Source organism: Sceloporus occidentalis, unplaced genomic scaffold (genome assembly GCF_023333645.1).
Source record: "Sceloporus occidentalis isolate IW3139 unplaced genomic scaffold, rSceOcc1.0.p SCAF_2, whole genome shotgun sequence".
Classification (NCBI taxonomy): domain Eukaryota; kingdom Metazoa; phylum Chordata; class Lepidosauria; order Squamata; family Phrynosomatidae; genus Sceloporus; species Sceloporus occidentalis.
In genome coordinates this window covers 273,362,798-273,420,139 of record NW_028316982.1, presented here as the reverse complement: position 1 = coordinate 273,420,139, position 57,342 = coordinate 273,362,798, and the positions used below count along the sequence as shown (strand labels likewise).

General features: G+C 46.2%; 4 protein-coding genes across 5 annotated transcripts in view; 1 reads left to right on the top strand and 3 right to left on the bottom strand.

Annotated features, from left to right (window-relative positions):
• Nucleotides 1-2,693: 2,693 nt before the first annotated feature.
• RRM1 (ribonucleotide reductase catalytic subunit M1) lies at nucleotides 2,694-29,498 on the top strand. Of its 2 annotated transcripts, XM_089513170.1 has the most exons (19): nucleotides 2,694-2,804; nucleotides 5,039-5,127; nucleotides 7,072-7,249; nucleotides 7,911-8,011; nucleotides 12,330-12,389; nucleotides 13,413-13,452; nucleotides 15,259-15,421; nucleotides 16,024-16,165; nucleotides 16,401-16,484; nucleotides 17,800-17,961; nucleotides 19,733-19,812; nucleotides 20,204-20,405; nucleotides 21,010-21,159; nucleotides 23,097-23,318; nucleotides 25,255-25,331; nucleotides 25,744-25,879; nucleotides 26,252-26,347; nucleotides 26,535-26,723; nucleotides 28,422-29,498. In XM_089513170.1, exons 1-19 carry the CDS (start codon nucleotides 2,786-2,788, stop codon nucleotides 28,602-28,604), a joined length of 2,373 nt encoding a protein of 790 aa, XP_089369296.1. In that variant the 5' UTR covers nucleotides 2,694-2,785; the 3' UTR covers nucleotides 28,605-29,498. The 2 variants fall into 2 exon arrangements, with proteins under 2 accessions (XP_089369296.1, XP_089369297.1); XM_089513171.1 differs by lacking the exon at nucleotides 5,039-5,127 and having other exon boundaries at nucleotides 2,731-2,804.
• Nucleotides 29,499-45,235: 15,737 nt separating this feature from the next.
• LOC149320236 (ubiquilin-1-like) lies at nucleotides 45,236-47,020 on the bottom strand. Its single transcript, XM_089508493.1, has one exon. The coding sequence runs from the start codon at nucleotides 47,018-47,020 to the stop codon at nucleotides 45,236-45,238; it is 1,785 nt and encodes a 594-aa protein (XP_089364619.1).
• Nucleotides 47,021-51,878: 4,858 nt separating this feature from the next.
• On the bottom strand, nucleotides 51,879-53,288 carry LOC149320235 (ubiquilin-1-like). Its single transcript, XM_089508492.1, has one exon. It carries the CDS (start codon nucleotides 53,280-53,282, stop codon nucleotides 51,879-51,881), a length of 1,404 nt encoding a protein of 467 aa, XP_089364618.1. The 5' UTR covers nucleotides 53,283-53,288.
• Nucleotides 53,289-57,271: 3,983 nt separating this feature from the next.
• Nucleotides 57,272-57,342, bottom strand: part of LOC149320234 (ubiquilin-1-like) — a 1,583-nt gene continuing 1,512 nt past the window's right edge. Inside the window, exon 1 of the mRNA XM_089508304.1 lies at nucleotides 57,272-57,342. This exon is cut by the window's right edge and continues 1,512 nt beyond it. Coding sequence (XP_089364430.1) covers nucleotides 57,291-57,342 — 52 coding nt within the window. The 3' untranslated portion in view covers nucleotides 57,272-57,290.

Genomic DNA, 57,342 nt, shown 5'->3' with positions numbered 1-57,342 from the left:
TCAAATGAAAAGAAAGTGGGGCCTGAACGCATTCACTTAAAGCCACTAGTTTAGCGCAATTAGGTGAATGCACATTGCGTTCGAACTGGCTTCCCATTGCCTGAAAATAGCATGCCGTTGCCTGAATTTGCATGTGGCTGTCTATCACGCAATAACATGAAACCACGATTGCTTTCGGACTGACTTCCCATTGCCCGAATTTGCGTGTGGCGGTCTATCACGCAATAACATTAAACCCCATGATTGCGTTCAGATTGCCATTGGATTATACTTCCAATTTCCCTTGTCTGATAAACTCCACAGGATTTTCCTCTCAGCTTTTCTGTAACCTTCACTGCTCAGAAGAAGCCACAGCAAAATGGGTCTGGAATTTGTTCCGGCTTGTTCTGAAAATATATTGGGCTGAGCGGACATGCCATTCTGGCCCTGGTGCTCACCTGGCTCAGTCCCAAGGTTGGTGCAGGGATCACAGAATCATAGCGTTGGAAGAGACCTCAAAGGCCATCAGTCCATCCCCCTTCTTCTGCCATGCAGGAACTCTTAAACAAACATCCCCAACAGAAGGCCATCCAAGCCTCTGTTTAAAGACCTCCAAGGAGGGAGACTCCACCACAATCTCCAAGGAATTGTGTTCCACTGTGGAACAGACCTTATGTCAGGAAGTTCCTCCTAATGTTTTGGTGGAATCTCTTTTCCTGTAGTTTGCATCCATTGCTCTGCGTCCCATTCTCTAGGGAAGCAGAAAACAAGCTCACTCCATCCTCAATATGGCATCCCTTCAAGTATTTAAGCAGGGCTATCATATCATCTCTTAACTGCCTCTTCTCCAGGCTAAACATCCCAGCTCCCTAAGTTGTTCCTCATAAGCCATGGTTTCCAGACCCTTCATTTGGACACGCTCCAGTTTCTCAACATCCTTTTTGAAATGTGATTCCCAGAACTGGACACAGGGGTATTCCAGGTGGGGATTGACCAAAGCAGTGGCACTATTACATTCCTTGGTCTTCTAGACACTATACTTCTATAGTGTCCAGATCAAGGGAAGTAATAGTGCCCCTCTATTCTGCCTTGGCCAGGCCTTGCTAATGGCTTTAAACACTTTTATTACCAGGTTTTTGATCTACTTTGGCTGCATCCACACTGTAGAAATAAAGCAGTTTGACGCTGCTTTAACTGCCATGGTTCCATCCCACAGAATCCTGGGATTTTGACAGAGAAGGCTAAAGACCTTGTAAAGCAACAGATCCATAGGATGAAGCTATAGCACTTAAAGTGGTGTCAAACTGCATTACTTCTACAGTGTGGAAGCACCCTTTGTTTTAACCTATTCAAACTGAGCCTCCCTCATCTGGAATTCCAAAACCCAATGAGAGGGACATAATAATGCTTTCTTGCTTTCTGTACAAAGCTTTGCAAAAGAATCAGTGGTTGCAGAAGGCTTATAGAATGAGCCTCGGAGTAAAGTGCATGGGCTATGATGGCCCCCTACCCTTTTTTACTGCGGCACCTACTCACTTATCACCCCCTCCTTTCTGTAGAGAGCTCTGAATACAATGGCCTGTGTTTAACCAGCGGCCTTGAAGAGCCTAGCTCAGTATCTCTTTTGCAGGAGCTAGCTATCTCTGTACATTCCAGGCTCCAAGCAGATGTAATGCCAAGAAGAAAATACGGGACCATTGAGTGAACAGTGAACGCAACCAATTGCTTGTTGTTTAGAAAACAGCCCTCTGCGAAGGGCATAAAAGGGGGGTGGCAAGAAGCCATCAGTGCTGCAGCCTTGCTGACGCCTACTTTGGTGTGCTGCTGCCCTGCGCAGAGGATAAAGCGTTTTTATCCTAGCCAGATGGGTCTCCTTGGCTCTGCTTGTCCTCTGGCCATGGGCCAGGGGCCTTCGGGTTCGTGGGTTTGGGGTCACCCGCTACGCCAAAAGCTTTTTTCAAGGCAGCGTCTCCTTTGCTTTATGTATGAAATTATTAAACATATTGTGTATAAAATCACAATTTGTAAGCCACTCTAATAGCGTTTTGGCTGAAGGGCAGGGTATAAGTAAATAATAATAATAATAATAATAATAATAATAACTTTTTAAAAAAGAAGAGGACTTTCTGGGGATAAAGGAGAGCTATAATTAAATACGAATTAGAACATTTATAGTATAATTAGAGGTAAGGGTTCCACCAATAAGTTAAAGAGGAAATTAAAACGATTAGATGTTTAGAAATATATATATATATATATATATATATATATATATGTTTTTGTATGTTCTGTATTGTCTTCTAATATTTATACTCCCCCCTTTTTTTCTCTTATCAGTGTCTTTTGCCTTTGTATGTATTTGTAGTTATAATATGTATTGGTTATAATAAAAAATACAATTTAAAAACTATGAATTAGAATACTAATTAAATAAATCGTGAGGGAAGAAGGGTTTTTGTGGGGATGGACAGTGACTTCCCCCCCAACCGCCATCTCTGAGGTAAAAAGGCAGAAAGCGACGACGCTTCCGCCGCCATTTTTGTCTCGGGCCAAAGTAGCCCCGCCCCCTCCGCTCTGATTGGCGCTCGGAGGAAAGGAGCTTCCAAGTAGGCCTTAGCTAGCTTGCCAATAGTTAAGATGGCGCCGGCGGCTTCGGAGTGGGCGCGGCTACGGCGGCGCAAGAGGGACAGCGGCGGTTGGCGGGAGAGCGGGAAAGGAAGAAAGGAGGGAAGGAAGGAAGGAAGGAGGGAAGAAAGAAGGACCAGAAACTCGTATTGAGGAGGGGGCTGCCGCCATTGCCATCGCCATGCACGTTATCAAGCGAGGTAAATGCGGGGAGTGTTGAGGCAGAGAAGCCCCTTCCTCAAAGCAACCCAAGCCCCCCTCTTTTCGCAGGAATTTAGGGGTTTTTTGCGTAGAATTGACCTGTTTCTGCCATGGACTACATCCCCCAGCATCCCCCAGCGAGGAAGTGCCTTATTTAGAAGTTAAAGTGCTGGACTGCATCGCCCAGAATCCCCTCCTCAGGCGTTCAGTTTGTGTAGAAATGCAAAAGGACTACAGCTCCCAGCATCCCCCACTGAAAGAATGCCTTATTTAGAAGTAAGAACGGACCGCATCACCCATAATCCGCTTTTTAGGCATCCAGTTTGTGTAAAGGTGCACATAGACTACAACTCCTAGTATCCCCCATGAAGGAAGACTGGACTGCAGTGCCCAGAATCCCCTCCTCAGGCGTTCAGTTTGTGTGGACTACAGATCCCAGCATCCCCCAGCGACGGTGCCTCTTATTCAGAGGCGGGGTGAATTCTTCTTCTTGTTGTTATGATTAAGGTTTGCTGATATAGAGCTGTAAGCATTGCTTTTCGTAACAATCGAAGCCAGAATCAGAAAGCAGCAGCAATGACCAAACAAGCACCTTGTCCTCCGAATCACTCTTAAAAACCATAGACTACTGCTTTAGTCTATAGACTTCATATACATCCAGTCTAACAGTGTCGGACTGCATGGCCCAGAATCCCCTCCTCAGTCTGTGTAGTTTGTGCACATGGACTACAGCTCCCAGCATCCCCCACCGGTGTCTTCCTATGTGTATTATTAAGAGGTGGGAGGGATGTTACAGTTTTGGGCTGCATCCCCCAGAATCCTCCCTCAGTCTGTCTTCTTTCAAATTGCCAATGGACTACAGCTCCCAGCATTCCCAGAACAACAGAGCAACAGGCGGATTAAGATGGTGGCCCCTTCCTCCCAACCCACAGGAGGCATTCCCCGCTCTCTTCCCTGCCAGGATTCTCTGAAGATGCCAAAGAGGCAGCTGCTGCCAAACGCTTCCAGAACGCGGCCATGGATGCCGGCCATGGAAGCCCTTGCCTCCTTCACAAAGGAAAACTCTCATAGGCCCACAACGCACTGCAGAAGTAACCCAGTTTGAGACTGTTTTAACAGCCCTGGCTCAGTGCGAGGGAATCCTGGGAATTGTAGTTTATTATGGCACCAGAGATCTCTGAGAGAGAAGACTAAATGTCTCACAAAACTACAGTTCCAGGAATTCCTTAGCATTGAGACAGAGCAGTGAAAGCGGTCTCAAGCTGGATTATTTCTGCAGTGTGTTTTGGACCAATAGGCTTCTTCAGTCGTCTTAACAATGGCAGGACGGCTATGAAAGGACTAGAAGAGATGCTAAATTGTGAAGACATACAAGTGAACACTGAAGGTAGAATAGTCCAAGCCATTGTATTCCCTCTTTCCCATTACCATCCACACCAGTGGTCCCCAAACTGTGCCCTTTATGAGATTTTGGGTTCAGCTCCCCAAAGCCTCAGCCATGTTGACCAGTAGCCTGGGATACTGGGAGCTGAAGTCCCAAATCCCTTAAAGAGGGACCTCTGATCTATGGTAATGCAAGAGCTGGACCGCAACAAAAGCAGATGGAAAGAATATCAATTCAATTGAGTTGTGGTGCTGGAGAAGAGGGCTGAGGCTATTGTGGATGGCCAAAAAGACAAACAGATGGGCCCTGGAGCAGATCAAACCAGACATATCCCTGGAAGCCACGATGGTGAAACTGAGGCTGTCGTACTTTGGTCACATCATGAGAAGGCAGGACTCATTGGAAAGGACAATAATGCTAGGAAAGGTGGAGAGGAGAGAGGAAGTCTGCACGCCAAATGGCTGGACTCAGTTAGGGAGGTGGCAGGTATGAATTTGCAAGGGCCTGAGCAGAGTGGTCTTGGAGAGGTCTCATCCACAGGGTTGCCATGAGTCAGGACAGTTAACAACAACAACAACAACAACTGGATGGACTTCCTCACCTCGGCTGGAAAGGTGGTTTTTCCTTGAAGCTGTCTTGTACCTCTGGGCACAACCAGATTGCTTGCTTATGCCAAAAGTGGGCCATAGAGGCTGAACTGCCAAATGGGATCCACAGTGGAGGGCATGCGCATGCTTTCTGCAGTATGACAGGAGACCTTGTGGCTGTGAGGCCCAGCTGGGTGGGTTCTTGCCCACAAATCTTGCCTTAGGTAGTGATAACAGATATTGCTTCCTCTCTTTTTGACAGATGGCCGCCACGAGCGCGTCATGTTCGACAAGATCACCTCCCGGATCCAGAAGCTGTGCTATGGTCTCAATTTGGATTTTGTTGATCCTGTAAGTTCCTTCTGGGCTTCTCCTTGTAGAGCTCCTGTTGTGGGCCTGTCATGAAATAAAACAAAGTAAAATCAGAATGGTTGATGGTCTTGAGCATTTTGCACAGGAGAGTGGCAGGATATGAATCCCCTAAAACAGTGGTCCCCAAACATTTTTGGGCTGCTGCCCCCATTCCTTCTGGGCAACAGTTTCTTGATATTAGACCTCTTGTTTGTGCAGCAGCTGGCTAGCATCTGCCTCAGCTACACAAAGCTCACCAACTCTTCTTCCTCTCATGTCTGGATACAGCAGCAACGGTGGCCCAGCCTAGTCCTTTGGTTCTTCTGCTACCTCTTCTCTTGGCCTGTCCTAAGAAACAAAGCAGGAACATCAACCCATCTCCATCCTGTCAGCCAAACCCTGGCAAAGCCCACAGAGCTTAAGCAGGGTCTCAAATGTGGAGGTTTCTTTCTGCCACTGCTTCTCTCTAGTGCTCTAACTCCTCATCCCTATCACCGTATTAAAGGTGGCTGCTACCCTGGTCTTTCTAAAGGCTCCCCATTTCCCCTCAGTGCCCCCCTGGATCTTTACACTGCCCCTCAGGGGGCATACTACCCACTTTGGGAATCACTGCTCTAAATAAACCAAAACCCGTGAGTCTGTGGGACAAAGTCGGGTTAATCATACAAGCCAGGTAGCATTGTGCTCCTGTGTGAGATTTTAAAAAGCAACGACCGAAGCTCCAGTTCAGGCAGAGAAGCCTTGGGTTATTTCTTAATTTGATTTGGAAACTAATGTGCTTCTATTACATGCTTAGATCATTTTATTATTTCTGTGTGTTTATGCTGAAAATGTGTTTGTTGCCTTTCAAGGCAAAATGGCTACTAAGGGTGGTCATCCTGAACATATTATTGTTGTTGTTGTTGTTGTTGTTGTTGTTAATTTATTTATATTCTGCCTTTCTCAATATGGGGTCTCAGTGTGGTTAACATAAGTTTCTTTATTCAGAATAAACTTGTTTAGTTGTGTCAACATTCTGAACAATCTGAATATTGTTTATGGTGTTATTAATAGCTTGTTTTAAATTAATTTTAATTGTAATGCATTTAATTCCTTTTGGGGGGGATATTGTAATATTATATTAAACATTGCATGTATAGAATCATAGAATGGTAGAGTTGGAAGAGACCCCAAGGGCCCTCCAGTCCAACCCCATTCTGCCATGCAGGAAATCTCAGTCAAAGCATCCCCAACCGATGGCCAGGATGTAGGATGCTTTAACTATGATAGCCGCTTTGATTGTTTTATTACAAAAAGCAGAGTACAAATAAAAGTAATTTTATTATTATTATTATTTCTGAAGTTTTCCATTCAGCATTTTTATACCTATGGGCTGTATTATGCAGGTTTGAAATCTTCTGTATTCTGTCAGAAAGACACGACTAATTCATTATACCATTTTGCTTCCCCGCCTACTAGGCCGTATTTCATCCCCCAGATTGCCAACCTGTTTCATGTTTTAAGCCTCGTCTGTTTCCTCTTGTTAAAACAGCCATATTACTTGTCAATACTACCATATTACTCTTATGCTTCTTCAGAGACAGAGAGGAGGAGAGGATCCAAGTAGGCAGCTTTGCAAGAGAAAACATTATACAGCTCTTTGAAAAAAGCAAAATCATGGAATCAGATTGCTTTTTCTGCTCTGGGTTAGCTTTGGGTTTCCATCTGCAAGACTTGGATTCAGAGCTTGGATCAGCCATGAAGCTGATGAACAGCTATGAATGACCTGCTTTTTAATCTATTTCAAAGCTCTGTAAAATATCATTCATTCTGGACTCCTGTGGTGCTGTTATGGGAGAAGGATGTTAAGGCACTCTGTATGTGAGGGAAAGGATGTGACAGGGAGAGTTTTTCCACATAAATCAGGATGGCTGATCTGGTGATGTTTTGTTTTGTCCTGTCCAGGCTCAGATCACCATGAAAGTGATTCAGGGCCTTTACAGTGGGGTCACTACTGTAGAACTGGACACTTTGGCTGCTGAGACAGCAGCGACACTGACGACCAAGTACCCCGACTATGCTATCCTGGCGGCAAGGATTGCTGTCTCCAACCTGCACAAGGAAACCAAAAAAGTATTCAGTGGTGAGTTGAGGTGTTGGCCATATCACAGGATAACTATTTGTGCTACAACATTAACTTGGCAGCATGTTGAAGATGTGTTGCTGGCAAATATTTTCAGGCAGAACAGATAATGTTAATCTACATCAGAGAGATGTAGAATAGTAATGAATTGGACAATTGAGGAGGTGACATCATTTGACTTGATAATGCATAGCTAAGTTCAAGAGTTTTCCAGTGGCTCATCAGCTGGTTGTAGGCAAGTTGTTCCTTTGGTCCTTTTGTTCTTCACCTCTCCTGTCTTACAGGGTCTGTTGCAAAGACTGAACTTCCGTGTTTGGAGGACATTACTAGGGGCATATTTGTTGCTGCTGCTTAGATGATGATGATAATGATAATGATGATTATGACATTTATTTCTATAGCGCCATAGGCATTACAAAGCGCTTTACAAAGGAGAGAGAACAGCAATCCAAAATAGAAACAACCGCCTGTCTACGGCGCACAATCTAAAACCACAAACAAGATTATAAAATTAATAAAATATTATTGTAACAAAATTAAAACAATATTATGAAAGTGTAAATTCATACAAATAATATGTCATGAAATATACAGTTGTAAAACCAATAACCATTTGGAAACCCTGTCGATTATTCATTTCTCCTCCTTTTGTTTTTTAAAGATGTGATGGAAGATCTGTACAACTATGTGAACCCTCACAATGGCAAACATTCTCCAATGATTGCTAAGGAAACGCTGGACATCGTATTGGCCAATAAAGATGTGAGTAGTGCTTTCAAATATGTTTTTAAATGTGTTGAGAAAAAGTGGAGCCAGCTGTTCTGGAGTTTGGAAAACGCACATCTTAGAATGCAAAGGGATCTTGCAGCATGCATCTTAGGAAGTAGACTAAAATCTACGAAAGCTCCTGCTCAGTTAGTCTCAAAGGTGCTGCAAGATCCCTTTGCATACTGATTTTCCAGACTAACACTGCTATGTCTGTGAATACAAATCTGTGAAGATAAAGTTAAGTATTCACCTGGTGTTCTGGAGGCACTATGCTATAATAGAAATGGGATGGTGTTCACATAACGTTTTCAGAGATGCGGACAGGTAGCAAGCACAAGATCAACCAAGTTTGAGCACAGCCATCATGAATGCACATAAAATGCTTGTAATAAAAGTTATATAGTTCCAGAATTTCTGTTACTTAATAATGGTTGACCTCATTAACCTCGTGATTCTGCCTTGTGAATGCATGAAGACTACATGGTACACATAGGATAGATGTTACTATCCTAACATTCTGAACACAGGTCTTTGGACAGTGTGTGTAGAAAGAGAAATGCCATATTTTCAGTTTCTCAATATGATGGTGTTGCTCTTCTGTAATATATGTAAAATATTATGCGTAGAGCCAAAAATATGTTACCGTATATACTCGACTATAAGTTGACCTAATGTATAGGTTGGGGGCAGATTTTAGGGCCAGAATTATGGATTTTGATGTGACCCGTGGATAAGTTGAGGGTAAAACTTAGGGGCGTGTAATGAAGGATGTAAAGGGCAAAGCAAAGGAAAACAATACCAAAAATGTACAGGCAGAAATATCTGTACTCATACTACAGGCTGGATAGATGAGAGTGTAGAAGGAGGCCAGTGCTTCCAGGGCAGATTAAACTTTTTTCATTCACCAGGGGATAGTTATATATGCGTGTGTGTGTGTGTGTGTGTGCGTGCGCACACACACACACGAGTTAAAGTACCTGTGGATAAGTTGACTCAATTTTTTAACCTAAATTTTTAAACCTACATTTCTAGACTTATACATGAGTATATACAGTAAGTAAAACTAAGACCCTGTCTGCATGGGCCAAATAAAGTGTCCGTCCCCTGTCCTTTTGGTGGGGAGACCAGATGGTGTATAGCCCAAACCCAAGTTCTGGTGCAAACAGACCAGATGACAGCCAGCCCACTCAGCACCAGAACCAGGGTATAACACCTATAAAATGAATTAAAATAACTCAACAGTTGCTCCAAATCTTGCAGGAAGATTAGGAGCCCTCAGTTCTGATGATGGATAGCTGTTTAAAACATGTCCTGCTAAGCTGCCTGGCACAATCTGCCATGGGTCTCTTTGCTATGGGGTCAGAATAAGGTGCCCTGCCGTCTGATGGAGACTAGGTACCTTGTTCTGACCTCAGAGCAAGCGCCCTGTGGTGTGGACGCACTAGGCAGCTCAGTGGGACAAGTGTGTGATCAGCCGCCTGGGGTTGAACCAAAGGGGAGGGCCAGGATACTCTAGGCTGCCCCACACCAGTGCAGACAGGACTTAAATGGATCAGCAAAGCCACCAGGGATGTTGTTTTCTAGAGGCAATAATAATAATAATAATAATTATTATTATTATTATTATTATTATTATTATTATTATTATTATTTGTATACCGCCCTGTGGCGAACCAATCCGGGCGGTTGACAAACAGTAAATATAACAAGAGTAAGATATAAAATTAAAAACATTATAATCCCTCCCCTCCTTAAGAAAGTATTAAAAAATATGACAGATTAAAAACACAATATCAAAGCATAAAACATAATTAAAACAAACTAAAAACCCTGGTGTCCCTCTGGAGATCCTCAACCATCACTAAAGATGGGGCCACGAGAGGAAAGAGGGGATCAGGTAGCCCGGGCCAGGATGGTTAATCTGGAAAGGCCTGCCAGAAGAGATCCGTCTTGACAGCTTTTTTAAAGCTGTCTAATGATGTCAACTGACGGATCTCATCCGGCAGGTCGTTCCAGAGTTTGGGGGCGACAGCAGAGAACGCCCTCTGGGAGGTCGCCACAAGCCTAGATTTTAGAGGCTGCAGTAAGTTCTTCCCAGAGGACCGGAGAGCGCGGGGAGGATTATACGGGAGGAGGCGGTCCCTGAGATAGCTTGGACCCAAGCCATTTAGGGCTTTAAAGGTAATAACCAACACCTTGTACCGGGCCCGGAAGCTAATAGGCAGCCAGTGGAGGGACCTCAGAACCGGAGTAATGTGGTCCCTCCTAGATGTACCAGAAACAAGCCTGGCTGCCATATTTTGTACCAGCTGAAGCTTCCGAACCAAGCACAAGTGTAGCCCCAAGTAGAGTGCATTACAGAAGTCCAGGCGTGAGGTTACCAGTGTGTGCACAACAGTTTCGAGATCCCTTACTTCCAGAAAAGGGCGCAGCTGGCGTATCAACCAAAGCTGATAGCAGGCGCTCCTGACCGTCGCATTTACCTGATTTGTCATCAGGAGCGACGAGTCAAGGAGCACCCCCAGACTGCGAACACAGTCACTGGAGGAGAGTGTGACCCCATCCAGGACTGGAGGTTGCAACCCAATTCTTGGTTTCGGGGCCGCTACCGTGAGCACCTCCATCTTATCTGGATTCAGTTTTCAATCTGTTTTTCCTCATCCAGCCCATTACCGCTTGAAGACATTCATTGAGAGAAGAGATGCCATTAGAATTTGAGGCCGACGAACGAGACATGGAGAAATAGATTTGGGTGTCATCAGCGTACTGATAACACCCAGCACCATAACTCCGTATTATCTCACCCAGCGGCTTCATATAGATGTTGAATAACATCGGGGACAGAATAGCCCCCTGAGGAACCCCACAAATGAGGTTCCTCTTATTGGAGCTACAGTCCCCGAGCAGCACCCTCTGGGACCGACCCGAGAGGAAGGACCGGAACCACTGCAAAGCAGTGCCCCCGATACCTAACCCCCTCAGGCGATCCAAGAGGATGCCGTGATCTATAGTATCGAAAGCCGCTGAGAGGTCTAGGAGCACCAACAGGGTCACACCACCCCTGTCGATGCTCAGACGCAGATCGTCGGTCAAGGCAACCATGGCAGTCTCAACCCCAAAGCCTGTCCTAAAGCCGGTTTGAAATGGGTCTAGATAATCGGCTTCATCCAAGACAGCTTGGAGCTGGAGAGCAACCGCCCTCTCAACCACCTTGCTCAAAAATGGCAGCAGTGACACAGGCCTATAATTTCTCATATCCAGGGGGTCCAGGGAAGGTTTTTTCAGAAGCGGCCTAACAGCCGCTTCCTTTAGACAAGATGGAACATGTCCTCAATGCATCCCCCCCTGAACGGCCAGCCATGATGGGCAAGGGTCTAGAGGGCAGGTCGTCTTCCTCACCTTACCAAGCAGCTTGTCCACGTCCTCGGTACTCACAGATTGCCACTGATCCAGTATAACTACATCGGCAGAGTCACTGGACGCCTCGCCTATCGACTCTGTTTTAATGGTGGCATTTAAGACGGCTCTTATCTGAGAGATTTTGTCTGCAAAGAAGTTGTTAAATGCGTCACAGCAGGCCGTCGTCGGGTTAAGTAAGGGATTTGGTGCAGGGGACACCTGCGTCATCTCCCTCACCACCTTAAACAGCTCTGCTGGACGAGACTCTGCAGACGCAATACGTGCAGAGGAGAAAGCTCTCTTCGCTGCACGTATTGCCTCCCGATAGGAACAAAGGAAGTTCCTATGGCGAGTTCTGTCAGATAAGAGGCGAGTCTTCCGCCACCTGCGCTCTAGCCGTTGTCCAAACCGCTTCATCCTCCTCAGCTCTGGTGTATACCAAGGCCTCCGATTTGAACCGGGATGGCAAGGGCGCTTGGGAGCGATCGTGTCGGTAGCCCTGATAAGATCGGTGTTCCAGGTATTGACCAGAGCATCGACAGGATCCCTGGCATTCCCAACCATTAAACCCTCTAAGGCTTTCTGGAATCCAATTGGCTCCATCAGCCTTCGAGGGCGGACCATTCGAATGTGTCCACCACCCCCGGAGGAGCAGAAATTGGCTCTGAGTTCTGTCTTGACCAGGAAATGATCCGTCCATGACAGTGCGGAGGTGCTTACCACCTCCGCCCACGGATATGCCTGTTCGGTACAGAACACCGCATCGAGTGTATGACCCGCACAATGTGTAGGCCCGTTGACCAATTGGGATAGGCCCATGTTTGTAATGGTATCCATGAACTGGTTGGTGTATTTTTTGAGGTATGTTGTATCAGATTCAATCTTTAATCTAACTTGGTGTTTCTTTCCCCAGCGACTGAACTCTGCTATAATTTATGACCGAGATTTCTCTTATAACTACTTTGGCTTTAAGGTAAAGAACTGATGTAAGAGTGACTGTCACTGATGAGGCTTTGAATGGGAAGTCCTCCCCTTTTGTAGGCACCCTAGATAGTGAATAAATGTTCATGATTGATCTAGGAAAGGCAAGTTGAGACATGAGACTGCTGTTGAGTTCCACCATGCTGTTGCAGCCATATTACCAATAACTCCCTCTAAGGGAAATTTGGCATTCATCCCTTAAAGTGGCAGAATTCAGATGTTTTACACATTTCTCATGCTGTTACCCTTATGTATGATAAAGCAGTGTTTGTCATATGATAAAGCAGTGTTTGTCAAACTGTCTGGTCTAGCACACCAGCAGTTATTTTTCCATTGTGCCAAGGACCAGTGCCATATATTTGCCATTGGCTATGACTCATTCCTGGAAACTTGCAGTGGAGTGGCAGCTAATGTCTTGTGGACTGCCATTGGTTTGCAGGCCAACATTTTTGCACAGTCGCACAGTAGAGGAATCGGCTTTAGGGTGCATGCTTAGTTTGTACAGCATGTCTTTTGGGACCTCCCTGTCATTTCACATGAATAGAGGGCTACATTCTCTTGATAATCTACTAAGGCCACCCCTTCTCATACTCATGCAAAATCTCAGTATCTCTCCCTCTGCCCAGCTTTCCTTTCTCCTCCATTTTTCCATGCCCAACAATGAGGACAGCTAACTTTTCCAAGAGATGTGATCAGCTCGCTTCTCTGTGGTCCTTAAAATTTGGCTAAGGGCCACAAGTTGCCCATCCCTGCCCTAGAACTAGTCATTTGCAGATGTTCCTTGGGAAATTAGTCTGCCAGAATGAACCACCTCACTGAGCAGCTTATTGTTAAACTTCTGAGGAACTTCAGTAGCACTGGAAACATGGCTTGATTTGTCCCAAGAGATTTTCAAGTGTGTAAAGGAGGTTGTGGCAGGAAAAAATGTTTGAATTGGGGTCTTAGATTTTTTACTTCTTCATCATTTTAGTGTGCGTAGAATGGTTAGCTGATTTTTATTTCTCCTCTCTTTAAGACGCTTGAACGCTCATATCTTCTCAAAATCAATTCTAAAGGTACGTATTATTTAAGCATTTTATTAGTTCTATTTGCACATGTATGTAACTTCTCATTTTGATAGCTTTTTCTTGAAGCTGTCGGCAAACACTTTTTCAGACATGTTTTGAAAAGATAAAATTATTCCTTTTCATAAAATGGGGTCTCATGAGGTCTTTTCGTGCTGTAATGGCTCAGCATAGTCAGAGGCTGTTTTAGGAGGATTCAGCCTGGTGGCGCATGGGGTGGGAGGGAAAGGTGGCTGTATGTGACATAGGACACATGGCTTCTTATTAGCCCTGAACATCTTCTTCATTAGACATGGGCAGCCTGATGGATGCCCTTTGTGTAGTAATCTCACGTAGCAACTGGAGAAATAGACAGCAATCTGTTGTAACTCACAGAGCAACTCTTTAGTTGCCTGATAGTGCAAAATTGTGCCTTTACTGAAGGATTTCAAGGGTTTTTAGATTTTTATTTTTTTGGTGGTGGCTGATGAGAACTGGAACTTTTTTTGTTGCTGCAGAGAGACAACATGATGTAATGGCTTGAGCATTGGACTATGACAGGGGTAGGCAACCTTTTTGAGCCGGGGGCCGGGTTGCTGTCCCTCAGACAACTGGGGGGCCGAAGCCAAAAAAAAAAAAAATTAAATAATTAAAAAAAAATAATTACATAAATAAACCGGGACAAATGTAGGACAAAATTTTCAAATGGAGGACACTTTTTTAAGATGGAGGACACGCAAAAAAATTGCTGATTTTTTAAAAAAAATGTTAATATAAATGCATATTTCGGAGGCTTCTATAGACAATTGCCCCCCTTGCCCGCCGCTTGCCCCCCTTGCCTGCCACTTGCCCCCCCCTTGCCCGCCTCCTCCTGATAGGCCAAAGGCCCCACGCCCTCACACAAGAGGCCAAAGGCTCTGGCGGCAATCGACGGCAGGACCGGGCGGGGGGCGGTCCCAAGGCCTTGCCGGGCCGCATCCGGCCCGCGGGCCGCAGGTTGCCTACCCCTGGACTATGACTCTGGAGGTCAGGGTTCTGTTCCCTACTCAGCCGTGGAAACCCACTGGGTGACCTTGGATGAGTCGCACACACTTAGCTTCAGAAACAGCCATGATAGGCTCACCTTGAGATGGAAATGACTTGAAGCCACATAACAACACCAACAAAAGTTGGTCCCTTACACTTCATAATTCATATACCAAAGGATTTAGTGAAAGTTGCTCTCTTTGGTCTGAAAAATCCATGCCTGGTCCAGTTGTCATAGTGGAAGACATTTCTTCTGGTTTATGCTGCCTCCTCCTCCTCCTCCTCCTCCTCCTCCTCCTCCTCCTCCTTCTTCTTCCTGTTTATTTATATAGTGCCATAAATTTGCATCATCAAAACAGCATATGACCTGCCATAAACTATACAAAATTAAGCAAGTTATGCAGTTAAAATACAAACTGTAAAAATAACTAATACATATAATCAAATATAAAATTATAAAACAATATTAAAATACAGTTCCAAATGCTTTAGGGAACAAGAAAGTCTTTAATTCAGATTTAAAACTAGCAAGAGAAGAGATAGTCTGCAGATGTTCAGGGAAGCAGGTCCAGGAGTATGGTGAAGGAAGTGAAAAAGGATAAAGCCGAGCCAAGGAGGAAGAAACCCTTGGCTGGGTCTCAAAGAGGATGGTGAGATGAAATAAGGACTGATAGATAAGGTGGAGCTGGACTGTGTGAACTTTAAATCTTAAGAGGTACCGAATCCTAAAAGTAATTGGTAGCCAGTGTGCCTTTGCAAGTTGTGACTCTTTCTCTTGTTTCTGGTGTCTAGTGGCGGAGCGCCCCCAGCACATGCTGATGAGGGTGTCGGTGGGAATCCACAAGAACGACATCGATGCTGCAATTGAAACCTACAACCTCCTCTCTGAGAAGTGGTTCACCCATGCATCTCCTACCCTCTTCAATGCTGGTACCAACCGTCCCCAGCTCTCCAGGTAATGGCAGGCTTGGTGACTCACCAGTCACTGATAGAGGCAGCATTTCATGGTCACTTTGCTGAAATAAAATAGTTTCAGCAGACTGTGATGTTGGAAACTGCTTCATGCTTGCCTTGCATTGCACTGACCTGTGCTTTTTGTGGCAAAAGTTTGTGTGTGTGTGTGTGTGTGTGTGTGTGTGTGTGTGTGTGTGGTCCAGGCCACATTCCCCTCAAACATGTAAGGCCATGTGTTTGCCAGCAGTGAGTGACGTTCTCTTTCACGGCTAATGCTAACAGCTAGTGGGGCCAGGGGACTTGAATTAAAATTTGTTACTGTATTTATTACAGAGTGATAGGGCAACCTGTGGCTTTCCAGATACAGTTGGACCACAAGTTGCCCAGTCCTGTCTCTTTGTGTGCTCTGTATGTATAAGGAATAAAGAAATATTATATAAAGATGTACTTTTAATGAGAACAGTAATATTGCCTGTTGAACTATCAAGTGAAATACAGTGCTGGACATACAGTGGTCTTGTTAAGAAATCTTTGCAAATATTGTTTGCTCATAGCATGCGTGTAGTCTGTCGCATCATGTATCTTCCATTTCTTTCTGTTCAGCTGTTTTTTGCTGTGCATGAAGGATGACAGCATTGAAGGGATCTATGACACACTGAAGCACTGTGCGCTCATCTCTAAGTCTGCTGGTGGAATTGGGGTTGCGGTGAGCTGCATTCGAGCCACCGGAAGCTACATTGCAGGGGTGAGTTTACTATTTAAGCATACCAGCTATGTTCATGTTTCCTGCAAATTGACTGCTTTTCTAAGCATTTAGTGGCTGTGCTTTTATAAGTGTATTGTACTTAAAATAAGTCTATTTCTTTTTTGTAAAAGAAGGCAGGATTTTACGTGTAGAGTTGAATTGTAAGAGAAATAGGAAGGATCTATGAGTCAGTGTTACCAGTCAGTTATGCAAATCTCAATTTTTCATTCCTCAGACAAATGGGAACTCTAATGGGCTGGTGCCAATGCTGAGAGTGTACAACAATACAGCTCGCTATGTGGACCAAGGTGGTAACAAGGTACGTTTGCTTCTCCCAGAACTATGTGGATCTTGGGGTGTAGAATTCAGGGATGCTTCCAGTACTGGGTTCCCCCTGCCTGTTGTTCTTCCGAAACAGTGTTTAATGTTTGTGCTCATTGGTGGCCATGTTTATACCTCTTTAACACATCAGACTGTCTGATGTGTACATATCAGTGTGTTCAAAGGAAAGGCCCTTTTATTGCATTTGAGCATCTTAGACTCACAACTGAGCACTGTAATGTTGCAGAGGTTGTATCTGTATTTCTGAAAACATGGGATCGTAGAATCCTAGAACCATAGAGTTGGTGGGGGCCTCTTGGACTATTGAGTCCAATCCCCCCCTTAGTTGAGGATCTCCAACTACAGCATGTCCAGCAGGCAGCTGTCCAGCCTCTTTTTGATGATGCCTGCAGAAGGGGACTCCACCACCTCTAGGCAGTTGGTTCCATTGTCCTATTGCTCTGACTGTCAAGAAATTCCTTCAAAGGTTTAGTTGAAATCTACCCTTCTGTAATTTAAGAACCATTAGACCTGGTCCTCCCCTCTGGGGCAGCAGAAAACAGGCTTGCCCCCTTCCTCTCTGTGGCAGCCCTTGTGGTATTTAAAAGTGCAGTCATGTCACCTTTCAGTCTTCTGTGAGACATGAGACTTGCTCAGCACTTTGGGTTTTTATGAAGCTGTTTTTAGTTCAAGCTGGAATTTTTGACTGAAAGGAGTTGGCTCTTGATCGGCAAGTTCCATCTATAAGAAAAATCCCTAGAATGACCTACTCTTTGTGAACCTCTCCTTTCAAATAAACCCACTGCTGCTTATCAGTTAGGTGCTGTTATGCTTGCTTGTGTCTCCTGTTTAAAATGATGTCCAAGAGGCTGCATCCCTCCAGAAACTCCAGTGCTCTTTAAAACACTATACACCAAAATATATATATTTAAAGCTGAGACACCTCCCAGTGTATGCTACAGTGCAGTATTATTATTATTATTATTATTATTATTATTATTATTATGCTTTATTTATATAGTGCTGTAGATTTGCACAGCACTGTACATACAATTTTGAGGAGCTGAACTTAAAGAGTCAGGGTACTGGCACACATGTGGAAGGACTTGGATGTGTTACTAGATTTTTTAAAGCAACTTAACCAGTTCTGTTCATAAACTGTTTCTGAAAGTAGTTGGAAGCTTTTGGGGGCAGAAAAGGTCTGTTACTGTTGCTGCACTCCAGAAACTCCTAAATTTATCTCTATGGCAGTAGGAAAGAGGTACACCTGCCTCTAGGCACTTTTCTAACCTTGGCATTATTTGCTCTACCAGAGACCTGGGGCCTTTGCCATCTACTTGGAGCCTTGGCATTTTGATATCTTTGAGTTCCTTGATCTGAAGAAAAACACTGGGAAGGAAGAGCAGCGTGCCCGGGACCTCTTCTACGCTCTCTGGATACCAGACCTTTTCATGAAACGGGTGGAGACCAACCAGGTAGGGAGCCTGGCTCACCTGGCAAGCATTTGCCAGCACTTGTATGAGTGAAAGCATTGTCTTGGTGTTAAGTCAGGCATGCCTATCTCATCTGAGGAATGACACTGCATTCATGTTGTGTGAGTGATATTGTCGCTGTCATACTTTCATACAATCTGTTAGACTAACAGTGTTGGTCCTAAACTAGCAGACTAACAAAGGAGCTAGGTAAGGAGAAAAGCTATAACATGCTGGAAGCTTATGAGCTGTAGAAAACAGTGCTTTTGTGTTAATGTATTTTTTATGTTGAGTGTTTAATTTTTTTAATAACAAGTCTTAATGTTGGCACATGATTTGATAAAATAAATGGAATTTAATTCCCCTGATTTTAGATATTTGGGAAGCTATATTAGTACTTTGAGGGGGAGATGTTTTCCCTTCCCTTTTCCAAGTAGCTTCTTTCAGTAGGTTCTGTGGGTCTTGGGTCCACCTTTTACTGAAGCTTAACTCCCCCTCCCATCTGCAATTTGAACAAATTACTTGTAGAACGTGACTTCCAAATGGAAACTGCATAGTGAATTCTTCTTGTGATTGTGTGTAATAGTATGCCACCAGTGCAATGTACAAGGCTGAAGCTGGATATGGTATGCTTATAATAATACAAGACTCCATAGTTCATAGCATTGCTTGGTGCACCTTTCACTTTTTTTCCATGACATTTATGTCCAATTATGTTTCTTTAAAAATCTTGTGACTTTTGATTGCCTGAATGTTAAGGACCTAATTTTATATTCAAAATCACGATCCAAACTAAGCCAATTTATTTGCACCATCAGAAAATGCCAGTTGCCCTTGAAAATGAACTACCAAACCCTTTCTTGCATCTGTTCTCAGGCCAATATTAATGTGTTCTTGTAAGGCAAGCTATAGTTCAGGAACACTTTCACACAGCCCTGTTGTTGTTGCTGTGTGATTTCAACTCCACAATTACAGCAGTGCAATTCCACTTTAACTTCTGTGACTGCATCTGATGGGATCCTGGGGTTTGCAAATTGGGGAGGCGCTAGAACCCTCTGACTGTGAATTCTAAATACTCTTCCCAAAACTGTAGATCCAGGATTACACAGGATGATATAACAATGGCGGTTAAAGTATTGTGAAAGTAATCCAGGACCAAATTAATTTCCTGTGATTCTCCTGGGGCCCGAATGGACCCCCAGTCTCCTCGGTAGGTTTTTGCTGAAAAACTGCTGAAAACAGCTACTTTTTGCTTTGAAATGCAATTTCAGTGGGCCTCTCACCTTTGGACAAAATATTCCCCTTACTCCTAGACAGCCCAGAAGGCATGAGGGTGCAGTGTGATGTCACTTCTGATCACCCCAAAACGACAGTTGCAGTGGTGTGCCGTGGGCCTCCAGACCTCAGGAGCAGCCAATAATGGAGTGGGACTGACCTCCCAGGACTCTGGAGTGTGTCTATTTCTGCCCTAGTCTGTAGAAGTGTTGGGATAAAACAGATAGCATGTTTTGTGTGTCCAGTTATATGTCGGTCATGTATTAGGTGAACGCCCAGTGGCAGAATTATGTTAGTGCTTCATTTTTCATTCCTTCCATGTCTGAAAACCACAGTTCAGTGTTTTCTAGCTTGAGGAGAGAAAACAGCTTTTAATGTGTGAAGGACAAGAAGACCTTTTGTATAAAATGATGTTTGTATTTGACATTTTCCCTCTCCATGGAAGACAGCAGCTCAGGGGGATCAGTCTTGATCATCATCTTCTATCCTTCTTTTACAGGACTGGTCTCTAATGTGTCCAAATGAATGCCCAGGCCTAGATGAAGTCTGGGGAGAGGAGTTTGAGACACTTTATGAGAGGTATGAGGAACTGACAGGGTTTTGAGAAGAATATGTATCAGTTGTCTAATTTCAGAATAGATAGACTGTTAAGAATGTCTCCAAGCAACTCTTAGAATTTTACTTAAGTGAGGAATTCAGGCACCTCTAACAAAATTATTAGAGCTTGCCAAAATCTATAGCTTTTAGGAGTTTCTGGAAATAATAATTACATTTGTTGGGTTTGTACTGTAAACTAATCTGTTGTCATAGAATCATAGACTCCTTTTTACTTTACTCTTGCTCACTTGGAACTTTCAAATGGTTTGTGTTCTTTGTTTACAAAGGAAAGTAAGATATCCTGGCACCTCTTCTCAGAGAAGAAATGCCAGACAAGGTGCCAGTAATGTGTATGGCTTCTTTTGTGTTGCAGATACGAGAAACAGGGGCATGTACGCCGAGTGGTGAAGGCTCAGCAGCTCTGGTATGCCATCATAGAGTCCCAGACAGAGACGGGAACTCCTTACATGCTCTATAAGGATTCCTGCAACAGGAAGAGCAACCAGCAGAACCTTGGGACCATCAAATGTAGCAACCTGTGCACAGAAATAGTGGAGTACACAAGCAACGATGAGGTGGGTTGCATGGGGGGAATCAAATGCTTGTCTGGATCAATGGGGGGAGGATGCTTGGCTTTCTCTTGAGCCACACACTGTAGAAACTGCTAATTTCTTCCCATTGTTAATTGGTTGGAATTAATTATTCACTAGGACACTGGGAGACCAGCATTAGAATCCCCGCTCAGACAAGTCACACTGTCAGTTTCAGAGGAAGGCAGTGGTGGCGCAAACCCCCTCTGATGAACAACTGTTGCCAAAAATCCCTTGTGACGGGTTTGTCTTAAGGTTGTCTTAAGTCAGAAATGACTTGAAAGCCTGTAACAGCGACAACAATTCACAGAAGTTGTAGAAAACAAAAGGAGATGCAGCATAAACTTAAATTAAAGGAAGTAGATTAAATATTTAGAAATCCTTTCTTAATAAAGTAGATCAGTGGAGTGCTGCTCCCCAAGAAGAATGGTAGTATCTCCTTTGCAAAAGTGTCAAGAAGGAGGATGCTGTTAAGTAGAGGCTCTAGGGTGGCTGGTGGAGAAACACCTTCTGTTGCCTGGGTTGTGTGCCCTCTTCTCTCTCCCATGTATCACTTTGGCCACTAAATGCTTTTATCTCTATTTTCCAGGTTGCGGTTTGTAACTTGGCCTCCGTAGCCCTGAATATGTATGTCACTCCAGAACACACTTATGACTTCAAGAAGCTGGCCGAGGTCACCAGAGTCATTGTCCGGAACCTGAATAAGATTATTGATATCAATTATTATCCTGTGCCAGAGGTAGGTGAGATGGATGCTGGTTGTATGTGTTTGTGTGGCACCATAACCAAAGGTGATGTACAAGAAAATGTAAGGGAACTACCGGGAATCATCAGGTGGGTGCCCTGCATGAAAGTTAAGACTTCTCCAGATAGTGCTGCAGAAAGCCAGATGACCCCAGCTGAGTTTAGAGGGTGATTGCATGTTCACTATGCATCATTAGCCACATTGACTTTGCCGCATTAGCCGCTTCAAATATCCGAATGTTGATAGCACTCAAGAAATTAGAAGAAAACTATGATTGGGTAGGGCAGCTATGAAAGAACCAGACAAGATCCTAAAGTATAAAGATATTGAACACTAAAGTGAGGATCATTCAAGCCATTATTTTCCTCATTACCATGTACGGATGTGAGAGTTGGGCAGTGAAGAAAGCTGATAGAAGGAAAATCAACTCATTTGATATGTGATGCTGGAGAAGAGTGCTGGGAATGCTGTGGATGATGGTCAAGAAGACAAGCAATTGGGTTCTGGAGCAGATCAGGCTTGAAATGCCCCTAGAAGCCAAGATGATCAAATTGAGGCTGTTGTACTTTGGCCACATCATGAGAAGGTCTTACTCGCTAGAAAAGGCATTAATGCTAGGAAAGGTGGCGGGTAGAAGAAAGAGAGCGAGATCCCATGCCAGATGGATAGACTCAATCAGGGAAGCCATGGGCATGGATTTGCAGGACCTGAGCAGAGCAGTGGAGGACATGGGGTCTTGGAGATGTCTCATCTATAGGATTGCCAAGAGTCAGGGGCAACTCAAGGGCAGTTAACAATAACAATCTCCTTGGGCTTCCCTGGACCAAATATTAAGAACAGAATATACTCTCTGAACTTGCATGTCATTTGTTGCTGCGTAAGGCCCTTCAACACTGCTGTGACAAAATGATGCTGCTGGTGGTGATGATAAAATGCAAATATGGTCTGGGGGCATACTGCAGGTCCCTGTCCTCAACCTGAAATTGGAGGTACAGTGGACCCTTGGTATCCACTGGAATTTGTTTCCAGGACCCCCCTGTGGGTACCAAAATCTGTGGATGTTCAAGTCCCATTAAATACAATGGACAGTAAAATGGTTCCCCTTATATTAAATAGCAACATCAAGGGTTCCTTATTGGAAATTACATGTATTTTTGAGTATTTTCAAGCTGTGGATAGTTGAATCTGTAGATGAAAAAAATCTGTGGATATGGTGGACCAATTGTATATCTCTTCTCTTTGGGATGCTGTATTTAAGATGCTCTGAAGGGCAATTAACCCCTTGGAATAAACTGAGATTATGGCAACCCTGTCAACGTCATGTGTTCTTCTTAACTATTTATTTACAGCACTTTATAAATAAAGGTTAATAATAATAATAATTTAGTTACTTTTATTTTATGTATATCTTGCTATTAGCCAATATGGGACCCAGGGTGGCTGATAGCACAGATTAAAACAAAGTACAGCTGAAATAATGATGATTAAAAGGTTAACAAAATAAGCTATCCTGTTAAAACACCACTGATTTAAAATGATGTAAAACTTTTTTAAAACGTAAGAGCACAGGAGGAGACACACCATAAAAGGGTCTGTGAGGATGATAGAACTAAGAGAAAGTCCTTCTGAAAAGATCTTAGGATATGAGCAGGCTCATATAGGGAAATAACTGTCTTTTAGTCTGTACCTAAGCTAGGCATCCTGGGGATAATGGTTTTTCAATAACCCAGACCGAAACCAGTCATCAGCTACTGGACTGTGGAAAGTAGAATAGCTCAGCTTTTAGGTTTTAATGTCTCAATTTAGGAGCAATGTAATGTGTTTATTTTGCTGAGACATTCCTTGGGACAGTGTTGCTTGGGATGCAACCCCGCACTGCAAGTCCCAGATTGTTAATGGTTTCTCCTTTCCTTCATTCCCTCTCTCACAAGGCTGGGTACTCCAACAGACGCCACCGACCCATTGGCATTGGGGTGCAGGGTCTGGCAGACGCATTCATCCTCATGAGGTACCCGTTTGAGAGCCCAGAGGCCCAGCTGCTGAACCAACAGATCTTCGAGACCATTTACTATGGTGCCCTAGATGCCAGCTGTGATCTTGCCAAAGAACATGGCCCATATGAGACCTACGAGGGCTCCCCAGTCAGCAAAGGCGTGAGTTTAAAAACTGTGTTTGCTGAAATGTCACTTGGCTAAACTGGCCATTGTAAGACTTCAGTACAGATCTGAAGCTGCAATTCCAAGGACTGCTGAAGTTCTTGTAACTCCCCAGAGGAACACCCCATGAGAACAAAATCACTTTTAAGTGGAAATTTCCTCCTCACTTGTGTATTGCCTTAAAACCCCATGTATAAGTCGAGAGCTGGTTTTGGGGACAAAATTTTGGATTTTGATATGACCCGTGGATAAGTCGAGGGTACAACTTAGGGACATGTAACAAAGCATGTAAATGTCAAAGCCCCCCTTGTGCACGCATACTCTCCTTGCAAAATACTATCAGGGCAGTTTTCCTCCTCCCTGGGAAAGAGAGAGACATACACACACACACACACACACTCTTCTTGTAAAAAAAGCAATCGGGGCTCTTTCCCTCCTTTCCCAGGGAGCAGGGGAACAGCCCCAATTGCTTTTTGTGAGGCATGTGCATGTGTGTATGCCTTTCTCTTTACCAGGGAGTAGGGAAAGAACCCTGATTGATTGCTTTTTGCAAGGAGAGAGAATGTGTGTGAGTGTATGAATAAATAATAATAATAATAATAATAATAATAATAATAATAATGTATGCCTTCCTCTCTTTACCAGGGAGCAGGGAAAGAACCCTGATTGATTGCTTTTTGCAAGGAGAGTGTGTCTCCCTCTTTCTCCTTTTCCAGAGGGAGGGGAGCAATGGGGCTCTTTTCCTGCTCCCCGAGGAAAAGGGAGACATGCACACACACCCCTTGCAAAAAGCAATGGGGATTCTTTCCCTCTCTGGGAAAAAGGGACACACACTTTCCTTGCTCCCTAGAAAAAGGAGACACACACAACTTGCAAAAAGAAATGGGGACTCTTTCCGTCTCTGGGAAAGAGGGAGACAACACACACACATGAGTGCCTTGCAAAAGCACTCGGGGCTGTTTCCCTCTTCCCAGAGAAAGGAGGAACTCACAAACTCTTCTTGGCTGAGCAGCAGCTGCGGAGGTAAGGCGAATGGTGTCTTGGGCGGAACTTTCTCAGCACTATTACCGTATTGACCCTTGTATAAGCTGAGTCAGAATTCTGGGCTCAAGTTTTTGGCATAAATTTTTCGACTGATAGTCGAGTATATACGGTAAATGTTAGAAAGATCATCCTCAGGTTAAGAGCCGTTCCATAGTGGAACACACTCCTTCGTCGGAGAGCAGTGGAGTCTCCTTTGAAGGTCTTTTTTTAAAAAAAAGAAATTTTATTCAGCATTTAAAAACATACATGACAGAATTCATAATATACAAATACAAATACTGTCTTGCCTCCCCCCCCCCCCCCCCGTTCCCCTCTATACATATCTGTGTCTTGTATTGATCAAGATTGTTCATATAGCTAATAATACTTGTTCCTCATCGTATAAAATCTTACCATTCCCCATCTCACATTTCTTACTGTTGCTTATTTTTAATATCAGGCAATGTGTTTTCATATTATTGGAAATAACATTCTTGTATCATAGGAGGTCTTTATACAGAGGCTGGATTGCCATCTATTGGGGGTGCTTTGATTGAGAGTTCCTGCATGGCAGAATGGGGTTGGACTGGATGGCCCTTCGGATCTCTTCCAACTCTATGATTCTGTGATTCTAAAATTACTCCATTTCTATGCTGCTTTTCTCCTAGAGTGGGACCCAAGGCAGTTTACAAAAAAAGCCTAAAACATAAGAATCAAAATGTTAAAACAATTAAAATCATCACATTAAAACAATATAAAATCATTAATAGGCTCACAAAAGTAAAACAAACATGCAAAAAGATAACCACTCTCCATAAGAAGCTTTCCCACAAGTTATTACAAGCTCCACTAGGGATCCAGAAAGCTCTCCCAATCCGGGGCCAGATGCATTTTTTCTTGCCTTCTACAGATCCTCCAGTATGACATGTGGAATGTGACTCCAACTGACCTTTGGGACTGGAAGGGTTTAAAGGAGAAGATTGCAAAGTGAGTGAAAGCTCTTAAATCCTTTTGGTTAAGGGAGAATTGGGCCCAAAGACAACTTGGAGGAGGTTGAGTGGAGTGTCTAGGTGCCAAAGTGACCATGGCTCCTGCCCCTCCAATAGTTGCATAGATTAGGATCAGTTAGTAGCTTTCTTGAAAACCGAAATGGATCTTCCCCATCTATGCTACTCTTGACTTGCTTAACTAGTGACGCCTGTGTTTGAACCTGTTGTCTGAAAAATGCAAAGTATCCTCTAGCCTGGATCCTTGATTAACTGAGGAAAAAGTTGTGATTGATGTCTTTGGTTCAGCCTCACTGTTTCTGCATTTTCAAAGTCAATTCAAAGTTTTCATAAGTGATGCTGCTGAATACTGACTGTTTTAAGTAATCTGAACTGCTCTCTGTGTGATCCAGGTATGGTGTTAGAAACAGTCTCCTCGTTGCCCCAATGCCCACGGCTTCCACGGCTCAGATCTTAGGCAACAACGAGTCCATAGAGCCCTATACCAGCAACATTTACACACGCAGAGTCCTCTCTGGAGAGTTTCAGGTAACAAAACAGCAACATCCACTTTGAGTGGTTGGGTTTTTGTGTTAGCGAAGGACTGAAGTCGAATCTGGTGCCCTAGTCCTGTCGTGGCAGGGAGGACAGTACCCTAGTGAAATTTAGGGTCTCCTGGTATCTCCCAAACTTCAACCACATAATCCTGATGACAGGCAACTCCAGAGGGGGGAATTAGGTACCAAATTTGAGGTGCTATTTCTGCTGAAGAAAGGGAATCAGGCAGTGACTGGGGGATTTAGAGGAGTTAATTCACAGCCTGGAGGCTTCTAGTTTAGAATGGGGGAAAAATAACAGTGTTTGTCTTATTAGAATAACAGTTCTCTGAGAATATGACTTGAGCTGTTGTTCCTCTTGCAGATAGTGAATCCCCACTTACTGAAAGACCTGACAGAAAGGGGCCTGTGGAACGAGGAGATGAAGAACCAGATCATTGCCTGCAATGGCTCTGTCCAGGTAGGTTAAGGAAGTAGCCCTTCTGCTCTTTCCCTGTAAGGAAGGCTTGAGAAAGTGCAAACTTCTCACTTTAGTTGGTGGCTAAAGCTTAGAACATTCTTCCTGTCCTGCAGTGAACTGTTCTGTAATATTAGGAGAGAAGTGAGATAGCTCAGATGAATAAGTAAGATAATTTTTTGTCTTCCAGGGCATTACTGAGATTCCAGATGACTTGAAACAGCTCTACAAGACAGTGTGGGAGATTTCCCAGAAAACAGTCCTGAAGATGGCAGCAGACCGAGGAGCCTTTATTGACCAGAGCCAGTCCCTGAACATCCATATAGCTGAGCCAAATTATGGCAAGCTGACCAGCATGCACTTCTACGGGTGGAAGCAGGTGGGCAGAAGGGCAGAGGGAGAGGCAGCCTTGCTGTGACTTCTTCTAGATGTCCAAAAATTAGCCAAAGTGGCACCTCATTGTCAGCACTTTTTCTCATATTGTATGAGCCATAAGGTCTTTCCTTGCACCAGAAGTCCTCTTTTAGTGAGGGAATGAGCGAGTGGGATTTCCAGAAGGACACAAGCAGCCTTTGGGCAAATGGTCCCTATCAGGGAATTCTGGGAGCCTTTGTTTTTATGTTACAATCTTAGTGCTGGGAAGGCCCCCAAGGCAGTCTAGTCCAACCTCCTACCATGCAGGAATCCACAGCAGCAGCACCACTTAGAAGTGGCTGTCTAATCTTTATACCCCTAAAACGACTTGGCTCACTTTCTTTGAAGGTCCCCCCACTGTCAAGCAGCTCTTATCCCACTGGAAGTTCTTCCTAATGTAGGCAGCTCCATCGAATGGTCTATTTCACTAAGTGGCAGCCATCAGCTTCCAATCCCTGGAGAATTTCCCGGAAAGAAAAAAAGTTGTAGACAGTGGACACAAATATGGTACCAGTCCTTGATGGGGGGGGGATTGCAGTGCCTCCACCTCAATGTCAGGTCATTTAAGAAGCACTTATCTTTTAAGAATCATAGTGTTGAAGAGACCTGAAGGGTCATCCAGGCCAACCCCCTGCCAGACAGGAAGACACAATCAAAGCATCCCCAACAGATGTCCCTGCTTGAGCCAGTATCTCCTCTTTCCCCCTTTCCACAGAAGCAGTTCCTTTGCTCTCCTGCCATTTCCACACTCTTCCTCCTTTCCCACAGCCCCACCCTCATTTGTCCACTCACACTCTACATTCTTGGGCCTGGCTCCATTTTGCTCCTTCCTCCTCTGTTATAAGTGCAAAGTACAGTGGTACCCCGGGATACGAATGCGCCGCCTTACGAAATTTCCGGGTTACGAAAAAAATCCATTCAATTAAATAGTTCCGGGTTACGAAGGTTATTCCGGGTTACGAAGAAAATTTTTGGTGCTTTTCGGCGCGATTTCGCACGAAATCGCGGCTTTCGCTATTAGCGCCTATGGGCTTTTCGGCTAGCGAAAGTTTCCGGGTTACGAAAGCGGCGGCGGAACGAATTAATTTCGTAACCCGGGGTACCACTGTAATTGCATGTGAAGCTACAGGAAGAGTGTAGATTGGCCTGTGGGCAATGGAAGAAACAATCCCCTCCCTTTTTTTTTTTTTTTTTTTTTTCATTTTCTGCCAGTAAAGAAAGAGCTATCCATGGATAAGTGAAATATTGGAGGTAGATCTGTCACAGCCCAGAGGCTGGTCTCCATCTAAAAGGCAAGGCTTGCTAGATCTGCAATGCTCTCCCCGCAAATATCCAACTTTCTGATAGAGTGAATATAACCCCTACTCCTGCTTGCCTCTTCCCCAAAAGCCAGAAGGGAGAACCCCTATCCTGGTCTCCATGCAGATCTGCCACCCCAAATGCCCTACCATGGGAGGCCCTTGGTCTTTTAAAAGCAGAGAGGCCTTGGGGCCAAGACTGATCTCCCCCTGAGTGTTTCGTTCATCCATGGGTGGCTTCTTCTCTGCACACAAGATTGTGCCTCACAATAAGTCCCAGTGTAGCTTCCACTGATTCTGGTGCTCTCACCTACAGCCTTAAGCAAAGCCCTGTCTCTTGCTCACGATGTGTTTGCCACCTGCAGGGTTTGAAGACAGGCATGTACTACCTGAGGACAAAGCCAGCAGCGAATCCTATCCAGTTCACCCTGAACAAAGAGAAGCTGAAGGAGAAGAACACCAAGGAGGAGGAAGAAAAGGAGCGGAACAAGGCGGCCATGGTGTGCTCCTTGGAGAACAGAGACGAGTGCCTCATGTGTGGGTCTTAAAGGAGTTGCCAGGCCATGGCCAAAGGCCCTATGCCCCTTCTCCTCCCCCAAGCAAGGTTAGGTAGGTCTAGTTTACCTGGGTGCCTAGGGAGGCTGCCTCTCTCTGCTAAAAGGGGAGGACACAGAATTGCAGAGAACTGGTGTACCTGGGAAAGGTCAAGGGGTGTGGGTGGGGAAGGAAGGAGAAGTCTCTGAAGCCAGAACCTTTAAGTGCCCTTCAGTCTTGCATTGTCCATGACAGACAATATTCTTCAGTATGAACATGGTGTGTGTAGAGTATATGTATGTTAAATGCTTAAGGAATTGGACTCCTATGGCCATCACCTCTTGCACCAGTTCCCTTGTCTTACCCAGAGATGCTCTGGCCCATCCCTTCCTGCTCTTGGTATCTCACTGATCTTGAGGAGAGGAGTATGGCTGTGGTCAGTGGCTGGGAAGCCCTGCAGGCCTTGGGATGCTACAGACCAGAAGGGAACAAGCTCTCTGTGTACTGATGTGAGTCTGGAATTTGCTTCTCCAGGTCCTGAGCAATCTGTGTTTTCAAACCACCAGGGTTATCCATCTCTGGAGAGGGCAGGGGGTAGTTGTAATAAGACGGGAAATGTTTCATCCTCACTTGTGAAATCAAAAAAACAAACAAACCCACACACAACATTGTAAGCAGTCTGCAATTAAGCATCCAAACTGTGTTTGGTTAAGCAGTGTTATTCTTGGCAACAAAGCTGTTACAACATGCTCCTTGCTGTTTTTCCAAGAACCACATGAGTTGTTTTTTACAAAGAACAAACAAGCCAGTTATGTATTTCTACTTCATTTTCTAGCCCTCGTAACAGGAAATCAGTGGCTTCTTGGGTGGCTGGACTATATACTGAATAAAGGTACTGGGCAAGTTCACTTGAGTCCTTGCAACCAGTTCCTAGACACATTTTCACTTGATTACTGGCAATTCTGGCCAATAGATTGTGGGAGTTTTAGTCCAAAGAAGTTACCTTTCCAAGTTCTGCCCCATCCATGCACAAGCAGTAGATAAGTGCCTATTTGGGAGAGCCCAGTGATAGCAGATGTACAGCAGATCCTTTAGGGGGGATGGAGAAAACCTAAGTAAGGACCCCCATCCTTAAAAACAGTGCAGTGAGGGTTGAGGAATCAGTGGAGCTGAAATGCTAGTTGTTTGGTCAATGGAAACACAGGGTGAAATGGGATGGAGTATTGGAGATAGTGTGCCCTTGTTGTATCTCCATTGCCTGGAGAGTGGGAGATGGAGGAAGCAGTTTGCACTCCTGCTGCTGGGCTTCCAACTGGGCAAACTGGTTGGCCTCTTTTGAACAGAATGTTGGGTGAGAGGAGACTTTGATCTTATGCAACGTGGATCCTGGTGTTACGTTGCCTTAGAATCATAGAGTTGGAAGACACCACAAGGGCCATCCAGTCCAACCCCTACCATGCAGGAACTCCTAATCAAAGCATCCCCAACAGATGGCCATCTAGCCCAGTGATGGTGAACTTTTTAGAGGCCGAGTGCCCAAATTGCAACCCAAAACCCACTTATTTATTGCAAAGTGCAGTGTTCTTCTGGCTTTCCAGTAACAAACTGGCAAATTCTGTGCTGGGGCGACGGCACGTGTGCCCACAGAAAGGGCTCTGAGTGCCACCTCTGGCACGCGTGCCGTAGGTTCGCCATCACTGATCTAGCCTCTGTTTAAAAACCTTCGGAGGAGAAGACTCTGGCACTGTTCAAGGGAGCATCTCCCACTGTTGAACAGCTCTTAGTCTCAGGAAATTCCTCCTAATGTTTAGGTGGGATCTCTTTTTCTGTAGCTTGCATCCATTGCTCCATGTCCTATTCTCTGGAGCAGCAAAAAACAAGCTTTGTCCATCCACAATATGGCATATTTTCAAATATTTAAACAGGGCTCTCATATCACCTCTTAACTATCTCTTTTCCAGGCTAAATATAGCTAGCTCCCTAAGTCTCTCCTCATAAGGCATGGTTTCCAGACCCTTCACCATTTTAGTCCCCCTCTGGACAATTTGCAGCTTGCCAACATCCTTTTTAATTGGAGTGCCCAGAACTAGACACAGGATTCCAGGTTAGGCCTGACCAAAGTAGAATAGGGTAGCACTATTACTTCCCTTGGACACTGTACTTCTATTGATCCCCCCTAAAATCGCATGTTCTTGACAAGGTTGATAAGGGTGACATTTTCCTCAGAGGCTGGGCAAATGTTTCTGAGTCACATAATTAGTGCTACTGCCAAATTCTAATCAATCTCTGGAGGGCAAAGATGGTCCAGACACGAGGGTCAAGATTCTGAATGGTGCTTTCCTACTCTGCGTCTGCAGTCACACAGTCAGTTAAATGGTGGTTTGGCCACACACCCTTCCACTTAATCCCAATATGGTTACGTCCGCCATTGTGTCTATTTCTTGTCCCCTTGAACAGCAGGGGATGCACTGGCTATCCCAGGGAATGAAATGGCTCATTGAGGGCAGCACCAAATATTGATGCACTGTCCGAAAGCCACATGATGTAGTAGTTTGAGTGTTGGACTATGACTGGAGACCAGGATTTGAATCCCCACTGCACCATGAAAACCACTGGGTGACCTCACACTTTCAGCCTCAGAGGATAGCAATGGCAAACCCCCTTTGAAGAAATTTGCCAAGAAAACCCCATTATAGGGTCACCTTAGGGTCGCCATAAATTGGAAAGAACTCGAAGGCACACCAGCACACAATCTGAGAATGTGGGGCTTTGTGTGTAATGGTTATGCCTTTGGAACTGCTGGCACAGCTGTGAAATAATGAATGCTGAATGCAGTGGCCCCAAAAGGTACACCTGTATTCTCCTCATGTTTCGGTGGAATCTCTGTAGCTTCCATCCATTGTTTTGTGTCTAATTCTCTGGAACAGCAGAAAACAAGCTTGCTCCAGCCTCAGTATCATTTTCCTGTGAATTATTTGTTGCTGTTTATTGCCTAGTTACTCCCAGGATAATGACTTTTGTGTGTGAAAATGTTCCAGGCTAAACAGCCCCAGCTTCCTAAGTTTCATAGGGCTTAATATTTTCCAGACCCTTTGCCATTTTGATGGCCCTCCTTTGGACACACTCCAATTTCTCAACATCCTTTTTGAATTGTGGTGCCCAGAACTGGAGACAGCACCCCCCCCCCACCCCAAGCACCATATATACGCAACTATAAGTTGACCTCATGTATAAATTGAAGAGGGAAGGTTTTGGGGTCAAAAATTATGGATTTTGCCGTGTCCTGTGGATAGGTTGAGGGTAAAACTTGGAGGCTCTTCCAGTGTGTGTATGTATATGTATGGCAAAAGAGACTCCCATAGAATCCTAGAGTTGGAAGAGACCCCAAGAAGGGCCACCCAGTCCAACCTCTTCTGCCATGCAGGAACTCACAATCAAAGCATCCCTGACAGATGGCCATCCAGCCTCTGTTTAAAGACCTCCAAAGAAGGAGACTCCATCGTTCTCCAAGGAGGTTCCTCCTAATGTTTAGGTGGAATCCCTTTTCTTGTAGCTTCCATCCATTGCTGCATTGTGTCCTATTCTCTGGAGCAGCAGAAAACAAGCTTGCTCCATCCTCAATATGACATTCCTTCAAATATTTAAACAAGGCTTGTTGAGGCTTTTTGCTTCATCGTTTTAGCTCCCCTTACAGCCAGACGCATGGCAGGAGGGGGCTCTTAAATAAACAGCAATATCAAGCAATCACCCAGGAGACTTTCTGCTTGGCTCCAGAGAGAAATACACTCTTCTCCATTCCGCATGGGGAAATCTGAAAGAGCTGCTATCACAGTGCCATAGTGATCCATAAATAAGTTGACCTGGGATTTTGGGGACAATTTTGGGCATACTTTTTTAGACTTAGATGAGTATATACAGTACTTTGTTTTTGTGCTTATCTGAATTCAACTAAGAGCCAGTGTGTTGGACTGTGGCTCTGGAAACCAGGGTTCGAATCCCAGCTCAGCCATGAAATCCACTGGATGACTTTGGGTGAATCACACAGGGGAAGGTAATGGCAAACCTCCCCTGCACAAATCTTGTCTCCCCAAAAACCCATGCTAGGTTCCCCTTAGGGTAGTCATAAGTCAAAAATGACTTGAAGGCACACAGCATCAACAATGAATCCCATAAAGGATTCATTCTTTAACAGTATTCATTAACTGCTTTCCTGCCCCCAGGAAAAGCAGTGTGAAATAAACAGCAATGTACAGCAGAATAGGTTTTTAAACTCTTTGTGAAGGGATTAAAAGCAAATTTAAAATTTAATTTAAAATGTCTCCCATCAAAATTACCTCATTTATTATTTAGTTTCTAACAAAAGAATAGGCTCAGGCTTGCCACCCAAAATGGTTGTGGAAATCTCCCTCATGAAAGCAGGGATTATGCCTGAATTCCCCAGGGCCACAAAAAGAAAAAAGGGTTTATTTTTGGCCCACTGACTGTTTTCATTTAGCAAAGTTCAAGTGTCCAAAGTTTCCTCATCTTGTTTTCCTCTCTTGCCCCTCGGTCCCCTCCCAGGGCTCCCATTCTGACCCGCAGAGGACAATTAGCCTCAATGGCTGGACAAGGGAGGCCTTGGACACTGCTGGCCACAGCGGGACCCATTAGGACTCTGGGGCTGGCCAGCCAGGCATCCTTTGCCACCAGTGGGCACAACGGGCTCAATTAGCAGCCAGTGTCGAAACACTTGCAGGAGATATATCCCCAGGAGGGCCCAGCATCCACCAGGCAAAGCCACCATTGTCCGTTTCCCTTTCACAGAGAGAAAACTTCTTTAGGTGACCTTCGGGTGCCCTTGCCTTTTGTTGTTGTTGTTAGCTACCCTCAAGTTGATTCCAACTCATGGCGACTCAGTGGATGAGACATCTCCAAGACTTCCTATTTTCCAGTAGACCACGGGTTGAACATGAGTCAAGTGCAATGTGGCAGCTAAAAAGGCCAATACGATTTTAGGCTGCGTCAATAGAAGTATAATGTCTAGATCAAGGGAAGTAATAGGGCCACACTATTCTGCTTGGGTCAGGCCTCACCTGGAATAATCCTGTGTCCAGTTCTGGGCACCACAATTCAAAAAGGATGTTGAGAAATTGGAGCCTGTCCAAAGGAGGGCAACTAAAATAGTGAAGGGTCTGGAAACCATGAAGCCCTATGAGGAACAACTTAGGGAGCTGGGATGTTTAGCCTGGAAAAGAGGCAGTGAAGAGGTGATATGATAACCCTGTTTAAATATTTGAAGCGGTGTCATCTTGAGGATGGATCAAGCTTGTTTTCTGTTGCTCCAGAGACGGATATGGAACAATGGATGCAAGGACCCGGAAAAGATTCCAGCTCAACATCAGGAGGAACTTTCTGTCAGTAAGGGCTGTTCAACAGTGGAATATACTCCCTTGGAAAGTGGTGGCGTCTCCTTTCTTGGAGATCTTTAAACAAACAGAGGCTGGATGGCCATCTGTCAAGTTTTGATTGTGATTTCCTGCATGGCAGAAGGGGGGTTGGACTTGATGGACCCTGTGGTCTTTTCCAACTCTATGATTCCACTGCTCTGCTCAGGTCCTCCAATCCCATGCCCATACTCTACTGTTGTGTGAGTTCCATGCTCTAAACATAGGAGTAACTAAGGCTCTTGGTGAAGACCTTTTGCAACGGAATGCACCCAGCAAGCTTAGCGAAAAGTTGCTGCTGGACTTTTAATGTGCAAAGATCCATTTAAAAGTGTATCACAGCACAGAGCAACTTGCTGATGAGATGAAGGGCCAGGGCTTTCGTTACATGGCTACGGTCCTTGGCTCTCCAGTGGCCCCAGGAGTCTGGCAAGTGCTGATCCGGGGGGTGCCATTAAATGTTGCAAGTAAACAAGGAAATTGCCCTCCTTGGGGTCCCATTAAATGGCCGGTGAACAAACTCCTCAAGGGCCCCAAAGATGATGGTGGAGTGGGGGACCTTCCGTCCAGCCTCACCCCTGGCTAACAGGAAGGTCCCAATGCCAGTAGTAGGGACAAATAGCCACAGGAGAGTTTAATGTCCTCTGTGGCCTTTGCTGATTGTTGTTTTGTGCTTTCTAGTTGTTTCCAGCTTCTTGTGACCCCAAGGCAAACCTATCCGGAGGTTTTCTTGGCATGATTTGTTCAGAAGAGGTTTGCCATTGTCTTCCAGTGATGCTGGGAGAGTATGACTTCTCCAAGATTGCCCAGTAAGTCTCCGTGGTTGAGCAGGGATTTGAATCCTGGTCTCCAAAGTTACAATCCAACACTGAAACCACTGGTTCTCAATAATACTCAGAAGTGTTAAGAAAGGCAAGCACTTTCTTGATGCAAGAAGTCGTCTTTGTACTTCTTTTCAGCTCTTCCTAAACATGGCATGGTCATCTCAGCAACTTCTTTGAAGTGACTGGAAGGAAAAGAAAATAGCCTCTCCCAAAACACCTGCAAACTTCTGTTCCAAACAGGCAACATTTGCACTCATTGGCTATTTTGGCTGGAGGGGAAGGATCCAAGAAACCTCAAGTGTGTGTGTGTATCTGTGAGCCAAAGCACACTGCAGAAATAATCCAGTTTGAGACCGCTTTAACTGTCCTGGCTCAGTGCTAGGGAATCTGGGGAACTATACTTTATTGTGGCACCAGAGCTCTCTGACAGAGAAGGCTAAAGGTCTCACGAAACTACAGTTCCTAGGATTCCCTAGCACTGAGCCAGGGCAGTTAAAGTGGTTTCAAACTGGATTATTTCTGCAGTATGTTTCAGCCCTGTGAGGATTTGCAGTGTATGCTTCTCCCAACCTGGGAATAAGTCTTTATCTGAGCCAAGATTCTACATCAAGGATGCGGAGTGTAACTTAACACTCAGGGTGCATCTACATAGTAGAAATAATGCAGCTTGACACCACTTTAAGAGCTGTAGCACCATCCTGTGGAATCCTGGGATTTGTAATTTTTACAAGGACTTGAGACTTCCTTTCCCCAGAGTGCTGGTGCCTCACCAAATTGCAAATCCCAGGATTCTGCAGGATGTAGCCATGTCAAAGTGGTGTAAACTGCATTATTTCTACAGTGTAGATGCTCCCTCAGAGAGTTACGTGATGAAGGTGGTGCATGAGTGGATTGCAGCCCTGAGCAATTGAATGTGCACACAAAGATGAAATGTGTGATTGTAGTGGTTTGAGCGTTGGGCTCTGAATCCCTGCCTGGCCAAGAAAATCCACTGGGTGACTTTGGGCAAGTCGGACTGTCTCGGCCCCAGAGGATGGCAATGGCAAACCCCTCTGAGCAAATCTTGCCAAGAAAACCCCTTGATAGGATTCTTACCTTAGGGTCGCCATAAGTTGAAAAACGACCTGAAGACACACAACAAAAACAAATGCACAATGCAATCTACATGTTCCAAAGGGCACCACATTTAGAATGGCATTGCATGCAGATGGGCAGCCATCAACTGAACAAAGGCTTCTTTCTTGGGCACCAATGTCCAGCTGCTTCTGTAGGGGAACTTATCCATGTGTAAGCCACTGACAGGATCCCAGCCATTGGACCTTCCTTTCAACTAGGAGTCTTAAAAAAGTAAGCTATTTCCCATGGCTGAGATTCTCCATGGTGCTTGTGTAGAATCATAGATCATAATTTTTTAGAGTTGGAAGGGATCCCAAAGGTCATCCAATCCAGCCCCATTCTACTACACAGGAGTTCACAGTTAAAATACTCCTAATCCTAAAAAATGCCCACCCAATATCCGCTTGAAGGTTTTCAAAGCAAAACAGCAAGCTTGTTTTCTGCTGCTCCAGAGAATAGGACCCAGAACAATGGATGTAAGCTACAGGAAAAGAGATTCCACCGAAACATCAGGAGGAACTTCCTGACCTTAAAAGCTGTTTGACAGTGGAGGAAGCTCCCTCGGAGAATGGCGGAGTCTCCTTTGGAGATTTTCAAACAGAAGCTGGGTGCCCCCCTGTTTGGAATAATTTGAGAGTCCCTGCATGGCGGGGGTTGGACTGGATGGCCCCTGAGGTCTCTTCCAACTCTCTGATTCTATGAGCCATCACCCTTCAAGGGAATGGGTATTCTGTTCTTGAACAGCTTCTACAGCCAAGAAGTTCTTCCCAACCTTTGGATGAACATCCTTTTCTTGTCATTTTAATCCACTGGTTTGTGCTCTGGTTTCTGGAGCAGCAGAAAAGAAACTATCTTGGTCTTCTACACAACATCCCTGCAGATACTGAAAGATAGCCATCATATCACCTTTCAGTCTTTTCTCCTGGCAAAACACAGCTACTTCCCTTCTCTCTAGGAAGGAGAGCAGCTATTGGGACACACCCTTAGATGGCTTTTAAATTTGAGTTTAATATGCTTTGAGTCTATTTCAATTATTTTTCTTTATTCTTTTTAAATCAGTTAAATTGATTTTAGGGTGTGTTTTAGACTTAGGGCAAGCTATAAATGTTTAAATGAGGCAGGCCTATTAATAAATGGACAAACTGGGCATTGGGAGCCCTGGTGGCAGTGGTTCAATGCCTGTACTGCAGCCACTCACTCACAAACTACAAGGTTGTGAGTTCGATACCAGCCAGGGGCTCAGGGTCAACTGAGCTTGGCATCCTTCCTCCGTAGGTCGCTAAAATTAGTCCCCCAGCTTGTTGGGGGCAATGAGCTTACCCTTTGTAAACTGCTTAAGGAGTGCTTAAGTGCACTGATACGTGGTATAGAAATGTACTTGCTGTTGCTATTGTTTTTGCTAAGTCTTACGTGGGAAAGGGGACCATATGCCCCTCACATCTCCGTCTCTGCAAAGAAACATTTGTGGTTGGTGGGGAACCATCTCGACAACACACAAAGCAGTTTATTCTTCACAGCCTTGGGCGAAAAGCAAGCAGTGACCTCCCTGGCTTTGGCCGCCCATTCCATGGCCAATGGGCGCATTTGGCTCAATTCCTGGCAGAATCCAAAGCCCTGAGTCGGTGGCAGCAGATGGCCTCCACTCATACTTGCATGCATGGTGGATCTGCTCCAGGTTCCTTCAAAAGAGCTATCATCCAAGGTGCTGAACCTATTTAAAGGACAGCGCTTTGGATAGCTCTGTTGACATTTGGTTGGAAACTCAAAGGAGAATGATGGCCTCTTCTGACTTGGGAGCCAACAGCCACCTCTGGAAATGGCATCAGGCACTTTCCACCCAGAGGATGGAGCAAAGCTGCTGCTGCTATGAGGAAGACTCAGATCCTGCTGGTGTGTCCATGGTTGTGTTGTGTCCATCTTCTGTCTCCACCAAGCCTTCTGAATTTTCCACCAATGCCATGTTCTCCACCAGTGTCTTCTCTGGTGGCTCCTTGTGCTGTTCTGATCCAATTCCAGCTGCTTGTTCTTGAACGGTATGATCCTCCTCTGTACCCTGTGAGGAGGAGCTTAAAGAGGAGATGGCCTGTTCTTCAGACGCTGGGTAGACCTTTGTCATGCCAAATGAGGGAGATGCCTCATTCCTCTGGTCCAAATCCAGTGCCACAGAAGGGCTTTCTGGCTCACCTGACAGACTGGAACTCCCCCCTTTGGCTGCCTCACTTCGCTTGCTGCTGCTCTTCCTGGTTCTTGGAGGAGCAGCATCCAAGCGAGGAGCCCAGGGATCTGGCAGAGGGGACCTGTTTTCCATGCAAGGGGGCACATGGCGTTCCACCAAATCCAGGCTGCCCCACTCCTGTGGAGCAAAGAGTTTCCCCTCATGCTGCTCCTGCACAATGTGCCAAATGGGCTCCTCGACCTCCGTGTACAGGTGATGCAAGAGATTGTAACCCCCCGGGAGGCTCTCCATGTTTTTCAGAGTTCGATCGCAGTGCCGGTCCATTTCGCGCCTGACCTCTGGACTCCGGATGTACTTGACCATCTGTCTGATCACCTGAGGATTACTCAGCAGGTGCCCAATCTGCACGTTCCTTTGGGCCAGTTGCTGCAAGGAGGCACTGGTCATGATTGAGTGCGTCAGCATCCTCTCCTCCAGCTCCTCTTGGGTCTCTGGGCTGGAAAGGACCTTGCAGATATCTGCGATCAACTGATGGAAGGAACGGACCTCGTCTAGCAGGTCTCCGGCCAGGGTCATGTCTGCCTCAGGGTCTACAACACTCAGGTGTGGGAGCTTCTTATAGATGACCATCAGTTTGGTGAGACCACTGGGGCTCATCAGCCGGCTGAACTGCGGGGTGTCCTGGGCAAACTGTTGGAGCTCTGGAGTCTCTGACAAAAAGTGGGCCATCTCCTTGGTGTTGACCAGCGTGTCCCAGGATCCAGTGGTCCCCAGAGCCTGGGCAATTTCCTTTGTGCTCACCACTTCCTCTTTCTCAACACTGGGCTTCGAGACACTCAAGGCGATGAGGGTGGCAACCGCCAGGACAAAAGCAATGGCAAGAGGTCCACAGCTGCCACTGGAGATGATGCCCTGCACTGTGGGACTCTGGACCACCTCATGCATGAGTTCAGGGCAGGCCTGGAAATGCTGAGGCAGCTTGGCCAGGACTTCTAAAAGGGCGGCCAGATCATTCCTGGCACTTTCCAGGATCTCTGGCATGTTGGAGATACTAGGAGGAGGGGGGTGGGTGCTGGATGGAGCAGGGGTGCTGCAGCTTGGCTCCACCGAATGGTCATGCAGGGCGTTAGGGTTGGAAGGCTCTGGCTTTCTCACCACCAGGTGAATGGTGAATCCATGTCGGACGTTGTGTTGCTGGAGGGTCTCTTGGTTTCTCAGGATTTTCCCTGCAAAGATCATCAGCATGTGATCCTTGTTGGCCATGAAGCGGGGGGCGGCCTGTTCCTTCAGCTGCCCCACGGTGGTCTCCTGTGCCACCTGGAAGTCCTGTGTGTCCGTGGCACTCTTCACAACCACTGTGATGAGCCTGGGTTCATTGGGGACACCTTCTAAGCTTGGTCCGGGGTCATCATGGCCTTTGCTCATGGCTAGAACAACATTACTGGCCCATCTGTAGCCTGGAAGGGACCCATGAACCCTACTGCCCTTACAGGGGCACCAGGGTATCGCTTCCTTTGTCTTGGGGCAGCCGGGGGCAGAGCCACAGCCAGCAGGCAAATGGCCGGCTGGTTGCCCCCACCCCACCCAGCTGCCCACCACCGCAGCCCTTTCCTCTTGCCCCCCCCCCCCAATGTGCTGGAGTCCCCACAGTGGCCTTCCACATCCACTGTGCCATCATGGCCATGACATCACAGTCCAGCAGTGACAGGGGCTGCAGGTGGTGGTGATGAGGGAGATTGTAAAGCAAGGGTGGGCAACTGCAATGTGCTAGCCCTTTCAGTAGGCTGCATGTTCAGGACCATCCCAGGCTTGCAGGTTTCCAGGCCAAAACCACGGGCTGCTGCCACACTGCAGAATTAATGCAGTGTGACACTGCTTTATCAGTCATGGCTCCATCCACTGGAAGCCTGGGGATTTGTAGAATCATAGAATCCTAGAGTTGGAAGAGACTCAACGGCCATCCAGTCCAACCCTCTTCTGCCATGCAGGAACTCACAATCAAAGCATCCCTGACAGATGGCCATCCAGCCTCTGCTTAAAGACCTCCAAGGAAGGAGACTCTACTATAATCTCTGAGGAAGGCGTGTGTTCCAATGTCAGACAGCCCTTACTCTCAGGAAGTTCCTCCTAATATTGAGGTGGAATCTCTTTCCCTATAGCCTCCATCCATTGTTCCATGTTCTAGTCTTTGTAGCAGCAGAAAACAAGATTGCTCCATCCTCAGTGTGACACCCCTTGAAATACTTAAACAGGGCTATCATATCACCTCTTAACCATCCCTTTTCTAGACTAAACATCCCCAGTTCCCTAAGTCTTTCCTCATAAGTTATGGTTTCCAGGCCCTTCACCATTTTGTTGGCCCTCCTTTGGACATGCTCCAACTTGTCAACATCCCTTTTGAATTGTGGTGCCCAGAATTGGACACAGTCGTCCAGATGAGGCCTGACCAAAGCAGAATAGAGTGGCACTATTACTTCCCTTGATTTAAACACTATACTTCTATTGATGCAGCCTAAAATCTCATTGGCCTTTTTAGCTGTCCCATCGCACTGTTGACTCATGTTCAATTTGTGGTCTTACTAGGACTCCTCGATCCTTTTCACATGTAGAAGACTCCTTAAGGCAAATGTCCCCCATCCTATATCTATGCATTTCTTTTTTTTCTATAAAAAAAGTTTGTTGTGGCAACAGATTTCCCTTACAAAGAATACTAAATGTTTTGCAAAACTACAAATGCCACAGTTCCTTAGCACTGAGCCATGGCACTTAAAGCGGTGACAAACTGCATTAATTCTGCTGTGTAGATGCAGCCTGAAACTTGGGAATGGCTCCTTGTTGATGCCATTAAGCATTTCCCATTAAATACCAATCACAGTTGCTCCTAACTGGTCATGCAAACATGTACACAAAGCACACTGAGAAAAAATACTTTCCAGTTTGGAAATTAAGGCAGATAGCTGATTTGATGAAGTTCAGGAAAATACAGTGGGTCCTCAGTACCTCCTCAAGTTTGCTTCCAGGACTCCCTGTGTAAACCAAAACCTGTAGATGCTCAAGTCCCCGTTAAATACAGTGGGGTAGTAAAATGGTGTCCCTTATATAACTTGGCAAAATCAAGGCTTGCTTTTTCAAATTAAAAAAAAAATTCAAACCATGAATGGTTGAATCCATAGGTACAGACTCTGTAGATATGGATTGCTGACAAATTGGGCAGAATCCCATGACTAGAGATGCAAAAGTGAAAAGATACCTAGCAAGGCTGGGAGTTCTTGAAGAAAGAACTCCTAAAAGCAGAATCACAGAGCCCACAGGCGCAAGGAGGATGAACAGCCTCTGCCTACATAGATATCTATGTAGGCAGAGGCCTTTCATCCTCTTTGGCCCCATGGGCTCTGGGAGGCAGGCTCATAACTTTAAGTAAGGACCATTTAATCTGGATTAAATAATACTTGAGCCATAGGTGGGTGCAAAGCAGCATAGAAGGTGATCCTTGGTGCCACACTGACTGGGAGGGAAGCTAACATCAATACAAGGAAATGATCTCAAGCGTATCATTAAACAGAGGAGAGGATCAAAATTCAAAATGACCTGAATAGATTAGAAAACTGGGCCAAACTAACAAAATGAATTTCAACATTTGCACTTTGGCAGAAAAATGGGGCACACCTGGCTTAAGGAGACATACGTGTGAAAGGGATCTAGAAGTCCTAGTATACCTCAAGTTGAACATGAGTCAACAGTGCGAAGCGGCAGCTAAAAAGGCCAATGCGATTTTAGGCTGCATCAATAGAAGTATAGTGTCTAGATCAAGGGAAGTAATAGTGCCACTCTATTCTGCCTTGGTCAGGCTTCACCTGGAAGAGTCTGGTTTCCCGACCGTTCACCCTTTTAGTCACCCTCTTCTGGACATGCTTCAGGTTGTCAATGTCTCTCCCAGAAGCTCTCCTAAAAGATGCCCATCCCACCTCTGTTTAAAGACTCTTTGGGCCTGAACAGACAGGCCAAAATAAAGCTGCTTTGGGTCACTTTGGAGGTGTGATATTTAAATGACAAACACATCTTAAGAGGCCAGAAACTGCACCAAAGCTGTTCTCCTTGGACCATGGCTTTGGCGCGGCTTCCAGCCTCTTAGGACACATGCAACATTTAAACAGCATATCTCCAAAGTGACCCAAAGCAGCTTTATTTTGGCCTGTCTGTTTGGGCCCAAAGTTTAAAGATTAAGACAGAGTCTACCACCTCCATGGCAGCCTGTTCCATTTTCAAACAGCTCTTACAGTCAAGAGGGTCTCCATAATATTTAGGTGGAATCTCTTTTCTTGCAATTTGAACCCAGACTCTGGGATGGCAGAAAATGGGCTTCATCTTCTGCATGGTGGCAACCCTTCCTGATGTTTGTAGGTGATTTTATCCTGTCACTTCTCTCAGGTTTTTCTTCAAATTAGCAGATTCTAGCTTGCTGATATCCTTAAACTGGGCTGCTCTCACTTTGCGTAGCATAAAGACCTCCAAAGACGGAGAGTCCACCACCCTCCAAGGCAGTCCTTTCCACTGCCAAAAAGCTCATAAAGTCAAGATGTTCTGGTGGAATCTCTTTTCTTGTGACTCGAATCCATGGCTTTGCCTTCTGTTCTCTTCAGCAGCAGCAAACAAGCTCATTCCATCTACATGCCACCCCTTCAGATATTTAAGGATGGTTATCATGGCAACTCTCAGTCTTCTTTTCTCCAAGCTAAACATCCCTACATCTCCAAGCCATTCCCCACAAGGCTTTGTTTCTAGATTTTTAAAGATCCTGGTCACCTTTCTTTAGGTACTTTCAAGCTCATCAGTAGCCTTTTTGAACGGTGGTGCCCAGAACTGGACATAGGATTCCTCCAAGTGAGGTCTGACCACAGCAGAACAGAGTGGGACTATTACACTCATCCCTCCACATTCACTGTTTTTACCTGAGAGAATACCTCTCCAGGAATCTCTAGGTCCTCCGGTGTGACTCTGTGGTCAACATCTGACAGGCATTGGCCATAGAATTGTGCTGGAGGAGCAACAAAGGCCTAGTAGAGTGTTCTCTCTAAGAATCTCTAGGTCCTTCAGTGAGACCTTTGGTTAAAGTTGACCATAGAGGTGCGCTGGAGGACCTAGATATTCCTAGAGAGCACATATTAATAAAATCAGTGAATAATCAAAGTTGCAATAGTCAAAGCCCCAAATGTGGAGGAATGCATTTTGGGACCCCCAGAATGCCCTCCCCACAACCTGCTCTAAGCCTTTCACAACATGGTGAGAAGGAACAGCACTTTACATGAACTGGTGTGGATATGCGTCTGTTTTAAAGTGCTTTGCATTGTTTTAGATGGACATATACGGAGTTTACGTTCAGTGGCTAAGGATGCCACTACATTGTAGAAATAATGTGCTGTAGCTCCATCCTATGGAATCCTTGGGATGTGAAGTTTTACAAGGTCCCTAGCCTTGTCTGCCAAAGAGTGCAGGTGCCTCACAAAACTACTAATCCCAGGGTTCTGTAGGATGGATCCATGGCAGTCCAAGTGGTATCAAACTGCATTATTTACACAGTGTTCAATATTTAAACTCTTAAGTTTAAATATTCTTATAAAAGGCAAAGGATTTGCAGAGAATAGAAAGTGAAGCCAGTCAAGCCTGGGAGTAGCGGCTGAGCTGCGAATGCTGGAGGAAAGCTGGAAGTGGATGTAATGGTGAAGTTGTTTGTGGAAAGAGAGCAGGAAGGACATTGAAACTGCAGATGAGCTGAAGAAGATGGGAGGCCAACTAGCAAGAGCCTAAGGAAGGAATCCAAAATGGAGAAAGAGCCAGGGAGGGAGGCTGTGAGACCTGCGGCGGGAGAACAATTTGGGGAGAAATGTTGGCCAGTGGCCCTCTGCATCCATTTTGAATACAAAAATCAGTGTCTGAATACCAATGTCAGCATTGTCCATGCCATTGTATTTCTGATTTCTATGTGTGGGTTGTGAAAGATGGACAGTGAAGAAAGTGGATAGGAAGAAACTCGATTCATTTAAAATCTCATTCTAGAGAAAAGTCCAGCGGATGGTGTGGACTACTACAAAGGCAAATGAATGAGTCCAAGAGCAAATCAAACCTGAACTCTCCCTGGAAGCCAAGATAATGAAACTGAGGCTGTCATACTTTGGACATCTTATGAGAAGGCAAAGAATCATAGAATTGTAGAGTTGGAAGAGACCACAAGGGCCATCCAGTCCAACCCATTCTGCCATGCAGGAACTCACACTCAAAGGCATGACTCACTAGGAAAGACGATAATGCCTGGGAAGGTGGAAGGTAGCAGGAAAAGGAGGAGACCATGTGTATTTTCACCAGAAAGAGGGTGAATAGATGCAAATTTGTGCTGGGAAGTAAAGGCAACTACCAATTTGAAGTCGAAAGCTTTCATGGCTGGCATCTATAGTTTTTGTGGGTTTTTCAGGCTACATGGCCATGCTCTACAAGAGTTTATTCCTGATGTTTTGCCTACATCTGTGGCTGGCATCTATGCATGTGTGGCTGGCATCTCCTGGTGAAACTTCAGGAATAAACTCTTCTAGAACATGGCTACATAGCCCCAAACCCCACAAAAAAACTACAATTACCAATTGATGCAAAAGTGCAAAAATCCGCAGCAGTGTACATAATGCACTAAGGTGTAGACTAGCCCTAGTCTCCTTTCTCCTCTTCACTCCTTTTCCTAAAAGACTAGAGGTACCCAGAGGGAATTAGGAACTCCCCTTCCATGATCTTGTTTCCCCAAAGAGAACTGATGGTGGGAAATTCATGGAGAGAGCGCCTCTTGGCTAAAGCAATAACACAACACAACCTCCCTTCTTTTCATGGCTTTCCATGCATCTCTTGGGAATGTTTTTCTTTTTAAATGCAGGGCATCCATGGGGGGTGGGGGAGGTGGGGGTGGTGGTTAGATGTCTCTCCCATTTCTTTATAAGCAGAACCTTCCTCCCTGCTAGGAGCCCCGGTGTGAGTCAAGGAGCTTTGAGACCATGGTAATATCCACCAAGCTGACTTTTTTAGTGTGTTGGTTGACCCTACAAGAGGCAAAGGTAATTTCTGTGTTGCTAGAACGCACGAGAGTTTGTTAGCTTTTCCACGGCTGCGGCGACATCTCCTCCTGCTTCCAGGAGAGCCTGCAGGTTCAGTTCTTCATTGGGGAAACCCATTGCCCTGAGCTGCTCCAGCTGGGCTTGGTAAGGGGAGGCCAGGGTCTGTTGTTCCATTTCTTCCACTTCTTCTGCCATCCTCTCCTGCCCTCCTTCTCCATCTCTGGATCCATTACTTTCCAACTCCAGGCTTTCGTCTGCTGAGACCAGGCTTGCAGTGTCTGACGATGGGCTATCTCCCTCGTCGGAGTCCTCCATACTTTCTGGGTCGACGTCTGGGTCCACCAGGGCCAGGATGAAATCCGGTACTTCCCTCCTGAGGGCCAGGAGGCTCAATTGCAGCTGGAGGAGAGCTTGGAGGGCCCTGGGGTTGCTCAGCAGTGCTGCAGCTTCTGATCTGGCCAACTTGGGAGGGAGTGCCTGGGCCCAGCCTTGTGGTGGAGGAGCGCCTTGGCTTGTGGGGGAGCTGCAATGGGCCAGGAAGGCCTGTGTGGGGCCCTCAGGGTGAGAGAGTGCGTTGGTCATGCTCTGCATGAACTCCGGATTGTCTGTGAGCTGGTGCACCATGTTCTGGATTCTCTCTGACTTGCTCAGGTTCAGCCGGACTCTGGTGTTCAGGGTGATATGGATGTAGCCAGGCTGTCTGGCCCCATCCCCGGCCACATTCACGTCACCATTGTCCCCACTGCTGTTGGACTGGGGGGCCCATGGGTTGGGCAAGGGTTCCCTGTTCTCCGTCCGGGGCAGGGGGCCAATGCTCCCGGAGGAGGGCTTGCTCTCTGAAGGGGAGAAGGCAGAGTTCCCCTGGAACTGGGCTTGCACAGCATTGAGCATGGGGGCCTCAATGTCATTGTAGAGCTGCTGCAGTGCGCTGTACCCACCAGGGATGCTCTCCAGGTTGCTCAGGGCCCGGTCATGGTTTCGGATGATCTCGTCCATCACCGCTGGGCTGGTGGCCACGTCGATCATCTCTCGCAAGAACTCAGAGTTGTTGAGGATGTGACTGATCTCAGGGTTCTGCTCGGCCAGTTGCTGCATCTGCGGGACAGACATGATCATCTGCCGGACCTGTTCGGTGTCACCAAAGAGGTTCTGCACAAAGGGGTGTTGCATCACTTCACTGATCAGCTCCTGCCGGGCAGTTTCTTGCTCTGGAGTATCTCCCACCAGTTCTGACACCTCCACGGCGTTCAGGCCCAGGATGTTCATACCGGTGACCCCAAGGAGGAAACCCAGGATCAAGGGGTTGCGGTTCAAGGCTGAGGCGTTCAGATTGAGACCCAAGATCTGGAGCAAGAGGTTCTCCATGGTCCTGGTGATGAGGTCTTGGCAAGAGGCCATCAGCTCGTCTGGCTGGTGGTTCCACTCCGAGAGGTCCAGGCTGTACTCCGAACTGCTCTCCTGGGAGAAAAAGCCGTTGGCCGAGGGTGCTGGGAGGAAGCCACCGGGCAGAGTGGTCACAGGGGCTCTCTTCTGTGACTTGATGAAGAGATGGACTTTGGACCCATTGCCAATCTTATGCTGAGCCAGCGTGTCCTGGTCTTTTAGGATCACGCCAGCAAAGATCAGCGAGAGCTGCTCAGCGGGCGTCTTGAATCGCTCGGAGATGAGCTTCTTGAACTCCTGGATGAGCATGCCCTCAGCCACCTCAAAGTGCTCTTTCCGCTTGAGGGTCTTGACGGTCACCTTGACCACCCGGGAGCCGGGGGTGGCAGCCCCAGGGCCCTTTTTCCTTTCAGACATGGCTGGCCGGAGCTGGCCTGTTGCGGCCGGGGAGGTGGTGGTGCCGATGATGATGATGACGGACGTGAGAAGAAGAGCAGAGATTCAGGGAAGAGGAGGAAGAGGAGAAGGAGGAGGAAAGCAGGAGGTCTCTTTCCGGTGTGGCGGTGATCGTGAGGTGGGAAGGGGCCAGTGGTCTGCTGCCCCCCTGTGTCTCAACGCTCGCCAAGGCCAGAGCACACATACCAGCGAGATGTTGCCCTTCTCTTCCGCTTGCTCACAGCCTGGCCGGTTCCTTCATTTTCCTCTTCTCCCCTCGCCAGCCCACCCCGGTCACTGCCTCTCTGTGAACCTGGCTGGACTGTGACCTCACTGCTGACCTCACAGAGAAAGGCCAGGACAGTGCTGGGGACCTCCATTGCAAGTTTGGCCACCTGCTCGTCCATCAAGCCAAGTCCATCCACCTCCAGGAGGGTCTCAACCAGCTGTAAGTCTCAAGATTTGTTGCTGTTGGGTCCACATTTGGAATAACTATTGGCACAATGCTTGCACAAGAAACTGCAATAAAAACAGATATGTCAATGGAGGAAAAAAACCCTCTCAATTGTATGCAAAGGGATTTTGTGCAGCAGGACTAGATGTCATAACTGCAAAAGAGGACAAGGCACCACACAATGTAGGACATTCATGAAAAATGCAGGACATTACCTTCCAAAAAGAAGAAGCTACAAACACTCAGAAATTCATTTCATTGTGGGTTATTTGCAGCTATATTATATATACTGCATTTTTATTATGTACTCAGTCATAATTTTCTTTAAATGCGTTTTTGGTTTGCAATATATTTATACAACTCTGAGCAAGACAAATGATTAAAAATGTGCTTTACTAGTAACAAACCCTAGACTGAGTCTACATTTAAATTATTCTTTTAATATGTCCTTTGTACTGAAATTAAAGGGAAAAAATTCAGCCTTTGCATTGTGTCCTCAAGCAGCCCATTGCCTAACATCTTTGCTGTCCTTTTCCCATCTGAGAAACAAATGCGCTCTGAGCTCTGGGTGCAAATCTTGTCTGCTGCTGCTCCTTGGAAAAGACTTGAGAAGGATCCATCCTGTCCTCCTATTTGCAATGAGAACAGGCTGCCATGTAGATGCATTTCTCAAAAGGCAACAGCAAAAGTGGTGTTATTCAATGAGTTTTGTAGTCATGTCCAAAATGGAGCACATTTTGGAATTCCTCCTGGACAGAAGATTGAAATGTTGGGCATGTCCTAGAAAAGGAGGACATAGGATCATGCTGATCTTGTAGCACCTTTGAGACTTAACTATTTGTGGAAGTAGACCAAGGCCTGGTAAAGTGGGCGAAAAGCGCCACCCTGTGGACGGGGTGAGGGCTGAGCGTCCCCACGCTCAAAGCCCTCACCGCACTGCCTGGGTGCCATCTTGGTGTGCGCCTGTTCAGATGGCACTGCGCCAAACAGGCATCACTGCGCCAAACAGGCATCATCAAGCCATTCTGCAGCAGCTATGGCACCCCTTTGCAGAAAAAAGGCTCCCTTTTGTGCGCTGTGGAGGCTGGATCAGTGCCGCGGTGTGCATTTGCTACAGCACTGATCTGGAGCAGAAAGGGGTGGTGTCTCGATGCCCCTTTCTGGTTGTCTGTACAGCCCCCAAGTCTATGAAACCTTATGCTACAACGGGAATCCTGGTGGCACGGTGGTTAAATGCTGCTCCTGCAGCCACAAGGTTGTGAGTTCGATTCCACAGGGCTCCAAGGTTGATTCAACCTTCCATCCTTTCATAGGTTGGTAAAATGAGTCCCCAGCTTGTTTTTGTCGAGTGTACAGTGGGACCTCGGTATCTTCTGGGGTTTGGTTCCTTGGCTGCTCAAGTCGCATTAAATAGAATGCCACAGTAAAATGGTGTCCCTTATATAAATGGAAAAAAACACACCAAGGTTTGCTTTTTGGAATATATATATATGAATATGAATATTTTCAAGCCATGGTTGAATCCATGGATAAAGGATCTGTGGTTATGGAGGGCTGACTGTATTTTTCTGCCATGCATTTCCTTGTTGTGTTCTTCCAAATGCAAATTCAATAGCAACAAATCTGGATGCTTACAACTTGTTTAGATCCACTCTTAGCCTGCCTTCCTCATTTGCCCTAATCATTGGACACTGACCAGGGATCACCAGGAGCTTGTGGTCAGATCAAGTCCCTCTGTGTGTGGTGGCCCCTTCTCCATTTTCTGGGCTCCTTCTGCTCATATCCTGGGCTGCCCCTGCCCTGAAGTCCTGTTATGGATGCTTCCTTGGTCTTCGACTCAAAGGGAGGATCCCACACAAGTGCCATCTTCCACCCACAGATTGGTTCCTGTTGGAAAGATACAGCAGGGGCCCTTGGTATCCACTGGGGTTTGGTTCCCATGGTATCCCATGAATACCAACATCTGTGGATGTTTAAATCTCATTAAATATAATGATGTATTATATTATAAAATTGTGTTTGTTGTTGTGGGCCTCCAAATCATTTTTTTTCTGATGGCAACCCAAACATGAACCTATCATAGGGTCATAGAATCCTAGAGCTGGAAGAGATCCCAAGGGCCATCCAGTCCAACCCCATTCTGCCATGCAGGGACTCAAAATCAAAGCATCTCCATTGACAGATGGCCATCCAGCCTCTGTTTAAAGACCTCTATAGAAGGAGACTCCACCGCTCTCCGAGGAAGGAGTGTGTTCCACTGTTGAACAGCTCTTGCCGATAGAAATTTCCTCCTAATGTTGAGGTGGAGTCTCTTTTCCTGTAGCTTGCATCCATTGCTCCATGCCTTATTCTCTAGAACAGCAGAAAACAAGCTTGCTCCATCCTCATTAGGATACCCCTTCAAATATTTAAACAGGACTATCGTATCACCTCTTAACCATCTCTTCTTCAGGCTTAACATACCCAGCTCCATAAGTCTTTCCTGATAAAGCATGGTTTCCAGGCTTTTCACCATTTTAATCACCCTCCTTTGGACATGCTCCAGTTCCTCAGCATCCTTTCTGAATTGTGGTATCCAGAACTGGATACAGTATTATTCCATGTGAGGCCTGACCAAAGCAGAATAGAATGGCACTATTACTTTCCTTGTTCTGGACACTATACAGTGCGCTGGAAGCCGCACCAGAAGGAAGGGAGCCACGCGCTGGAAGAAAACAACCGCGTGCTCTCCCGTGGCATGTGCCCCGCGTGCTGCTACCGTGCTGCCATGGGCACGAGCCCCATTCATTTGAATGGGGCTTGAGCATCCGCATTTTTCCCTTATGTGGGGGGGGGGGCGTCTGGAACAGATCCCCCGTGTAAGGGAAGGGACGACTGTACTTCTATTGATGCAGCCTAAAATCGCATTGGCCTTTGTAGCTGCTGCATACGTAACCACATTTAGATAGCCTTTGTTCAATTATTTTGGCTTCCAGGGAAGGTTCTTTAACATGCCTCACCTTTCCCAAAAGCCAGGGCTCTCAATGGCTTCTCAGCCAGGAAGGCTCCCTCTCATCAGTCTCACTACTCCCTGGAAAGTGTTCGTCTGAATATAGTGACAGCTTGCAGTTTTGCAGGATCGCTGGTTTGGCATGACTTGGTGTCAATGGGAATGAGGTCTTTTTAGACTGGGCTGGGTCTCTACACCAGACCAAATGTTCTGTTTACTGTTTTGTTGTTTTACTGGGTTTTTTTTAAAATACTGATTTTTAACTGTTTTTTTTAAACCTACGTTTTAATATCAATAATATTTAATTATTTTTTAAACTTTGCTTTCTGTGTTTTACTTCCATCTTTTAAAATTGTTGTAAGCCTTGTTGAATCCCATTTTGGGAGAAGAGCAGGATATAAATCCTTTAAATAAAATAAAATAAGGGCAATTGCTTCCATATGTTCAACCATTTGGATAATACAGTGGGCCCTTGGTATCCACAGGGGTTCGATTTTAAAATCCTAACATAAAAGCGGTCAAGAGACCTGAGAAGGTAAACCGTAATACAGGCAGAATGGAGGTGCACCTATACTGTATAAGTAATGCAGTCTGACACCACTTGAAGTACTTTAACTACTATGGAATCCTGGGATTTGTCGTTTTCTCTGCCACAGAGAGCTGGTGCCTCACAAAACTACAATCCCCAGAATTCTGTTGGATGGAACCATGGCAATTAAAGTGGTATCAAACTAAAATGTAGATGTGCCCGGGATGTGGTTGTGCTTGCCAATAAGGACACTAAAATGAGGACTCAGCTTGTTGGGGGTAATTAGCTTATGTGTTGTAAACGGCTTAGAGGCTACTTAGTTCAGTATTAAGCAGTATAGAAATGTTTCTGCAACTGGTATAGTTCTATGGTTCTATGGTCATTGGCCATTATGTAGGGAAAGTGCTCTCTTGACTGCATTACCTCCCACCAACTATTAGTTTGTGACAGATAACAGCATCACTGCACTTGCACATGGGAACCACCTTCTCCATCAGTGTCCTGAGGTGTGTTCAGCCATCCTAGAACTCTTGGTCAAATGCCCAGCCCAGAGAAAATGACCACCACCAACCAGAGAGACCAAGACAAAGGGAGACCAAAGTGCAGTTAGCATTTCTTTATCACGCCAGAGTTGCCTTTTGAGTCCACCAGCTGCTGAGAGGAGACTCTCCATTCCTGCTTTGCCCTGGATGCTGGGACTCTTTCTTGTGCTTCACAACAATTTAGCAGGGATGGAGCAATTCACCCATCATCCACATTTCTTCCCATCAGCCTCACAACATTTGGTGTGTGGAGAATTTTGGTGGGCTGGCAAATTGACTCTTGGGAAGGCAGGCAAGTGAGGCAGTGTTGCCCGGTGTCCTGTGGGCTATTCCAAGATGACTGGCCCTTGGCATGGAGAGTCGCTGGGCCAAGGGTTCTCGCCAGTGGAGTAGCCCAGCCCCTTCAGCCGCAGCATGAACCAAGGGATGAGGACAGGGGCTTCGGCCAGGAGTGCCTGCAGGCCCTGTTCCATCTGGACCCAGGCTTGGATGGCCTTGGGGTTGGACATGGCGGCCACCATCTCAGGGCTCTGCATCTGTTGGGAGAAGTGCATCATCTGTTGTTGGATGCTCTCTGGGTCTGCCGGCCGGGTCCCTTCTGAAGCCAGCAGGGCATTCTGCATCAGGGAGAACATCACACGCTTTGTGTAGGCATTGCAGAGGTTCACAATCAGCATTGGGATCTCAGCAGCTTCTGGTGCCTGGATGCCCCCGGTGTTGAACATCCCAGTGCCAGAAGCGGGCATAAGGTTGGGCACTGACAAGCTGTGCCCAAGAGGGCTGGCGAGGCTGTTGAAGATGTCGTCGCTGCCATTAGTGCAGAGGCTGGTGGTGCTGTGGGAGAAGGGAAGGCGGCCCAGGCGGTCTTGGGCATCCTCCGTGGGGGGCTCCTGGCCCCTCAACCCCGAGTGCTCTGGGCAGGAGTTCCTCACCAGGGTGGCGTAAGGGCTGGGTGCAACAAAGGCATCCGGGGCTGCGCTCAAACCTGGTTCCTGGACATCGCTGTTGAGTTGTCTCAGAGGATTGTCTCCCCCAGGAATGTTGTTCTGGAGGTTGGTCAAGGCCTGGTCAGGGTTCTTGAGGTCCTGCACCATTTCTGGGTTCTTGGCCATGTCCATGATTTCCCTCATTTTGTTCAGGATCACCCTCATGATGCCCATGTTGTTGAGGATGTGGCCGATGGCTGGCACCTTTTGGGCCAGCTGTTGGACCTCTGGATTGGCCAGGATCACCTGCCGGACCTTCTGGATGATCTTCTCTGAGGTGGGCACCAGCTGCCACTCTGACGCAGCACTGGAAGGGTTGGTCTCTGGGTGGCTCCATAGGCCCTGGGTGCTGGAGCTGAAAGCTGGGGAGGGGAGACTTCCATTGTCAGGTGGGTTCGGGGTGCAGTCAGAGGCCCTGGGTACATAGGAAGGTCGGGTTGGGTCCTCTGGGTCCCTCTTGAGGGACCGGATCACCAGGTGGACCGTCATCCCATCGCTGATCCCACACTGCCGGAGGGTGTCTTGGTCCTTCAGGATCCGCCCAAAGAAGACTAGGACCAGCTGGCTGGTCTCACAGTTGAAGTGCTTGGAGAGTTCCTCCTTGAACTGCTGGACGGTGCTGATCTCTGGGAGGACAAACTGCGCACTGCCCTTGGGGGACTTGGCCGTGACGCAGATGAAGCTGGGGTTGGAGGCGATGACCGCCGGACAGGTCAGGGTGGCACCTTCCTGGTTTTTGTCCATGGTCTCCATGACACACCGAGGAAGAGGAGGAAGAGGAGGAGTATGGGTGGCAGGAAAGGAAACAGGGTCAGGGGGTGACTTCCTGCTGTGGGTAGAAGGGCAGATGCCCAAGGAAGGCTCTTGGTTTCACGTCTGCAGGGCTATGGGGCTGTTTTTCTTACCACTGTGGGACCCTTCTGGAAGGCAGGAGGCCACCCCATATACACTGAGATTGGTGGGAATGGACTCTAGGAAGGGGAACATGGGAGAGCCTCTTAGCCAAGGTCATCCCCCTCTCCCCTCCCCTCCCTCCGTCCCTCCTGAGCCAAGGAGCAGCCCTTCACAGGTAAGAATGTGGGAGGGCAGGGAGTGTCACTGTGACATCACCAGTGATGCCACCAACACCATCGTCACCAGCAGCCAAGTGGTTGGTGTCTGGGGGAAATACCACCCCACAGGGAGAGATCCTGGCTGGGAAGAACTGCCAATCATGTGCCATCCCTAGTGGATGGGATATTGAGTACCATTGCAGTCCAACCTGGAGACGAACAGGTGTTGATGGTCTAAGCCAGCCTTTCTAACTTTTTATCATGAAGGGACGTGTAGGGCAACACTTTCCATTGCCTTTTTCAAGCTGGTCAGGCCTCACTTGGAATAATCCTGTGTTCACTTCTGGTTACCACAATTCAAAAAGGATGCTGAGAAAATGGAGCATGTGTCCAACAAAATGGTGAAGGTTCTGGAAACCATGCCTTATGAGGAAAGACTTAGGGAACTGGGTATGTTTAGTCTGGAGAAGAGAAGGTTAAGAGCTGATATGATAGACCTGTTTAAGTATTTCAAGTGGTGTCAGACTGAGGAAGGAGCAAGCTTGTTTTCTGCTTCTCCAGAGACTGGAACACGGAACAATGGATGCAAGCTACAGGAAAAGATATTGCAGTTCAACATTAGGAAGAACATCCTGACAGTAAGGGCTCCCTCAATGGAGAGTGAAGGGGTCTCCTTCCTTGAAGGTGTGAAGGTCTTTAAGCAGAGGCTGGATGGCCATCTTTCAGGGATGCTTTGACTGTGAGTTCCTGCATGGTAGAATGAGGTTGGACTGGGTGGCCCTTGGGGTCTCTTCCAACTCTATGCTTCTATGATGGCCATCCAGCCTCTGCTGAAAGACCTCCAAAGAAGGAGACTCCACCACTCTCCAAGGCAACGTCTTCCTTCCAAAAAGCTTATACTGTCAGGTGGTTCTTCTTAATGTTAAGGTAGAATCTCTTTTCCTATAGCTTCCTTTCATTGCTCTGGGTCCTCTTCTCTGGAGCAGCAGAAAACAAGCTTGCTCCATCCTCAAGTTGACATTCCTTTCCAGTATTTAAACATGGCTATCATATCAGCCTTTAACCTTCCCTTCCCCAGGCTGAAGGGCAGGGTATAAATAATGTAAATAAATAAATAAATATAAACATACCCAAGCTGTCCACCCAAGAATGGCTGTAGTCCAACAGCAGGTGTGCATCAATCTCTGCATGTGGAGTTATGCTTCCTTGGTGTATCTTTCTGCTTCCTCATAATGTTGAGGTGGAATCTGTTTTTCTGTAGTTTGCATCCATTGCTCTGGATCCTATTAGTCTCTGGAGCAGCAGAAAACAAGCTTGCTCCCTCCTCAATATGACATTCCTTCAAATATTTAAACAGGGCTGTCATGTCTCCCTCTTAACCGTTTCTTCTCCAGGCTCCCAGCTCCCTAAGCTGCTCCTCAAAGGGTTTGATGGTTTCCAGACCTTCCACCATTTTGGTTGCCCTCCTCTGGACAAACCTTGCCAACAAAACCCTGTGATAGGGTCACCATAAGTCGGAAACAACTTGAAGGCACACAACACCAACAACCACCCTTTCTGTACCAGCTCTTCCACCAGCTCTTCCTCCTCCTTACCTGCCTCAAGCGGTGAGAAGTTTCAGAGCATCAGAGGCTGAAGAAGTCAGATGCCTGACCAAATGCCTGGAGCACCATCATCATTGTTGCTGCCTCCTCCTCTTCCTCATTTATGTTGCTGCCTCTTGTTTTTCCTGGGAAATCCTCAGAGGCCACTTGGTGGGGAACCAGAAGCATGGATGGAGGGACCCCCAGGGCAGGGACTGGCCTCTTAAGCCCCCAGGACTTGGAGAGCCAAAGCATTGAATCATAGAATCATAGAACTGGAAGAGATATCAAGGGCCATTCAGTTCAACCCTGTACTGCCATGCAGGAACTCTCAATCAAAGCATCCCCATTGACAGATGGCCATCCAGCCTCTGCTTAAAGACCTCCAAAGAAGGAGACTCCACTACACTCCATTGAGGGAGTGTGTTCCACTGTCAAACAGCCCTTACTGTTCCTCCTAATGTTGAGGTGGAATCTCTTTTCCTGCAGCTTGCATCCATTGCTCTGGGTCCTGTTCTCTGGAGCAGCAGAAAACAAGCTTGCTCCCTCTTCAACATGACACCCCTTAAAATACTTAAACAGGGCTATCTTATCACCTCATAACCATCTCTTCTCCAGGCTAAACATCCACTCTATTCTGCTTTGGTCAGGCCACACCTGGAATAATACTGTACCTTGTCCAGTTCTATGTGCCACAATTCAAAAAGGATATTGAGAAGGTGGAGCGTGTCCAGAGGAGGGCCACCAAAACATTGAAGGATCTAGAAACTATGCCTTATGAAGAAAGAAAGACTCAGGGAGCTGGGGATGTTCAGCCTGGAGAAGAGAAGGTTAAGAGGTGATATGATAGCCCTATTTAAATATTTGAAGGGATGTCATGTTGAGGATGGAGCAAACTTGTTTTCTGCTGCTCCAGAGAACAGGACGGAGCAATAGATTCAAAATAATAATAATAATAATAATAATAATAATAATAATAATAATAGTTTTATTTATGTTTTCCTGTCTCTCCCGATGGATTGAAGTGCGATTAAAGTCAAAATATATAATTCAACAGTACATAATAATTCTAATAACAAATTACTTAAAATCAGAGTATAAAAGCAATATTCTATCTAAAAACATACAGTATACAAATCGCGGCTAACATCCTTAGATGTTACCTTAGAAAGAACTTCCTGAGAGTAAGAGCAGTGGAAGATGCGCCCTCAGAGATTGTGGTGGAGTCTCCTTTTTCAGATGTGTCTAAGCAGAGGCTGGATGGCCATCCGTCCCAGACAGGGCTTGGGTTGTGGCCTCCTGCATGGGCGAAGCAGGGGTGGACTGGATGGCCCTTGGGACCTCTTCCAACTCTATCATTCTGTGAGTGACATACTTCTGTGAGAACCCTACCGGGGATGGAAAAGAGTTAACACTCCCCCTTGGTTCCTTATACAACTGGTCCCAATCCAGATTGCTTTCCCTCTCTCCTTTGGAGGAATAAAGGTTCAATCATCTAATGTAATCCTGAGAACCAATTCCTGCTGGGGTTCCTTCTTCTATGCAGCCATTGAAGGGTCAAGAGCCCTGTCCCTTATTAGACCTCAGAGACATCGGTGTGTTAGTTTGGACTATCAGTATGCAAAGGGATCTTGCAGCACCTTTGAGACCAACTATGCAAAAGACGTTATAGCATCAGCTTTCTTAGATCTGGTCTGCTTCCTCAGATGCATGGTCTACAAAACACAGACCTGGTCTGTAGAAGCTTATGCTCCAACCTCTTTGGCTCAGTCAGTGTCAAAGGTGCTACAGGATCCCTTTGCATATCCTTATTAGACCTGGCAGCCAAGAGTCCTACACACCAGGTTGCACAACGTTGGACAAGCACCAGGTTGCACAAAGGCAGGTCTGAGAGCATCATGTTGGATGAGAAGAGAGAAGTGTTTGGAGGAGCCCAGAGAAAGACCTTTCAAAAGATTTAAAGTATTTTTTAATCATCAGAAACAATGCAACCCAATCTTTTCAGAAGCTCCTGCCTTGTCGGCGTTGTCATCGCCGAGGTTGGCAATGGCAACTGTGGCAGCGGCAGGAGCCCAACATCTCCCATCGGTGGCACAACTTCCCGTCTCTTCTCCAGCTCAGAGCTTGTACATCCGCTTCTCCTTGGCAGTTGGCTGTGCAGAGGAGCCC

Excerpts from the sequence above, each read along its gene's own strand:
- LOC149320235 (XM_089508492.1), bottom strand. The coding sequence starts at position 53,282 with ATGGACAAAAACCAGGAAGGTGCCACCCTGACCTGTCCGGCGGTCATC.
- LOC149320236 (XM_089508493.1), bottom strand. The coding sequence starts at position 47,020 with ATGTCTGAAAGGAAAAAGGGCCCTGGGGCTGCCACCCCCGGCTCCCGG.
- RRM1 (XM_089513170.1), top strand. Across the intron at positions 12,390-13,412 it reads ATAACTACTTTGGCTTTAAG|ACGCTTGAACGCTCATATCT; the intron begins GTAAAGAACTGA and ends CCTCTCTTTAAG. Across the intron at positions 20,406-21,009 it reads AGTACACAAGCAACGATGAG|GTTGCGGTTTGTAACTTGGC; the intron begins GTGGGTTGCATG and ends TCTATTTTCCAG.